Here is a 50675-nt window from a genome sequence, read left to right as displayed (position 1 = left end):
AATATATAACATGAGACACACTTGCTAAGGAATGCATTTTTTACTCCTTTGGGATTAAGGCTTCTTTTAGCTTCCTTGCTACATATCAAAATATACATTTGTAAATTTTTGAGTGTAGGAACAATTTCAGGCAATTTCAGACTGCTTGGTCATTGGAGATATCCATTCTGTAGTTCCTGGAGGTGCACAAGATTAAACTTGTTTAGTGGGAGAAAACAAAATTGTACAGGATTACTTGTCAATGAGATCAATGTTGGTTAATTTAAAACAGAGCAGTGTAATGTTTATGTTTATGTAGTATTTCTTAGAATGTAAAGAATGGAGGAGATCTTGGAATTCATCCAGTTCAACTCTTCCCGGTGTAGGAATCTACTTTTATAGCATCCCCAACTGATAGTCATCAAGCTTCGAATTAGAGCAAAAGAAATCCTCCTTCTTTTCAAGATAGTCTTTTCTTACTGCTAGGAATTTTTCCTGATGTCCAACTGAAATAAGAATTTAAACCCATTGCTTCTTCCCCAATTTTTATATGACAGCCCTTGATCTATCATGTCTCCAGCCAATCTTCTACAAGCCAAACCACATTCAATACTTCTGTTTCCCGTAGACTTTTTCTTCCTTATCATTTTGATTGCTCTAATAAAATGTAATGTCAGTAACTTGACAAAAGATTCTAACAGTGATCTGACTGCATCAAATAGAGAGGAATATACAGTATAGTTCTGTGATCCAGAATTAGGATTGCAATTTTTGTGCAGCTGCATAATTGTGGGGTCATAATCAGAAATATGATCCATGAAGAGACCCCAACCCCAACATTTTGAAAAAAGTGCAGGTCAGTAAGGACCTCCCTCATCAATATGCAAGCCTTGTTCTTTCCTTGTCCAATGTAGGGCCCTGATTGTGAGTGTAAAAAAATGCAACAAACACATTTTTGGATTCTTTTTACTTGAGAAACCCCCCAAATCAGCAATTTTTGCAGATACCTTTGCTGTTCTTTGATGCTAGCAAACATCAAAATCACTCACAAAGCTTTCCAGTTCAGTCTGATTTTTAAAAAGGATTATAGTTCATCTCATAAGTTCCAGATAGGCTTGAAAATGCCTCCCTTCAAGTCACGTTGGGACTTCAGCCAGTGTAAACTCTATGACAATAATTGCAACATAAACAAAACTGGTATTCTTTTTAATAATAATGTTAAACCTTCCCACTACTTCTCCTTTAGTGATTTGTAGTATCGGTCAGCCAGCCTCTGTTCAAATTGTTATATCAGCACAGTGATACTTGGATGCCTCCAGAAGGCACTATGAATCATCATTGGGTTTCCATTTTAGATGGACCAAGGAAAACCCAGTCATAAAACTGCAGATTGGCCTTTTACTTATTCTATCAAGTTGGATATGTTTATTATATAGTAAAGATAAAAAGCTAATAGATGACAGCAACATCTATTTTTTAGATGTTTTTAGGTAATTTGTCCAAAGATGTCAATATGATGCATCAGATATTTATTTACAACATATACACTATGTTCTTCAGCTCGAAACTGTTCTGGAACTGACATGTCAACAAGGATGAGTAAATGTTATCCATGTTTTTCAGCTGATGGCACAAGGATAAGATCCAAGAGTGATCGCACAACAAAAAAAATCCTTCTCACTGAAATGGATCAGAGAGTGATAGGCTTTCCTTGACTTTATTCACATTGGGGCTGACCTGCATTGGGCCATTGTGGATTCCTTCTTTCCTTCCTAAAAGCTCCTAAAGAGAGGTAATAGCCTTCTAGTTGTCTTTGCGGTGGCTGGGAGGATATAAAAATGGTTGGTTTCCTGTCTGATGAGAATCATGCACTTAGCATTTTTCTTAATATAAAATAAGATATAATCATGTGATTAAGGCTGCAGTGTTAAGCATACTTAGTAAAACATAACTACTTTATATGAAGCAGTTCAATATTTAGATATAAGATTAAAAAGTAACCAGGTTGCACATTAATTCTAGCAATGTGCAGCAACAAAACAAAGGGGAAAATACAATAATAAATAAAAGGGGAAAGGGGAAAAGGTGAAAATACAATAATAAATAAAATTAGAATTTCAGGAATAGTGACAGACAGAACATATGTCAATAATGAAAACGACATTCAGATGTGGCATCCTAAATCCTAATTTAGGAATAATATTCATAAAACAGTATTGCTTAATACTGATCTGCATAAGTATTGCATTGCAACATGCATTTGGAAAACCACGATGGGCAATATTAAGAAAAATTAATTTAAACAAATGAAAAATAAGAGGGCACTGTATTTCCTTCAAAATAAAGAAGTTGGGGTGACAAGAAATTCTGCATCAAGAACTGTGTAGTTAAATCTGAATGTTTTCCCCAGAAAGAAAATGTAAAAGAAATAAATTATGGTATTGGGTAATTAATGAGAATGTATATGAAAATTTGAAATTTGAATTATTATAGGCATCCAAATCTAGGTCAGCTGAAGATCTCTACTTCTGGTGCGTTAAGAAAGTGTTTTGTGTTAATGTTCTTACTCTTTCCAGAAGTGAGTGTAAACAGCCTTGGTGAAAGCAGCATATTAACTTTGCACATCAGCAGGGTGTATTGAAGATAATTTAATGCTGAAAGCAGGTTATGAACATTAATATTCTGTCTTAGATATTTACAGTAACACATTAAGAAGTCACTGAACAGTCAGTGGTGAGAAAAATTAATCCAGATTTCAACATAAAAGAAATATTTTTTCCAGAAGCCTGAACCTCTTTAATTTTACATGCAGCTTGAGATTTGAATTTTTCTGTGATGATCCACACTTTAACTGCAGTGCTCTGAATATATACGGAAAGGTTGAAAAATATTACATTCTTATTCCTTTCTGTTTGTTCTTCACTATGTTTGCAGTATCTGTTTATGTGCAAATTAAGCTAGAAATATTTCTGTGTGTCTTTGGGTGTTCTTTTTACCACCTAATTATACATCAGAGACTCAGTAGGTGTTTGTTATAATCTAATGCTAAACTTATTGACTTGAAATTAATCTTTATTTGCCTTCAACTTTATCTAGTGTTTCTAAAAATGCAGGTACTGATGTTTACTTAGTTATAAACCCATTATGTTCAGTGAACATACTTTGTAACCATGTCATTATTGTATCAGTCATATAAAAATGAAGTTATAATTTGCTAAAACTAGATGTTAACTTTGAGAAACAGACGCTTCTTAAAGTGGGACAACAATCTAGACATCTAAACCTATTTGTCATGACTTCCCAAGGGCAGAAATATAAGTAGGGAGGATTAGTTAACTCAAGAAGCTAAAAATGCAGAAGAAAAAAATAGTATTTGTTTTGAATGTTATAGCTCCCCTGCCTACATTTTAGCAAATGGTTTGATCAGGTGTTGCATATAATTGAGAAAATATTTTTTCTTTCTGAAGCTTGATACCATGCTAGGGATTTTACTTTCTCAACAGCCCTATAAGGTAGGCTAAAGTCCTTTTGTTTTACAAATGGGTAAGTATAATGCTGAAAGGCTGCAGTTTGTCCAATGGCGTGTAAAACACAGTTTTCTCAGGCTTTGTATGACTTCAATAGCAACATTTCTCAGCCTTGGTTTGTTGGCTGTGCAATTCTGGGAGTTGGAAGTCCACACGCCTTCAAGTTGTAAAATCAAGAAACATAGCTCTATAGATATCCTTAGTCAAGAATCATCTTATTCTGTAGAAGACTTTCTGATATAATATGCCAGATTAGACTTTAGTGCAGACTAGAATGAAGTCATACATGCAGAGTTTTGCCATCTTGAGTTTAAATTCTAATTTTGCTTCCATTCTGAATTAGCAGTTACTTGCTATTCTCTTGATGATTTGTGAAAAGTCTGATCCGATCTAATAGTTTCTCTAGTCTGGGAACTTCTCCATTTCTTACAGGCTCACAGGTATCATAAACATGATTTTTAGAATGGTTTTATGTGTTCATATTTTTTTTTTGACCAGCTAATTTCTGGTAATTTCTGAAAATACACATTAGTAATGAAATAAACATCTGTGTTGTTATCCTTATGGGAGATTTGCATGCATTTTAAAAAACCTTCCTATATGAAGCAACTCTAGATTGTCCCGTATATCTGCACTCCTAAATTATAAAATAAGTTCAGAAACTCCTTAAGGAATGTGAAAAGAGCTGAAAAGCATAATGACTGCCTTTTCCTAATCAGATTGCTTGTGATTTGCCATTGTTCTGCCTAAGGTTCAATGGGATAGATGCCATAATTTTAAATTTGTAAGTCATTCACTTGCTAAAGGACCCTCCAGCTTGGCAAAACCTTTAAAACTTTCTTAATGCTCAGTATTAGGTCATAGAGGCAGCCTGTTCCGGGGTCACAGAAGACCCTTGGGAGAAACTGAAAATGTTTTTCTGCCCTGCCTACTTAAAAAAAAGAACGGTGTTAGAATAGAGAGAGTATAAAAGCAGGAAACAAAACAAAGGCAGGATGGAAAGTGTTCTACTTTGGTGCACAGCCGTTTCAAAACAAGCTTTGGCCACAGAACCCAGCCTCCTATTTCCCATGGGTGTGCATGGAATTTGTCACTCCCTTGGTAACATATGATTCTGTTTAAACACAACTCTTTGACTTAGTCCTAATAAGGCTGGCCTTTGAATTTTGCTTTATGTGCTGGTGGTGCCTCCCAGTGTTAAAAACCGTCACTGCCAGAGGTCGAAATAAATTTAATATCTGTCAGTTTGTGGTTCTTTGGCGTAATCATATTCCCAAAACTTTGTAAAGCAATCCAACACAAACAGAGGAAGAACTATTATTATATACAAATACAGTGACTAGAGACACAATGTCTGCCATGGTTTAAAATGATCACACTTATTTTAGGACTTTAGGAGAACAGTATAGTAATTCAAAAGCACATAGTGGGGTGCTTGGGGGATACTAATGTAGCCTTAAACATTTCTTTTGCTACCCGTCTGGCTACCCATCTGGCTCTTTGCCAGCGAAGATTCTTTCAAGTAAAAAAACCCCACACAAGATGCTGGAATGTTACAAAGCACCAGTATCCAACATAATTATTTGTAACAATGCTGATTTGCCCTGTGCAGCTCTCTTGGTTCCTGCTACAGAAGAACTACGCAAAGGCTTAAAAACTACCAACTAAATGACAGGTAAATCAGAGGTGGGATTCACTTACCTTCCCTACTGGTTCGCAAATGTGAGCGCACATGTGCACGACCTTCTGTGCATGTGCAGTAGTCGCACATTATGTCCAGGCGGGTGGGCAGAGCCTCCCGCAGTCGCCATTACCGGTTTGTGCAATCTGGACAGAACTGGTTGAATCCTACCACTGACTGGTAAACCACAAAAAGGGATATTTTATCATGCTTGGTGGATATCTAAAAAGCTAGAATCTGGATTCAAGCATATTAAAGATTAATATATATGGCCAGAGGTCTTTCTTTTGGGATTGATGGACAAACAGTTGGAAAAAAGGTCACTGTATTTTATTTTTGTATACAATAACTGCAGCAAGATTATTGTGTACACAAAAATGGAAAAATTTGGTACTACCCACAATGGAGGAATGGTTAGTGGAAATGATGGAAATTGCTGAGATGGCTAAATTGACTTTATTAATCAGAGAAAAGACAATATTTACATTTATTTTACAGAAAAAAAATGACTTTATGCTATATGGTTTTGATGATTAGATAGAATATATTATAGAAAAATGAAAACCATGTTGTAAGCATAGAGTAAGAAGATAAATTTATAATTGTGGTTATAACTACTTTTTTTTTTTTTGCTTTAATTTATATGCCGCCCTTCTCCGGAGACTCAGGGCAGCTTACAATGCGTTAAGCAATAGCCTTCATACTTTTTGCATATTTATACAAAGTCAGCTTATTGCTCCCACAATCTGGGTCCTCATTTCACCTACCTTTGAAAGGATGGAAGGCTGAGTCAACCTTGAGCCTGGTGAGATTTGAACTTGCAGTAATTGCAAGCAGCAGATGTTAATAACAGTGCTTAGTCCACTGTACTACAGGCTCTTTAAAGAAGATTGGAAGCCACTTCTTGGATCTTGTTTCTTTCTTTTCTATTTTTATTTCTTCTCCTTTCTTGCACTTTTATCTTTCTCTTTGATTTTTCTTTTTTCTTCTTCTCATATTAGTTTATATTATTTTGAATTTTTTATAAAAAAATTAATAAAATCACTTATATAATTTATATATATAAAAGAACCTACCAATTTAGGTATGAAGGTGGGCATGTTGCTTTGTGCAGCCTTTGATGAAAATGTTTTCTATGAGCCCGATTGTGCAGAGATACAAAGGAGAAGCAAAGCACTCCTATGAGGCTTCACATAGACTTACTGCGTCTTCATCTCATAATTATCTTGGAAGAAATCTACAAAATAGTTTTACAATAAGGGAATCCAAAGTACAACTATAGATGCCCGTCAAGCCCACAGATATAATGAGCCTTAAGTATGAGCCTCAAGAGTTTAGTAATGCTGATTTAGAAAAAGAGGCCAAGTAGTATGAGCTCACAATCAAGAGTCTCATTCAGTCTAAAGCTTAGCTTATAATGAAAAAGGAAAGGCTGCCATGTAAACAGATCAAGAGGGAAGTCCAGCCTTCCATTCTGGTCTAGGTATTAGATTTTATTGATGAGATCATGAGAAAAATCTCCTATAATCTAAGGGTACTGTACATTCAGGGCTATTAACAGTTATTGCTTAAAGCTGTGCAGATGTGCATTCACATACATGCACACTGTAACCCTTTGGATATGGCCATAATTGGGAGCTGTTGTTGTAATTTATCCATCCTTGCTTAAGGAGATATCTTTTAAAAGCAGCACAATTAATAACAGCAACCACACACAAAATAACAGGGCAAACATAAACGGACATTATGAGTGTTTTGCTGCCTGGGAAAGAGGAAACTTTGCAAGGAAATAATACTGGATTCCCTTCACCATTTTTTTTGCAAGAAATAAAAGCTCTTCTTGACAGTTCTTAGTGGCAGAAGGATCTCTGTCTGAAGGCTTTGGACAGCTCCTTTTTCAAAAATGTGGTAAAGATGGATGGAAGGCAGAAATTTCCAAGATATTTTCAGCTTTTGGACATCCTCAGTGCAAGCCTGCTTAAGTTTACATCATGTGATGAGCAGGTTAAAAGAAAAGAACAGTAAATGGACTGCTATTTCCTCTCCACAGCACACTTGTATGGCAAAATTAACATTTAAGATTTTAAATGTGATGCCCCCGGTTCGGACCGGTTCGCAAGAACCAGTAGTAAAACCGGTGGGAGGCTCCGCCCACTACCCTGGATGTTGTCATAGGCGACCTGTGCATGCACAGAAGCTTCTGCACATGCACAGAAACTTGGCACATGTGTGAAGCATTGGCACACGCGCGATCCCATTGCAACCGGTAGTAAAGGTAAGTAGAACCTACCCCTGTGTCAAACATGTATGTGATAACAGGTATAAGTATAAACATGGACATGAGCACAGGTAATGAGTACAAATAAATGGTGACAGTGGGACAGGGACAGTAGGCACGCTGGTGTACTTATGTACACCCCCTTATGGACCTCTTAGGAATGGGGTGAGGTCCAGTTTAAGGTTGAAGCTATGGGGGTTTGAGGAAGTAACAACGGAGTCAGGTAGAGCATTCCAGGCATTGACTACTCTGTTGCTGAAGTCGTATCTTCTACAATCAAGTTTAGAGCAGTTTGTCTCTATTGTTTGCCCTTGTATTATTGTGGTTGAAGCTGAAGTAGTCGTTGACAGGTAGGATGTTGTAGTAGACAATTTTGTGTACTATATTTAGGTCAGACTGTAGGCGGCATAGTTCAAGGTTGTTCAAGCCCAAAATTTCAAGCCTGGTGGCATAAGGTATTCTATTGTGAGCAAAGGAGTGGAGAACTCTTCTTGTGAAATACTTCTGGACCCGCTCAATTGTATTAATATCTGATATACAGTGTGGATTCCAGGCAGATGAGCTATATTTGAGAATTGATCTGGTAAAGGTTTTGTATGCCCTAGTTTGCAGTTCAATGTTACTGGAGAAGAAGCTTCGCAAAATTAGGTTAACAACTCTTAATGCCTTTTTGGTGATGCTGTTACAGTGAGCTCTGGGGCTTAGATCATTTGAGATGAGTACTCCTAGGTCCTAGATAGAGTGGGGGTCATCTACGAGGTTGTATCCACCCAGCTTATATCTGGTGTTCTGATTTTTGTTTCCAATGACAGAGCATTTGTTGGTTGCAATTTGGAGTTGCCAATTGTGTGACCATTCTGACACATAGTCAAGGTCGCTTTGTAGGGCAGCAGCATTGTCGGTGGTGTTAAATAGTTTTACATCATCAGTGAAGAGGATGCAGCTGCTTATAATATGATTGCAAAGGTCATTTATGTAAAGTAGAAAGAGTGTGGGTCCTAAAACACTGACTTGGGAGACACCGCTGTTTATTGGTGCCGGGTTTGATAGGGCATTCCCTATTTTGACTACTTGTTGCTTCTTGGACAGGAACATGGCTATCCATTTGTGCAGGGATCTGGAAATGCTGTAAGAACTTAATTTTAAGCTCTTACAGCATTTGTTGTGTACCACTGAATCAAAGGCTTTGCAGAAGTCTATGTAAACTGTGTCTATTGCTTTACCCTGGTCGAGTTTTGTGGTCCAAATGTTTCTGCAGTGTAAGAGTTGCAGATTACAGGACATATTTTTCCTGAAACCAAACTGCTTGTTAGAGAGCAGATTGTTTAACTCCAAGTGGAGGGTGATGGATTGGTTTATAATTGATTCCATGACTTTACAGGTGATGCAACACAGTGAAATTAGTCTGTAATTTTCTACTATGCTGGGGTCTCCCTTTCTGAAGATAGGAATGACTGTGGCTAATGACCATAGGTCGAGCAAGGAGCTAGTTCTGAAAGATACCTCATAGATTGTGCTTAGTGGTTCGGCTATGGCAGTGGAAAGTTTTTTTCAAGAAGTAGGCACATAGTCCATCAGGGCCATAGATAGGGATGACTTTAGGTTGCGTAGTGCCTTTTCAACATTATCTTCTGTAAAATCAATATGTAGGAGATCATTGCAATTATTTGTGGTACTATTTATTTATTTAATAATAAATTAAATAATATATATTTATTTATTAGTTGTGAAATTATTCTAGGAGAGATGCAGATGACCCAAGGGAAAATATGAGATTCCATCTTCCTATGATTAGAAATGATGACATTGTGGTATTTTTTGTTAGTAAGAGTTTCACTTTGTGAAAGGTTCTTTTACTTCACTTTCACATCTTTCTGCTGGCAGGGACTATCACAAAATCAGTGAAAATGCTTATGCCACAGATTGCTTCTTCAAGAAATCTGAAAATGGTGAAAACAACTATCAGGATTAGCTCTCTTTTCATTCAAAGCACATGAATGTAATGTGGTCATTTATGAGATACTTGCTGATTCAGCTGTGGTGGGTGCATGATTTTAAACCACCTAAGCTGGATTCCCATGTTAGTAGGGAGTTGAAATAAAGCAATGAATTGCCTATCTGTGACTTATTCTGCTGCACTGGCTTTTGTTTCAATTTTTCATCTGCAGAGGGAGCCATTAGGCAAGGGAAAACTTTGAGGGAGCATGTGAATGTATTCAGTATTGCAGAAGAATTTTTAAGTAACCTTTTCTAATCCTAAAGCCTGGTAAATAATGAGATGTGATTGGAATTGTATCACAGCCACACCTGGATGAATGTAAATTCCTCAGCTCAGCCTGACTGAACACAGCCTTCTCTTCCCTGGTGGAGCACTCTGCAATAGGTCCCCATTTCAGGTAGTACTTCAGGTCTCCATAAATATCCTTTGTCCAACACAGTCTTTTAGACATTTTGGTCATGTAAGCATTTTATATGGTTGTACTCTCACTTCACTTGGCTCTTAGGTATGAAACAAATACGGATAACTTGTTTCTTTGTGTTATAAATCAACAAGAGTGATGTGTATTAAGGGAAGTGGAAATTTATTTCATGGAAATAAATTGTGCCATTAAAATTACTCCATCAACTCTACCACCCAAAGTAGGCTTCAGGTTTTGAGGGGGAGGAAGAAGGAGAAGCAAAGATATCTATTCTTACTGTGGTCAGGCCAATTCCTCAAAACACACCTTTCTTTCATTTAGCTTTCAAATGGTGACAGCAGCTAAACTTTCCCTTTCTCTTGAAGTGTTGAGTAGCAATACTTCCTAGAGGGAAGCTAAGTGCCTATAAGCAGATGTGTTGTGGCTGGGTAACAAGGAGCAGATGCCCACCCTTCCATTGACTCTCCCATTTCTTGGACATGTTATCCAGGGGCCCTTCCGATTTCTGGAGCCTGGCCCTTGGATCCTAATCCTAGCAACTGGCTGTTTAACCAGCTGCAGGATTAGGTAGCATCACAAAAGCCATTATGGTCCTGCAACCTTTGCCTTCTCACTTTACTAATCATGAAGGGGAGCTGATGATCCTCCAATATCCAGGCAAATTGCCTGCCCTCCAGAACATGGTGGATTAAGAGGTAATGAGCTACACAGCCATGCATAATCCAATAGAAAGAACCCCCATATAAAAGGAATAAGGAGAAAGAGACCACTACATCTTTGGGGGCAATTTGCCATGGTACTTTGATAAGTAAACTGCATAGGCATCTAAGATTTCTTGCTGTCTGAAGCACAGCAGCCAATGGTATCTCTCACATCTTAATTCAGTACATCCACCCAGATTGGCAAGTTATTTTGCCACCTGCAGCAGAAAAGTTCACAAATATTTTCCTTCCCCCACAAGCTAGAAAATAAATGAAAATTTTAATAATTTGGTGTCTGTTTGAAAACAAGAAAGAACCAAAAAAGCTCTTTTGTTATGTTTAAACTTTAACACCTTTTACAAAGTTATCACAGAAGATCTGCAATGGAAATACCAACTCAGTTTGTTAATTTCCATTGTATTCCATTATATAGAAGCAAAGGGGATATATCTACAAATAAGGGTACAGAGTGGTTTGTGTCTTCATTCTGGGCCACATTTGGATGTCCTTGGAAATGCGTCCCTGGATATGAATCTGTTTTCTTTCTACCTTCCATCTGAAAATCTAAAGTTACTATTGGTAGAGAATGTTTGGTTAAAGAGAAGCAAGGCATATGAAGAAGTGTTCTCATACTATTTGTATATTCAATGCATTCTCAGGATTGTGACTTTTTATCCTATATTGTTTCTAAGTAAGATTTTAGACTATTTTTGTGAGTAGCTATACTCATATAGTTGGGAGTGCTACTTTAACTGCACTCTCCATTGCACAGAATCTTCCGCGTTCCTGTTTTGATAGGTAGTGTTACTTACTAATTTTGATCTTCCAAGATTATGCTCTTCTCTAAAGAAAAAGAAAACAAAATAAAATCTAGTTTCCCATCTCAAATGAGCAATTTTCTTGGAACTGCAGGGTAATTTCAAATTCCAGGCAATCATGTGGAAGCCTTTGGCTCCTGGTTTAACTCTGCTCAAATCACCTCAGGCTCCCTTCTTCTGTTTTCCTTGGGCAGTGCCTCAGTTATTGGCCAAATGTGCCAGTTTGCTGTCCTTAAACTGAGATGATTGTGCTTTGCACACATAGACAAATACAGATTTATTAGGAATATTGGCTATTCATCCTAGGCTGATGATTGTGCTACTGTCTGGCAACCTGATTCTGAAATTTGCCCACAGGCTACTCAATCCTTCCAGTCTTTAGAATCCTCTCCAGTCTTTCTCAGTATGGCCCTAATCCAGTTTTGGAATTCCTGGCTCAAGAGCTGAGCAACCATCCAAGTTGAATATAGCTAACTCAGTCATTTGTACAATTATAAATTTGTACATTCCAGACTTAGGTAAGGAGGACTGAAAATCCAAAGCTAGGGAAACAGCAATATGCCCAGAGATTAGAAATGACAGCTTGAGAAAGTAGTCATATTCACTGTACTATACTAAGTCATTATTTCTTTTTCCCATATTGTGTTACTCGAGCCACACATGGCCATTATTTGAAGAAACAACACAAACAAACCAATCTTTGGCTTAGTGTAATGTATGAATTGAATTTCAGTGTGTGGAACCAAGTATTTATATTTTTAATGTGATGATAGCCAGATTGATGGATTGAGTATGTGGAAAATAGTTAAGAGGGAAGAACCTGGGGAAAAATATCCTTTTTTTGAAAGAAAATTTGGTGGGGGAGTGGGCTTTTCTAAACAATCAGTTTAAACCAGTGGTGAAATCCAAATTTTTTTATTACCGGTTCTGTGGCTGTGGCTTGGTGGGCATGGTGTGACTTAGTGGGCGTGGCAGGAGAAGGATACTGCAAAATCTCCATTCCCACCCTACTCCAGGAGAAGGATGCAAAATCCCCATTCTTTCCTCACTCCAGGGGAAGGCTATTGCAAAATCTCCATTCCCAACCCACTCTGGGGCCAGCCAGAGGCTGTATTTGCCAGTTCTCCAAACTACCCAAAATTTCTGCTACTGGTTCTCTGAAATGCTCAAAATTTCTGCTACCGATTGTCCAGAACCTGTCAGAACCTGCTGGATTTCACCTCTGATTTAAACTCCTAGCTTGGTCTTAACCTTTGCAAGGTAACTTAACATTTATAGATTGTAGTATACTTCTAAGTCAAACATAACAGTGGAAGATTTTTAAAAGGAAATAAGAGATAAAAAGAAATTTAAAGAATATTTTTAGAATTGTATTTTATATTCTTGAATATTATTTTGAATGGAAAGCAGCAAGGGGAAGAACAGATGATGTGTACTTAATATTCTGTCTGGCAGTTGTTTTCTTGATCTAAATGATCTTTGCTTCTTTCCATATAAATACATCTGGATTTGCATATGTGTAAAAAATTCATAACACATCCACACCACATACACATAAGAATCCCAATAAAAACCTATAAAGTTTCCAGGAGTTTAATTGGCAGATGTGTCTCTCCCTAGTGGCTTGACCTGGAACATGAGCACAAGCAAAAAAAAGGTAGGTACTGTAAATTCTTGAGACTGCCTTTGTGGAAGCATTTTTCAGTCAGGAAACAATGGGGATAGTTCTGTGCCATTTTAAAATGATACTGGGGAAGAGAACAGTAAAAAAACCCTCTGTTTTCATAATGTCCAAGCAAATATATTTGGTGAGAGTTAGAAAGTGTGACATTAATTATGTCCTGCTATTGAATAACAGTGTTCTCTTCACAGTTTTAGAACATAAAGCAAATGAGTTTCAGAACAAAACATTTCAATGCTAAATATTCTATTACAGGGTTGTCAAATTCAAGGCCTGGGGAACGGATCCGGCCCACAGGGTACTTAGGCCTGGGCCGCAGGGCTGCCCTGGAAACAGTGAAGGACTGGCTTGCGGTGCCTCTGCCAGGAAAATGGGCTCCCAAGCTCCATTTTCGGCTGCCACAGCCTCCTGCAACCCTCTGCCATTGAAAACGGAGTTTGGGACTGCCGTGTGGCAGCCAAAAATGGAGCTTGGGAATCCATTTTAGCTGGCAGAGCGTTCGGGCCACCACAGGTGCCCCTGACAGGATGACATCAAGCTGGCCATGCCCACCCTGGTCACGCCCCCCAGCCCCCCTGAGGTCAAACACAACCTGATGTGGCCCTCAATGAAATCATGTTTGACAACCCTGCTCTATTAGGATGCTGGCAATCTTCTATTTCATCCGTTTCTTTTCTGATATCAGTTTTGGTCAAAGTCAGTCATGTCCTTGTTGACCATTATTAGAAAACATTTTTTTATGGTTGTTGAAAAATTGCTATTGAGGGCACCATGCTGGAAAAGGCCCATAGAACAGAACTCAGGGGTGAAATCCAGCAGGTTCTGACAGGTTCTGGAGAACCGGTAGCAGAAATTTTGAGTAGTTCGGAGAACCGGCAAATGCCACCTCTGGCTGGTTCCAGAGTGGGGTGGGAATGGAGATTTTGCAGTATCCTTCCCCTGCCACGCCCACCAAATCACGCCCACCAAGTCACACCACACACACCAAGCCACGCCCATAGAACCGGTAGTAAAAAAATTTGGATTTCACCACTGACAGAACTGATGCAAAACAGATTATTTTGTGGATCGAATATAGCTTTCCGAATTCATTTTGGTAGCATTAATACATCCTCAGCTTGGAAAAGCCTTGCCGTGGAACATCTTCCAACGAAGACCATCCACCAATATGAAGGACCCAAAAATATCCTAAGGAGGATTGACTCTTCAGGCAGGAGGAACTAGAAGCATTTGCCTACTCACACAATGGGCACAACTTTGAGTTGGCAGCAGAATGAGGTATATGATTAGTCCTGAAGATTAATCATCTCAATATATGGTGTGCTCTAGATTCTCCCTAATGGCTGATAGGCCAAAGGAAACAATAGGCCATAAAATAGGAGAAGGCTTCATAAAATGTTAAGTTTGGCTTCACTTATTTATTTGGGATAAACAGAATCCTATTTTGTTTCCAAGAAGGCTTTGGAGCCAGAGGGCACCAAAAGGACCTGGCAAATGCCCAGAAAAAACAGGTTCAAAGCTAGTGTTGAGAAGTACTTTATCCTGAGTCAGTTGTGTAGACACTAAGGGAACAGGAAATTTTTCTTTTTTCTTTTCCCAAAATGTTTTGACAAACTCAGGACCCCCAGATGATTTATTTATTTATTTGTATCCCGCCTTTATTATTATTACAAATATGTAATTTAAGGCGGCAAACATCCAACACACCTTCCTTGTCCAATTTCCCCAAAACAATAACCCTGTGAGGTGAATTGAACTCAGAATGACTGGGCCAAAGTCACCCAGCTGGCTTTCATGCCTAAGGCAGAACTAGAACTCACTGTGCTCTGCTTCCTAGCCTGGTGCTTAACCAATGATCTATGATCTATTTAGAATAGATGGGTAATACATCATCTCACAGACGCATTGTGTGATGAAGAGCCATGCAGTTAACCTTTCTTGTTAGGAAAATCCACATGAGGATATTGTGGGGCAATAGGGGGATTACCACATTTTGCAGATTCTTTGCTGCTGGGAGGCAATATAGCCTTCCATAGTTTGCCTTGCCTCTTTCTTTTTTCATTTGGCTTGCAATGATTTACCATAAAGTGAAGTCTACATTCATATAAAAGAACATAAATAAAGGCACACCAGCTGCTATTATGATCATAACTTCTGATCATCATAAATCATCATCATCACCATCCCTGATGGTGGTGGAACTGCCACATGATGTACCATAGGGGGTTTCATCCTAGAATATACACCAAATGAATCTTACTTTCTTTTCTTTTTAGTGAACATTTAGTTGGCACCAGTCATGCAGATTACTACAGAATGTGCAATTTGTCAAAAACTTTATCTTCTTCTAGTTTCTTCTGTTTCTTGAATTTGATGTTTTTAATGTTTTTTAGTGGTTTTTAAAATGTTTTAATTATTTTTTTTAAAAAAATCATAATATATCTTCTGAATTGTAAGCCTCCCAGAATCATTGAGTTTGAAACGAAAATTGAACTAACTAACTCACTCACTCAAAAACTAAATGTGACATATTTGTCATTTTCTGGATTGTTACAAGATGGCTCATAACTGTTGTCTCGTAAGATAAAAGAAACTTTGAGTATATCACTCAAAGAGAGAAACAATTAAATGCTTTTTCTGTACATTCTAAAAGTTGTTGCTTTAACATTTTAGTGGCAGCTACATTTTCAGTGCCGCTTGATTGGGTAAGGATCCCTCTTTGAACCCATTCTTCTTTTCCTGGAGGCAGGGGTGGTGGTGGCTGTGATTTCCATACAGTAAGTAGGAAGTTTGTAAGTGGAAAATTGGACCCCTGTGACTCATTCATACTTCATTATAAATCAACAGCAGAACTGCAGTTGCTTATATCCCAAGAGTAATTCCTGCAGCCAGTTAAACTTCATTTCATCCTGTCAGCACCATGGTCCCACAAGAACTCAACTTGCTGCCTGCTCTCTAGAGCAGCATGTGGTGGTGGTTGCTATCCTTGAACTAGGGGAGGTTGGGAAACCATTCCAAAGAGCAGAGCGAGGGGAGAAAGTGACTGGTTCCAAAGTGTACACTTCAATGTCAAGGAAGTTTACGAGACAGATTTTAAACTATGCATTTCTGTGGTCCTCCAAAAATATGCCGAGACTGGAATGTGTAATGAGAGACCTCAGCAGGGAAAGGGGATTGCATACTTGCTTGGGTTTCTTTTTATTTATGTAACAGAATAGGTTGATTGGTGATGTGGTGAGGAAAAAAAATGATATGCTGGAAGATTGTTTTGCTGGGCAATGGCCACCCAGCTACACTATCATCTTGACAACTGGCCGAGTCTTTAAGGTTAGACCTGAGATCTCACTGGGCATTATTTTCTTTTAACAAAAGGAGCCTCCGGGATTAATTTGCAACATCATGCTAGGTGAGCACAGGGCTGGTACTTGGTGAATTGTTAAAATTTGGCTGGATTTTGGATCTCTCCGGTGTTCAGCCACTTCTCCATCTTGTCTAGGGGATACTCAGCTGGATTAACCAAAAGTGCAGCTCCATGAACAAACCAAGTTATCATTTCAGGTGCAAAAAAAAAAAATTAGGTTATAATCTAGGCATGGTGCTTTAGGGGAGCAAATTGTCTGGACCAGTCTATGCTGGACCAGCTCAGCCCTAAACCTACAATTTCATAGCTTTAGTACCTTTTTTTTTTAATTTGATTTATATGCCGCCCTTCTCCAGAGACTCAGGGCGGCTTACAATGCGCTAAGCAATAGCCTTCATTCTTTTGTATATTTATACAAAGTCAGCTTATTGCCCCCACAACTGGGTCCTCAATTTACCTACTTTAGAAAGGATAGAAGGCTGAGTCAATCTTGAGCCTTGGCGAGATTCGAACCTGCAGTAATTGCAGGCAGCTGGTCTTAATAACAGGGTGCCTTAGACCACTATACTACCAAGGCTCTTAATACCTAATGGATTTCTGAGAGAGAACATAGCAATAGCCAACCTTCTTTCCTGCAACTGATCATCCGCTGCTCATTGGAAGTCCATTAAGGCAATCTATCTCCTGCTGGTGCTCCTATCAATGACAATTATTGACACATAGACACAAACAATTTTTTGGAGACAGCTCACTGGACCTCCCTTGTGTGAAGCCTAGGATTGATGGAAGGATTGTTTATATGGTGTGATCTGTGACCCACCTTGGACTGTATTTGAGGGGAGAGACTGTGTAGGAGTATGCTCCCCATTGGCGGCATAGTAGCCTTTAGATTGCTGAATGCCTGGGGAGGACAAAGGCAATCATTTGCCAAATTTGTAATAGAGGGAAAGTGATTGGTTAGAGTTGGGGGAGTTGAGTATGGTTGATAGAGGCCATAGACTAAGAAGTGGAATGGAGTGGGGTGAAGAGACGAGAAGAGGAAAGGCTGGGGAAGACATGATGAGAATCTGAGAACAGGATGCACACAGGGACAGTGAGTCTGGTGGTGATTATGCAGCTAAAGTTCATTTGTAAAACTCTTAGGATTTCTTAGTGTGTTAGATTTTCCAAAATAAATAACATAGTACAATCCTCTGTATGTGTATTCAACCATTTATAGAGTTTAGTTGGCCTTACTATCATGTAATCATATATAACATTGTATCCTTAATACTTGTTTATTTAAACACAAGAGCAACCTTGGACATACATGGTAGCTAATGCAGTTATACAAAAGGTTCTTGAAAGGATTTGGGGACCCTAGTTGCTTTTATAAATTGTTGAGAATCTGGAAAGTTATGTTATTTATTTTATATAATTCAGAACAGGATTGGATTTCAGAGTTAGTCCAAGGAAGGCGATTAAATACAAAATGGATTTAGAAGAATTGGAAAACACAAAGAAGGAGAGAAGCCAACAACTGGATTCAGAGTAGAAGTGCAAACAGAACCCAAGCAAACTTTGAGATGCCAATTATGAAGAAGGAAGTATGCTAAGCCCTATGCATAATTTAAATGAAACTCTTCAAGTTATTGTCCTTGCAGATGTTTTAGAATTACAATTCTCAGAAGATGCCGATACGTTGGTAGATAACTCATTAAGTTGAACTAGTAATTTTAATTGTTTGGGATTTGCAAAAGATGCAAAAGATCAGGACCACACACCAAGTTCCGATTAAATTGATTTGATTAAATTGATTAATAGCCATGACTATGAACAGGAATCTACTCTGCTAATAGCTAATATGTTGATATTAGATAAGCGTCAATAGAATTCAAGAGAGGTTGGGTTTAATCTGTTTGTGGCTATGTAGAGACTCTAGGCTGATTCCTCTTTTGACTCTACCCACAGGTTCTGTCACTATTTTTCCTACAGGGTTCTCGGTCTGGTTCTTAAACAACTTTGAATATAAAGCTGAGTTCCTCATTTGGCAGTTTCTATTGCTCGTGCAGATAAGGTAGTTTCTTTTACTCAATGGGAACAAAAACTAGTTCTGATATATCTCTTATTAGCTTAGCCTTTCATTCAAATCCGTTCTTGCTTTTGCAGTGTCTTGCATATTTTCACTGTATTTTCAGTTGCAAGATAATGTGGCCACTGATGGATTTTCATTGACATTGGAGCATGAGTTTAAAGGTATGGCAAAATGTAAGATGTTAGGGCTTCCCTAAGAAATAAAACTTGTAGGAGAAAGAGAAGACTAAAACGAACAGTGGCAATCATGGTCAACTATATAACTGACCATTTCAGAATTACAGTATACATCAAGGTAGATAACTCAGAAGCTGGAACTTACCCAAGTCCCTCTTCTTATGCTTGCTACTGTCCATAGGAATAATTTGCTTTTTAGAACCTTAGATCTTTTCACCTTTTTGTTATCTTATGAATTTTTTTTTTTGGTGCAAAAAGTGAGGAATTCCTATTGGAGGATATACATCAGTGACCTTTTATGAGGCAACAGAGGCTCTGGGGACATTACATATTAACTGATGATATGAGCTCATCTCATTCCTTTGCAGGGGGCTTAGGAAAAAAAAAAAAGCAAACACTGGGAAGAAGTAAGATCAATGGGAGATGAGGTTTTAAGGAAGTTAGTGTATGTGTGAATGAAAGCCAGCTTTTTAAGTCTGGCTTCATGAATTTACGGTAAGTATTTTATTTTCTTGATTGGAAAAATAAACTTGTTCTGGTAAGTCAAGTTCTGTCATCTTGAATCACAAAATAACCGTTTCACTGTGGGGACTCTGAGTCAACACCACTGACCATTCCATTAAGAGGACACATCCCTTAAACAAGCTGCCAGGAAAGCTTTAGACAGAAAGACCTAGCATAGCTTTCTTCAACCTGATGCATGTTGAGACTACTGGTCTTGGAATTTCCAACCAGCCTTTTGGAAAGACCTCAGGAGGCCTTTGAATTGGAGAAGGCTCACCTAGAAACTTCAGAAGGAGAACCAATATATTTCTTCCTGTCCAAATGACTCTCGTTAAGGTTTTACAGGAACAAAAGATAATGTTTTTAAAAGAAAAGACCCGGGCTACCGTGAGCTGCCTTTTGCATGAAATGTTCACATGTAAACAGAGGAGTGAAGTAAAATCACAGCTGCCACTGCATGAAGCTTTCTCCAATAAAGAAAGCAACTGGTTAAAAAAGTTGCAGTGTATCTACACTTAAGTTGACAGCATGCTATTAACTTCAAGAGATGATACAGAACTCCCTTATAGGATATATGAAGACCCCATGGCAGATAGACTGATGTATTAGAAATGCAAAATGTCATTTTTCAGGTTTGATTTCATATGAAGCCACAGCAGCTGCCTTCACAAACAAGAGAGAAGTAGCAGCAGACTTTCCAGAAATACCAACATTTTGAAGTGGGGAAAAGCTTTCCAAATATGTATGCAGGGGTGGCCTTCAAAATTTTAACAAGGGGTTCTCTGCCCAGTTGCTGGGTGAGTGTGGCCATGGTGGGCGTGGCCTAGTCGGCTTCCTGCACCACGCAGGGGTGGGGCATTTTTGCCCTCCCTGGGCTCCAGAGGCTTTTCTCGAGCCTCCAGGAGGATGAAAACGGCCTTCCCAGGCTCTGGAGGCCCTCTGGAGGCCGGAAATTTCCTGAACTTCTAGTAGGCCCATTTTTCACTGTCCCTGAGCCTCCACACTCACCTGTATCCAAATCGGGCCATGTGGAGACTCTGGGAGGGGCGAGGCAGGGGGGCGGGGCCAGCCAGGAGTGGGATTTGAGGGTTCTCCGAACTGCACAGAATCTTAGCTAGAGGTTCTCCTGAACCTCTGCAAACCCCAGCAGCCACTCCTGTATGTATGTATGTACAGTATGTATATATTTATGTTCATGTATGTACATACAGAGGAAGGAAAATCAAATCAGTGGGTACTGACAATTGTTGGGGCTAAAAAGATAGAATCGAATATAAAAACTGTTAGGCATTTTTTGTGCAAAGTCAGATATACAAAAGTTGTAAAGGGATAAGCTTTCTCTGCAATTCTGTAGTAGACAGAGATTACTTTTAGAAGTCTTGGTAACATGTAAGCTTATCATTCTCATCGTTTGGCCTGTTTTACAAAATAACCAGGAGATGGGGAGTTTTGTGTCAGTTTCTAAAATTCCTGGCTGATTATCTGACTAAGTCTAGATATAAACATTCGTTGAACACATATATGGTTCACACTGGCACATATATAGGAGAAGAGAAGAGAGAAGTTCATTGATTTAGCAGCAAGATTCAAAAGAGGGACATTTTTGGAAGAAAGCTACTTGCAAAAGGGATAGAAGCAGTGGTGGGATTCAGCCAATTCGCACCACTTCGGGAGAACCGGTTGCTAACTTTCTGAGCAGTTTGGTGAACTGGTTGTTGGAAAAAATCATTAGGGCAGAGAACCTGTTGTTAAATTATTTGAATCCCACCACTGGATAGAAGTGTCCAAAATTGCATTTCAAAATGAAAATGCTGCAGTTTGCATATTAAGCGTGTAAACAGTACATACTTTTAAGATCTACTAGCAGGATAGAAGGAAGAAAAAGAAAGTGTTATTCTAGGTTTCTGTTATGCCAAAGATTTACTTACTGTATTTGCATTCCTGATGAAAAAGTGAGGATTACAAGTGATGAGTCCAAGTCCCTAATCCTTTAAGCAAAAATCTCCTCATTTAGTATATTCATATGAAAATGTATTTAGATTTAAGTACCATATTTCCAGGACTTTTCCTTATATTAAATTTTTTAAACTTGTTCTTAGACATGTTAAATGCCTCCTTCAAAAAGTCTTTGCTTTGTGGTTTTTATGGTAACATATAGCTTAGGGGTTTTTTTGTTGGTTGATTTAGCGTAGCCTGAATCCTTGCATGGCTGTCAACATTGACACAATTTACCATGAGATTCAATTTAATATAATGAAATGTTAGAGAAGGTGTTAAATTTCTGAAGTTGTTTATGCTTGTCTAGGAGGAGGGAGGAATAACTCTCTCTCTCTCTATCTGTCTGTCTGTCTGTCTGTCTCCTTATTTTTATATTTTTTTGTACTTTTATTTTCTTTTTATATTTTTCTTAGTTTGTATTAGTCTTTTACCTTTGCGTTTGTAAATGCTAATAACATTATTACAAAAAGCAAGGACTCATTCAATATGCAGGTTTCTCTCTATGTTTCAAAGACCCCATTTTTGGACTTTTTGTACCCTTCCTCTCCCTAATTCCTTAGAATTTTGTACCCTTCCTCTTCCTAATTGTTTTATTATATCTTTCGTGGATTAAAAGTATAACAGATTAAAAGAATAATCAATGTGATTCTATGGGTATGTGTATTTGTACACTAATACATTAATTTAGCAATCCTGCTCATAAAGTTCTTTTAATTAAATCAAACCACATAACCAATTTGTCAGCATAAACTGGAGGAAAAAACATAAAACATAGATTAAATTAAGCTCTTGCTAGTGGCCATGAAAATGGTTTCTTAAGCTGGACTTATAGTACTGATCTCTTTCATTGTGAGATACTAGAGGTTGAGTATATCTGGTAATATGAAATAATGTATCTGTCTAGGCTATTAATTGATATTTGTATATTTACAAATATCAAATAATGCTTTCTCCAGAAAAAAACTAGAACATTACTTTCATCTGTTTATTCCATTTTCAGAATTAGTAAATAGTTCCCTGAAAAGATTCCAGAAGCAACACATCTGTTGTCTCACTAGAGGGCACCTGAGCTGTATTCGACTAGTCTTATGGAGGTTGCAGAATAGTCAGCAAACATTTATTATTCATATTTGACATGCAGTCATATTTGCAAATAAATAACCAGTGAAATCAATGTTCAGTAACTGAGTACTGGAACACTTGATGTCTGATGTACAATGACATGACTGGCTTGTGAGAAATGACATGTTGTCTTGCATTTGATTCTGATAGTGCAGTGATGCTTTTTATTTAAATGCTCTTGATACATAACAGTATAAAATACTGAAGAATATTTGGCATACACACAATTTAACAATTCATATCTGATGTCTGAGAAATCATTCTAGGGCAAAACTTACTTACATTTTATGGTTAGCTTTACAAGCTCACTTATACACATATCACTATCATTACCATTGAAGCAACTATAAGGGTTGCACTGGGGCAAGCCACATATTGAGAAAGCAGTGCTATTTACTATCTTTTATTCCCAGTACTGAATTCTGATCTTTCTTTACATCTCCAGTCTCCTTAAAAATGCTGCTTAAAATATCACCTTACATTCATTAGTTTCAACTAGTTGCTGACCATTTACATCAGGAGTGTCAAATTCAAAGCTCGTGGACCGGATCTGGCCCCATGGGGTGGTTAGATCTGGCCCGTGGGGCTGGCCTGGAAATAGCAAAGGACCTGCCCACAGTGGCATCCAAAATGGGGCATGGGGGGAACTAGTGTGTCCCCCCACCGCAGCCCATTTTGGGCCTGGACGGCCTCCTGCAACACTCTGGCAGCCAAAATGGGGCACAGGGGGGCTTGCATGGTCCCCCGCATCCTGTTTTGGCTGGCAGAGTGCTGCAGGAGGTGTCCATCCCATCTCCCCCCCCGGCCAGCCTGCGGAGGACAACTAAAATACTGATCTGGCCCTTGAAGAAATCCAGTTTGACACCCCTGATTTACATGCTGTGAAAGCTCAATATCCAACTATTATCCCAATTAAGAAAGGCTCCACAATTTCTCTCAAATTGGCAACTGATAGTCATTTGGTTGTAAACAAGACTAGAATGAGGTGAGATTATAGTACAGTGTTTCTCAACCTTGGCAACTATAAGACATATGGACTTTAGCTCCCAGAATTCCCCAGCCACCATGGTGGCTGGGGAATTCTGGGGATTAAAGTTCACATATCTTAAAGTTGCCAAGGCTGAGAAACACTAGTATAGGAGATTTTAGGAGAGTTAGTGGCAAAGAGTTGGATAAACACATTGCAAATGCTTCCAGAGGAAGTGAATTCTTTACTATGGCCAAAGGCCAGAAACTTAAAATAGCTTACGAACAGTAAAATGTATGTTCATAAGCAATAGATAATAAAACCAGATAACATAAAATCTGGAGAACCTTATTTGCTGCCACTCTTCTGAGAGCTGCATTATCAGTGGTGCTCATTTCTGTTGCCCCCACTACCTGCTGTGTTTGCAGATTATTATCTTTTAATATTACCATTCAAATCAGGGGTGTGAAACTCCTGGCCCAGGGGCCTTATGCAGCCATAAGGAATCATTTTCTGTAGCTCACAAGCATACTTAATTAGTCAGCATTGAAAGTGTTATCTAGCTAGTTCAATCTGGTTTGTATGACTCGATTGTTAAATTTTGCTTGGGGAAAAAACAACAACAAAGAATTGGAGAAAACTTAATCTCAATCTCCCCCCCTTAAACCCCCCCCCAATTATTTCCCAAGCAATGTATTAGCAGTCTATCATTGGCAAGTCAACTGCCTTTTAAATCTCTTTCTTAGTCTTAAAAGCATAAAGAACATATGACCATCTTCTGTTGCTGCACCCACAGCATCTCTGCGCAGCAATTTGAGTGGCCTGTTATTCTAACTCTGCAGCATAAAATGCCCTCCAGTCAAGTGAAAGGGAAGCCCAAACAACTCCCAAGTCCTCAGATATCCCTCAACTACTGCAGTCCCATTTATTTGTGATGTCTTTACCACCATATCAAATGCAATACAGAAGCATCTGGACTCAAAAAAGGAAGTTTTCGGTTTTGGAATGCAGTTTATTCCTTCCTTTAATTTTTGGTATCATTCCCACCATTTAGTTTTGGTATCATTCCCAAAGAACTAGCTATTTTTTCAGGAAGAATAGATAAATAATATGTCTGTAGATATTGCAGGAATGCAAAAGACTTTGTGGCCAAATGAGATGTTTTATTCTGTATAGGCAAATAAGAATAAGGAAATCCATCAGAAGGATATTTTCCGTAACAATGTTGCTTAAACTTGAGACTGAAAGCCTGATCCTTGGGCAAGTTGATTTGTTCATATACTTATTTAGGCTTCTTTGCACTTCAGTTGTAGCGGAAAAGTTCAAAACAATACACAGTAATAATATTAATAACAAACAGCCTAATGTGCTGCAAAAAGAATCTCCCATATAAACAAGCATTTCCTTCATCCCTTTAAGTTTTGCTGATAAAGCAAGTCTTGATGGCCTTCCAAAATTTCAAAAGAATTGGGAGAACCTGAACAGTAGGGGGAACGTGTTTCCCTAAGAGAGGGAAGGGTAACAACAGAGGCCTTTATCCTCCCTTCATAACAGAATTACATAAATTAGACAGAATGATATACAACAGAAACCTTTGGTTTTGCATTCAGGCACAGCAGTTCTATCTAAAGTTTCCTTGGTTTATGCCAGTCTTCCTAAACTCTTGGCCTCTAGATATGTTGATACTAATAGTTCCAGAATTGCAAACTTCTTTAACTTGATGAACTGTTGGCAGTTTTACTTTGCAATATAGAGGCCATCAGATTGGGAAGATTAGAACACAGTATTCTGTTAAACATGTTAATGAACATGTATCCAGAGGACCAGTCTTTTCACAATAATCCAGAACACTTAAAATATTCACTGTCTATTATCACCAATAAAACAAACACTGTAAGAAGATTTCAGTAAATTAATACATTAACTTTCAATCCATTCAAATCATTATATTATTACATTAAAGTTAAATTGATGGAGCTCCCATAACAACTTCATCAAAGAGTAGGGCATCTTTAGTATTGGCCCTTGAGTTTCCTCCTTGGATCTGATGGGTTCTTGGAATGGATTTCAGCTATGAAGTAGCTGCTTGGATTTCTTTCTTTGTGCCTTGTTTCTTTCTGGAACATGGAGTTGCTGAATGGTTGAAACCAGATGTAATCAAGGACCACAATTCCAAATTCATTTTAAATAAATGATTCTAACACAATTGGTAAGACTAACAGGCAAGTGGACCTGAGCTGGAGGCAGTCAACCCAGGACTGGCTTTCCAACCACACTCTCCTTCCTGTGATGGCAGATGTAAATCTGTGCTTTGCAACTGTTTCTAATTCACTCTTTTCTTTGTCTGCCAGTTGGAAGTTGAGGCTTTCATGTAAGCGTTTTAGACTCGCTTGAGCTGCCAGCTACTGCCAGAGACATTTTCCAGGAGACAAACAAGAAAGGCAGCTTTCTTAAACTGTTCAGAACATTATCCATCTCTAACCCATATGATCTACTCTGACTGATAACAATGCCACATTCTGGGAGAGCTCTTTTGCATCACTTGCTCTGTGATTTCCCCCTCCCTCAACTGGAGGTGGTTGAGGTGGAAACTTCAGCCTTCTGCATTCAACACATGTGCTGTAGCACTGCACTATGGAATAAATGAGGTTGTTTAAATTATTCTGTCATACTCAGAGTAATGAGGATAAAGAATACAGTTATAAATGTCTGGTTTGCCAAGACACTTATGGAAAAACCAGGTGTTTTCCTCCCTCAATATATAAAATGAAGAGGCAAGTCTTGGAAGTTCTTTTTAGAACTCATGAAGCAAGCTGAGATAATTTCAACAAAGGCCACATCAGTTTGTTGACTGGCAAATAACCACATTTTCTGTTCCTCCTGATTTTCTACCAGTTCACTTTATGTTCTCTCGTTGGTTCTGTAATAAGCATGAGTTGCCAGCAATTTTGGCATGGAGTGAAATGATTTTCAGGTTTTGAAGAACGATGGTTTGGGTGAATGTTTTGCCCTTTGGAATATCTTGTATTTAGAGGTCAGACTCTGAATTTGTGGCTCTTTCTCTGACTACAAGAATGATAAATGGCTCACACTTGGCTGTTTTGTAGGCCTTGTTCTTGAAAATGTCTGCTTTCTCTTTTATCGAGACAATATTCCTGCCAAAGAAGATAATATAATTTGGAATTCAGTATAGTGGTCCAAAGTTTATTTTTGGATAAAAAAAAAAAAATCTGACAGAACCGTTGGTGTTTGATTCAGAGCATCACACGGCTTTGTGGTCAGGATTGGTTGCATCTAATCAACATTACTTTATATAAGAAAGTCTATTAATCAGACCAGCTTAATAATACTGAACAGTGCAAAATATACCTTAGCAGCAGATCAGGACAGGAGAGTAGCTATATGCTAAATAGAAGCAGACAAGTGATGGGACCATCAAGTTGTTTCCTGCAAGATGGGTTCTGGTTTCATTTTATTTGAATAGTAGAGCTGGAACGGACCAATTAGGCTATCTAGGCCAATCCTCTACTCAATGCAGAAATCCAATGTAGATCACTGGCAGAGATTGCTGCCCTAAGAGCAAGAACAGATTGGACCTCTGGCCCCTCTAGTCCATCAATCTTCTCACAGTGCCCAACTAACTGCATAAAGAAGGCCACTAATCTCCCAGCAGGCCTTCAGATGCATCCCCAAGAGCTAATAGCCACTGATCTCCATCCAGTCACTACTTGGACACAATATGCAATAAAGGAACACTTTTCTTATTATTCTTTTTAGTTTTGGTGCTCTGCAAGCTACAGTATATAGCAGAGTTGGTGAACCTTTTCAGCACCAAGTGCCAAAACAGGAGCGCGCACGTGCATGTGGGGGAGTGCCAGAAATCAGAAGAGCAGCTCCCTGGCGCACATGCGCGTGCCGGGAAGCTGAGCTTCCGGTTTCCTGGTCTTCCAGTTTCTGGTATGCGTTGCATGCAAAGACCAGCTGCTCTTCAAAGACATGTGTGCCAAAACTCAGAAGAGCAACAGGCAATGGCTGGCATGCCCAGAGAGATGATTCTGTGTGCCACTTCCGGCACGCATGCCATAGGTTTGCCATCATGGGTATATAGAAACATGACATAAAAAGATACAGTTTGATGAACCCTAAAAAGATGTGAAATAGGAGTAACATTTACTACTTCTAGTATTCCAGGGTCTCTGCATATCAAGTAGCCTATGAAGAAGAAATTATTTATTTTCATGGTGTAAATCTGGAAACAACAGGGAAAAGCCCTTTAGGCCATAAAGGTTGATGAACTCATGAAATTGTATGTGTTCTCTGGCAGTGAAATTCACTATCATGCTAAAGGAATGTAAATGTACAAATGGATCTGAGAAATCACTCTCCCCCAAGCCACAGCTGGATTGCACATCAGGGACAACTCAAGCAAAACAATGAACTGGCACTGAGCAGAGAAAGGAAATGACAACTGGGAGCACGTTGTGGGCAGACTTTCAGAGCAGCTGAGGTGAAAGTGCAAGTTGGAGGCCATAGGCAGGCTAAAAAGTTGCTTCACGAAAGAAGCTGGGAAGAGAAGCAGATATTCCTACATTTGTTCTAAGACAGTTTAACCTAGTAAAGCAAAGTGGGAAAGAGAGGAAAAGGCTATTTGTAAGCTGCTATATTTTTCCTGACATATTGAGGCTCAACTATAGGAATACTATTTATCTGCCAATCATCCTAACATGAAAAATGTAACTAGCAATGAAATGACTATATCAAACATACACTTACCTTAAAATTAAAATACCTTTCTCTTAATGTTTATGAAGATTTTCAGTCATCCAGGTCATGGTTGTCCCAAAGGTGCTTTTTCACAAGAGGCAACTGGACTTTCTGGTTTTTTCTTTGAAGACGTTTCACTTCTCAATATGATGCTATCCAGTGTGATAAGCAGATCAATTAATGATATGATCAAGGAGAGTCAGAGTAGACAAAGGAAGTGGGCAGAAAGTCAGGGAATGGGTGGATGCACAGAATTAGAAAGATACATGAAATTACTTTCCAGCCTTGGATCACAAGTACCTGGTTACATCCCATATTTCCAGGTCATATCTAAACAGTTTTCTAATCTCTAATATATTTTGGAGGTAAGATGCTTCAAATAAATCTTCAATCTATACTTTTAAAATTGAATGTTGGTAACTATAAAGTTGATTAACTCTGGAGATGGAAGGACTACTTGAAAACTGACGCTAATTTCATAGAGATAGAAGGACATTTTTTTTATGTTGACAGAAGACAAGCATGATCTTGTACTGAATCAGGATAGGAGAGAAAGTTTAAATCTGAATTCTGCTGTGGTGCCATAAAAATCATGCTATTTTAAAAGAAGTCTTTCATCCTGATACAAATAGTAATTGGTCTTATGCACAAATTTTCACTTAAAGGGAAAAAACTTATATAATCAGGTGAGGAGATGCTGAACTAGACGTCTCTGAAAGAGCTTTTAACAATTGCTGTTATTGCAATTACTAATTTCTGGCTTCATTCTTCAAAGATGTCCTTTAATATTTCTGATGTTTTAATGCTTTGTGTCATTTTGTAAGCCTCAATTTTAACTAACATTAAGAACATTGTTATTTTTTTCCTGCTTAGAATCTTTATTTCCCTCTAGTGTCCAGTTTCTAAAATCACCACTTAACTCAGATTTTTTTTCCTATGAGAAGGTGTTTATTTTTTATAGTTAATTTCAAAATCTTAGAGTAAAAGTTAATATTCTAAATTAATATTATATATATATATGTATGTGTATATGTATAGTTGAGGAAAGAAAGTTTGAATGGGAATTCAATTCTATGACAGCAATTTAAGATTGTTACAAGCAAAAGAAAGGAATATATAGTATATTTGTTTGATCAGGATTAAAATAAGAATTATTTCTATAAACCTCAGGAAACCATTTATGAACTTTTTGTTAACACGCAGAAAGAAACGACATTAATTTTTGGATTATGAATGTGTAAAGGGGGATTATGGAAAGAACTGAATTATGTATGTAATTTTTAAAATTTTTTTTATTGAAAATTATTAAAAATTACAGAAAAAAATATAGCAATATGGATAGAATTGCAGAGAGTGATATAATACATATAGAGTTTTAAAGCATCAATTTTCGCCTAGAAATAGTACAAACCTCCATTAAACCAAATCATCAAAAAAGAAAAGATTATCCAGAAGAAAGAATTCTCAGCTGCCATGCAATATTCCTATAAATATTTACCCACAGTCACACTAAGATTATTATTTTACATTCTTCTTAAGATTTCTTTTTTGCAGCCAAGCATACCACTGGTCCCAAGTCATATATAGCCCCAATTCTTGTCTATCTCGCAAAAGTCCGGTAAGCTTGTCTGCCTCTGCACAGTCCATGATCTTTGCGGTTAATATAGCCTCTGATGGGATATTTTTGGATTTCCATTCTTGCGCAAACGAGATCCTGGCTGCAATGATGATGTGGAGAGCAAGATACCAATTAGATTTATTTAAGTTCTCTGGTTTCATGCCTAGTAAAAACGTTTCTGGGTTCAATTTTATCCTACATCCTATGATTTCTAAAATCCATTTTTGAATTCTGGTCCAATATTCTCTTACTCGGGGAGAAGTCCACCAGTTGTATGTAATCTTATAGGGGTGGGAAAATATTAATTTGTGTGTACTTGATACAAGGAAGAACAGAAGCTGTTCTGTTATTCTTTTTTAAAATATTGGATGCTTGCTTAATATTGAGATCACTATAGCTTTAAAAGGAACCAGAAGAAAGTCTGAATGTAGCAATTCTAGATTTAGATCAGAGATAGTTTGTGACTAAATAATTGATCTTTTGATGTTTTGCTGCTCCTTGAGCCATGACTGAATCTCTAAATTCTGCAAAGTAGTATTTCCATTTGTTCAGAAAAAATTCCAGGGGTGTGGTTTTTGTATTATTTTCCTCATATTGTTCCAGGAGAAGTCTGTTATGTCATGTAGTTTTGTCTGTTCCAAAAATCTGACTAATGTAATACCATACACTAGAGTGTTATAAAGACCACAATTAATGGATTCTCTGGACAGTGAAAAAGAAAACAAAAAGTTTATTCTGGCAAGTGAAATAACCAAATAAGAAGAAAGGTTATGGGGTAAAGGAGCAATAAAATCATATTCTGGGCCTCACAGATTTCTAAGTCCACATCATTAATAAATATTTCTAAAGAAATGAGAATATTCACAACTTTGCCAAAAAAAATCCTTTAATTATCTATTTTTTGTCTTTCATGTATACAATAGTGTGTGTGTGTGTGTGTGTGTGTGTGTGTGTGTGTGTGTGTGTGTGTGAATAACAGAGGTCTTCAAACTTGTCAGCTTTAAGACTTGTGGACTTCAACTCCCAGAATTCTCCAGCCAGTTACACTACGCTGGCTGGAGAATTCTGGGAGTTGAAGTCCACAAGTCTTAAAGCTGACAAGTTTGAAGACCTCTGGTGTATAATATTCAATCTATTATAATAATATAACCATACTTATATTCTTTTCCAAAGATCCCAGGCCATATGATAAGATATGAGCTCTATCAGTTGTGCTACTATTTCATATTTTCTTCCTTAACAGAAGTGGTGCAGAGAGAACATGAGGTTTACAAATGGGCAACAGCAGGATCTGACATCTGACCCACCCAGGAAAAAGTCTGCGGGTGAAGCAGCCAACTGCAGAATCAACGTCACATCTGGAAGCATTTTTTGGTCTGAACTATGGAGCAGATTTGTACAAAGAGCAAGATAGAAGCTTCTCCATACTGGGAAATTCTACTGGATTATTGTGTCACAGATGGCCCCATTTGGCTGAGAGCCTCCTGTGGAATTTAAGTCACATAATTGTTGATCTAACTAGAAGTAATTATGAAAACTTGAAAGTAAAAGAGAAAGGAGGGAGTAGGAGGTTTGGTTTTAAGGCCTTGTGATGGTAAATCAGGGAGAATCTGTCTTTTTATGACATAAAACAGCCTATTTGAATCAAGATGGATTGGAAAGAAGTGAACATGTAGTTTCTAGGAAAGGTAAAACAAATCCAAACTCTTACAAATATACTAAACAGATAAACAAATGCTGTGTTTTGTAGGGTTACAAACAGCTTGTCTGACCAGGATTTCTAGTAGTTTTCTTAGATAAATTTTTGATGCCTGCTAAAGCAAGTGTCTCTTTTTAAACTTTGTACAGGACATTGGTTTTCTAGCTCTGTTTTTGGCAGAGGGATACATAAGGAGAGCCAGAAGTAGTGAAGTAATTTTCTGGCAAGATGAAACTTTTCTTGCAACAGCATTTGGGTTAAGTTGCAAGATTCATTCATGTATCAGCTCTTTATGTATCACTGTTTTATTAGCACGTTGTTAATCATTAAGGAACAGACCAAAGGAGGGGCAGGGTAGACTACATGATTGTGGGGGCTCAGAAATGTTCTTGCCAGTTGGATGGAATGCCAGGTGCAAGTAGTATATAAACTGTAGCAATCTACATAATACGTTCTGACATCATGGACCTAAAATGCTAAAGTGAATCTCAACCCTTTTAGATAATTCCCTCGCGTAGCTGCTAGAAACTGTGACAGATGAATGGGAAATGGGCCTGGGATATTGGAATAGAGAAGTTAAAGTAGCAGAGATTCACTATAAGTGGTGGTTGTCATTATTTGCAGGTGGTTGATCAGGTTTACTTTGACAGAGTTCCAGTTATAGACAGATCATTGAGAGATAATCTTACCAACTGCTGATTATTTGGATTCTTTTTGGTTTGCAGATCTTGATGACAAGGACAGGATGAGATGACTGATCAGTTGTTTGCTTCATTCTTTGCCCTTTCTGGCTGATAAAATTTGCCAGATTAGACTGAATTCATGATTTTGGGGTTGGGTGATCAAAACATCCTTGAGAGTCGGATTTATCTACTTAAAATTTTACAATTGCTGCCTAGTTAAAGGAATAAAACCTTCCCTGAACACATTATAGCTTTATAGCTCCTGCTGCCTTAAGAAAATTCAAAACATACTTAAAGATCCATCTCATCCTGGGCATCTTTTTTTGAACTATTACCATCTGGCAGATGGTACAGGATAATAAAAACAAGGACAAATAGGCTGAAAAACAGCTTCTATCCCAGAGCAGTAACTATATTGAATTCTACTGTATAGTGCAATATTAATGCAGTATCAGGAGTTTTCAATTCAATTGTATGGAATGCGAAGGATGTGTGTTTGTGTTTTATTTTTATAATTCTAATGTACACTGAAGATTTAATTTCGTTGTACGAGGTGAAATGACAATAAACTAAACTAAACTAAACTAAATTTATAGGCCAGCCTCAAATATACAATTGCTGGACATGAAAATTGAAAAGGTGGTAGTTCACAGCTGTAGATGCATCTGTATAAAAACCCAGAGCCTTTCTAGAATTTAGTTCAGAACAGGACATTGATACTGGAAGCCAGATAAGAGTATAACCTGCTATTTTTCTTGGCCCTTTCAACAGAGTGAGATGATGTTGGTCATTATATCCTCCTGGCTATTCCTTTCTGTCAGACGTGCCAGAAAGTGATGCTGAAGAACTACTGTTAATAGTATTATGTCCGTTATGTTATGTTGATTTGACATCTATGTGAAACTGCTAGGACTGATCATTTGGAGTTCATGGGATGCCATTAGTATATTGACTATACCAGTAGAGCCAGTTTGGCCTGAGTGACTTTAGGCCAATCACTCTCTCTGTCCAACTGACCTCAAAGGTTTGTTGTTGTGGGGGAAAATATGAGGAGGAAGGAGTAGTAGGTATAATATTTATATACCTTGAATTACCTTGAACCCCAAAGTACTTTTTCCGAAAGCTCATCCAAGAAGCTTTTTCAGTTCTGAAGAAATCAAGAAAGTCCAGTTGTCTTTTGGAAAAAGCACCTTTGGGACAACCATGACCTAGATGATTGAGAATCTCCATAGACCTTGAAGTTATTTCTAAAAATAATAAAGGTGGGATAAAAAAGTCTACAAAATAGATAATAAGCTTGTTTTGAAAAATCTGTATTTGCTATCAGTTGCTTGCCAGAGACTATTTAGGGTGCTGGTATTGACTATTAAAGCCATGAACAGATAAAGGCCTCATTTTCTGGGGATGTCTCTCCTATTATGAACCCATTTAGCTGGATCGATAGAAAAAGTCCTTCCAGAGATGCTCCTGCTGCAAAAACATCAGCTATCTGACTATGAGAAACGGCTTTCTCCCAGGTGGGGGAGTGACTCGAAGAGGGACTTTTAGCTCCCATTCTCCAATATTAGGACAATGGTAAAATGCTTAACAGACTTTTGTTAATTATTTTATTCTTTTTTTTTTTTGCTTATTTGATTCATTATAATTTAGATTTTAATTGTATAGTTAGGTTTTGTATTCAATCAAAAATAATTAAAAATGTATGCACTTTTCTTAATTAAAAAGTCAAAATTTCAATAATCCACATTTTAAAAACATCAAGTCTATTCTAAAATTGGAGAAGGGAATCTATTTATCATCTCATTTTGTTAAATAGTTTTTTTAAATGATACCCCTTTGAGGTTTTTCTAGTGCTAATCAGTGGTAGGCACTATATTCATGTCTTTTTAAAATTTGGCTTAAGGGTCTGACTCAAGTCTGGTAGCTTCTGATTCAGCTTGAATCAAGATGGATTATTTGCTGAATCAGTCAAGTGTTCTGAACTGAATTTTATGATCAATGCAGGGCCAGAATGTAACTAATTATGAAAAAAACCCCTACATTTAAAACCTCATCAATCAGCCAAAAGATGTACGTGGAATCAGCTTAGTTACAACTGAAGGTACTAATGTTATGCCACAGTCAACAATTTTTTTGTTAAGTTTAGCAGGAAGATTTGATTTTATTCAAAGGTATAATATGTCCCACAATTTCCTGTGATTCCTAGACTGATTGGAGGTTTGCATTTATCACGAGCTTCTCTTAGAAGATGTACTCCTGAACATAAGCAAAAATGCTGAAAGAATATTGAATGATAAGGTTGCAAAAAGAGCCCATTATAGTGGACGTAGACAGTGGTGAAATGCTCCGAAGCCTGCTACCGGTTCGCTGCGCACATGCGCGGTGCACGCCAAACGCACGCTTTGCACACATGCGCACTGCAGGCGCTACTGTACAGCGTTGAAAAAGGAGGCTTAAGAAGCCTTTTCTAAGGTAAGTAGAACAGCGAGGGGGGGGGAGAACAGCTGTGCCGTGCGATTTAGATTCGCTAGAAAGCAGGATTTCCTGCTTTCTAGCATATCCTGAATATAAATTGCACGGCACAACTGGTTCGTCCGAATCGGTAGCATTTCACCCTTGGATGTAGAGTAGCTTAGCTCCATTATTTCTTTTATTTCTTTTATTTATTTATTTGTCGAGTATGTATTAGATAATATATATAAGTATAAGCATGAATTGAATACATAAAATGAATACAATTAAAGGGAACATTAGGACAGGGACGGCTAGCAGGCATTCATTATATTTGAAACAAGCATCAGATTTCATTTCATTCAGATAGACATTCATTTAATAGTTTGCCAAGTAAGAAACAAACCCACAGACAGGATGTGAAGACCTTTGCCTTCCTCTTTCTTTCTCTTGCCATTTGCCCTAGTAGTCAAAACAGCTAATAGGTGTAAAGAGATGACACTATTGCCAACATTGTTAAATCACCCCAGGATCTGCAGTGACCTATGGCAAACTCATAATATAGGCAAGACCTTGTATCAGCAGTGACTTCTCCAAAGCAGATGGTATTCATTGGTGACAGGAAGCTCTGCAATTGCACAAGGTTTGACAAACAAGGATTTGACATGCTGAGTAATTCTAAATCTTTATCATTTAGACTGAATGTACTCTAAGCATAGGATATGAGTATTTCACACTCAGTGAAGTTCTTCTGCTGGTCACTATTTGAGCCCCATCAAGACATGACATCAGGCGATTTATGCTTGTCTTCTCAATCTCCTGCTGTCCAGAGAGCAAGTACCTCCCTGAAGTGTACTGATCTTTTGCAATCTTAAAGAAATATATCTAAAAAATGCATGAAACAAATGTTCCAGTTCTGAAGTGTGAATACATTTATTTGTATTCTTGTATTCCCTCTTTGTGTTATGTTAGAGTTGAACAATGTTTTGGTAGCTGTAGGGGTTATTGCACAATTTTGGAAGCTCTGAGGATCCCAGTGGGTGGTATGAAGATGCAGATTAAGGGATGTCAGTTCATATATATTTACTTTGTTTTCTATATTTTAATCTTACATGATGGTTTTGGTTGTTTAGTCTCAAAATATGTGGCAGTTACTTTTGTTGATTGTGATAGATGTGCCTTCCGAGAGCCACAAAAATGAGTTTCGGTCCTCTTTAAGAACTATATTAATTCATCTTTTTGTGTTACTGTATGAGTACCAATGTATTCTACAAAAATATATATAAAATATATCGATAGGGTTTTTGTAAATAACAAGGGAGGAAGGAAAAACCCTGAGTCCAAATCTGACCATCAAAATGCATATACTGGGTAAATGCATGCTCTGATGAAAACTATATATCGTTAATTAACTATATATCGCTATATATAGTTAATTATATAATGAATTATATAGCGCTAATTAATTAATTAGCGCTATATATAGCTAATTATGATTTCCTCCCCATTATAAATACTATAAATTATCACAATCCCGTACAACAGCAGAATAAAAAAAAAAGCAAAAAAAAATCAACTTTGTTTACAGAAGGCTGGTTTTTGCTCAAAGTACCCAAACTACCCAAATTGATTGAAATGTCTTTAGTTTAAATGGCAAGTGGAGGAAGTCTGTTTGGAACTAGGTCAGATCAAGGCAGGCTTTAGCTACACTGCCCTTCACTCAAAATCATAAACATGAGATTATTCTTGCTGACTTGATTCTTATGTTCTGCACGTGCCTCTGATCTTTATGACAAGAAATTGAAAATAAATGTAATTTTTGAAGTAACAATATTTATTTATTTATTTATTTAAATTTATATACCGCCCATCTCCCGAAGGACTCAGGGCGGTGAACAGCCAAAGGTAAACACACAGAATACAAAAATTTAAGAACAGTTTAAAAAACATATTAAACAATTTTGGCCCAACACTTAAAATACCCCTTTTAAAAATCAAATTAAAATTAAGCAATTGGAGAAGTTAGGCCAGCCCGGCTTGTTGAAATAAAAAAGTCTTGAGGGCCCGGCGGAAAGTACGTAAATCCAGAATCCCCCGTATCTCCGGGGGGAGCTCGTTCCAGAGGGCAGGTGCTCCCATGGAGAAAGCACATATATCTCAGAAAGAATAATCAACTGATGTCAGCCTTCCCAGTTGTACAGCCAGATATATTGGATCATAACTGTCATCATCCCAAACCAGCATGGCAAAGATTGGGAAAGGCTAATAGATACTATTCAAGTTTTTTAAAAAAATCAAATTGCCATTTTGAATTACTAAAGGGATAATTCACAAAATCACAAATGTACATTGCCATAATTTTGCTGGCTCTTCATTATGATATGCCAAGCAGTGGTGGGTTCCTCCCGGTTTGGCCTGGTTTGGCCGAGCCGGTAGCGGTGACGATATGACATCACCGAACCGGTTCTCTTTGTTCGGGAGCTGGGCCCTCCCGCCCCCCTGCATTATTCTTACCTTTAATTTGGCCCCATCCCCAATCTATTTTCTGCCTCCCGAGTCCCAGCTGATTGGCTAGAAGGAAAAAAACTGTTGCCACGGGGCTTCAAAGGGCCGCCCTACAGCTGATCAGTGTTAAAAGGCAGTGTGGTGGTAGACCAGTGGGCTCGAAAAACAAATGGGTAGACTGGTGCCTCCAAAAACAAATGAGTAGACCGATGCCTCCAAAATCAAATGAGTAGACCGGTGCCTCCAAAAACAAATGGGTAGACTGGTGCTTCCAAAAACAAATGAGTAGACCGATGCCTCCAAAATCAAATGAGTAGACCGGTGCCTCCAAAAAACAAATGGGTAGACTGGTACAGCTCTGCAAGCAGTTAAAAACCTGATAGACCAGTACCTCTGCTAAATCCTAAAGAATTGTCACATGACCATCAAACCACTCCCACAAAATAAGCCACGCCCACAGAACCGGTAGTAAAAATTTTTAGAACCCACCCTTTGATGCCAAGGTATAGAGTACGTTGCAATAAATACCACAGAGATATTTAGAAATACTATTATATGCAGAAGCAGCACTGTTGACCCGTCATGGCCAGCACAACTGCTTATGCTTTTTACTACTCTTTGCCAACTTTTTTTAAGCTCAAAGAATTTTTTTTAATCTGTCAGAACTATCTGATTGGCACTTATGTATTTGCCTCAAAAGCCACCTCTGACCACGCATGGTTGCCAGCCTTTATATAACTTATGTATCAATGTTGTAGTACATTTATAGAGTAGCTAGTTATCTATTTATTTAGGTTGATGTGTATGTTCAAAGGTAAAGAGACAAATTCTGCGGAGCAAGGAAGTAAGAACTGAAGGAATCTTCGTAATCGCCTGGTTCCTATTTCAAGTGTAAATAAATAAATAAATAAAAATCCTTAGCCTAGATTTCTAAGTTTTAAAATAAAAGGAAAAACATTAATATCTAACAATACAGAAATAGAAATTAGACATGAAGAGGTGAGAATAGACAACTAATCAGATAGTTGAATCTGTCCTTTTTCACTGATCCCCATCTTAGTTTAGTATAGTATTATTATTTTTTTACATTCAGTGCATTATATTGTTATTTTTCTAATACTTTTTGTACTCAACTCTTTCCTGGAAAACAAAAAAATGGGATTGTTATTTTTAGATATCGTTCTCTTTTTTTTTTGCCTGTAATGTTTTAACAATGAGTTAGAAATATTCCCATTCTATTTTTATCACAGGCTTCCTTCCTCCTTTTTATAGTTTTTTAAAAAATATTTTTTAAATTCATTAAGTTTTTTCCCTCTTAGGATTATTTTTGCATAACACTCTTGTGTTCTCATTAATCATTTCTCTTGGAAAAGAAAAAAAATGTTATTTTTATTTTTTTATGCTTACTTAATGGGTTTACTTAATGCATTAATAGATTACTTAAATGTGTTTCTTAAAACCCACAAACGTACAAATCTTTTATGCACTAAAATCCTGTCATACATAATTATTTATGCAGTATTATGTTTTGTTGCATATATATATATATATAACTAACTTTTAAGTTAGTTCATGTAATTTCTTGCAAAAAAGTCTGAAAAAGTCACCTCTCTTTGTCTATTTTACTACCAGGAATCCATATTGGAGGATTATTTAGAAACTTATGCCGAAGTCCCATTGATTACAATGAGCTCATTGTAAAGTTGCATTGACTAGGCTAAAACAGAATATGTCAGAATGAGCTAGCTATGGGACAAACTCTTGGTTGTGAAGCTATTTTTGAAAAAAATTTGAGCTCTTAGATTTCTTTTTGCTTCCCTTTTATTTCCTTCTATTTGCTTTTTCCTGTAAGATACTCAGATAATTTCTAAACATTTTCATCAATTATTGTTTGGACCACCCCGCTGTTTTGATTCTCATGAATTCTACATTTTAGAGAATCCAATCTGACTCGGGACTAGAGGTTTATTCTTCCAAGCTTTCGGACTCATGCTGGAGCCCATCTTCAGGGAACTTCTCTCTGTCCGAATTGTGTGCACTAGGCTGCTCTATGCATTTAAAATGAAAATGTATGAGCAAATAAAAGGGACACTCTTTTATTTGTTTATACATTTTATCAGCGGCTCCTGATATTGGAATCCTCAGTATCAGGAGTCATTGCAGAAACAGTCCTGTATGAACTAGAACACGGTGCATTCAAAACTACACACCTAAATTTTGGCACTGCTATGTAGATGACACATTTGTCATCATCAAAAGGAATGTGCTAAAAGACTTTCACACCCCACTGAACTCCATTTCCGGGGCATACAATTCATAGTGGGGGAAGAAATAACTAGACAATTGCCATTTTTAGACTGTCTTATCAACAGACAAGAAGATGGAAGTCTAGAAAGCTAAGTGTATCACAAGGCTGTCAACATTTTATGCATTCTGAGTTTCAACAGTAACCATCCACTGGAACCTAAAAAAGTTGTGTCAAAAAAGTTGTGTCATTACATGGCAGTGTGAGAACCCACTTCAGTACCTAACAAACAAAACAGCTGGACAGCAGGTACCTATATGAACAATTCAGGCAGAATGGGTACCCACAAGCTTTTATGACAAGATGCCTGCACAACATGAAGGGCAGACAAAGGAAGAAAGAAGGTACATGAACAAATAAATGGCACCTCATGCCATACATCAAAAACATTTTGGAAGCAGTAGAATGCAATTTCTGAGATCTGCAAGTGTGCATCATCCACCACCCAGATAGTACCAGATAAGGACAAAACATGAATTACAAAGATTGCTTGGAAGTAGGAGAAACTTCTAATGTAATTTATCAGATTCCCTGAATGGATTGCCTCTGTGATATGTAGGACAAACAAGGAGGAAGCTAACCATCAGATTGCAAAAACAAAATTAAGCCGTTAGATGAGATCACCCAAACTTATTGGTGGGCATGCATTCAATTTTGCAGTTACTAAGATTGTTGACTGAGCAGGGACAAAAATAGCCAGAAGAATGATTGTAGCCTGGGAAATGGGCCCCTTGTCAGTCAACAGGAGTCCTGATTTACCACCAGCTTACCAGGTACTTAGGAGCTGAGGGCATGGCAGCACAAGGGAACAACAATCAATGACTTAATAGCCAGCCATCAAGACCCCAATTAATAACTAAAAACCACACACAATCAGGCTCCACATAAAAACTATGCATAGAATAGCCCAGCGCATACATTTTGGAAAGAGGGAAGTTCCCTGAGGATGGGCTCCAACACAAGTCCAAAAGCTTGGAAGAATAAACCTCTGGTCCTGGTGACTGACTCAGTTTGGCTCGTGCAACATTATCCTGGAACGTGTATATTTGTTTTCATTCTACATTTTGGATCCATTATGTGATAATTATAGATAAAAGCCACTTGATCTTATGTTTCAGTGCAAACTGTCCACATCTGATGCTTAATACAAACACTGCTTTATGTTTTCTCCAATATTAATTCATTATAGTGTGTGTATATAGTGTGTTTTTCTCTATATAATCAGGAGTGAGACATTAATTCATTAACCTGGCTTTTGACTTTATTTGATTTAATTTCAATAAAACTTTCAAAGGTTTCACACCTCTAAACTGGCCATTTTGGTGAAAAGAAAACTTCAGTTTCACTAGCTATGCATTCTCTTCTGATTGCAATATAAACAGATCTCTCTCCTATTTACTTATTTTATTCCTTTCTTGAACAATGAAGTTAAACATTTTGAATTTTCTACTCCTTCCACCTCATTTCTTTAGTTTTTGTGAATTATTTTTTTTAAGCATTAACCCTCTATCCCCAATTTAAAAATTCCCAAATGTTTTGGAATCCCTTGGAGGAAATTGCTGAAGGGGTTAAATTGCGGCAGGAACCCTGTTTCTCCATCTCAAAGTGCTAAAGTTGAACTTCAAGTTTCTAATCAAAAGTTGAAACCAGATGAGAAAGAAATGCCAAGATTAATATGAAAAGTATGTTAGCGAAAGATCAAATGAAAGAAAAAAATGAAAATGTTTTCAATTGAGCAGCGTGTTCCTTCTACAGCGTATTTATGTAAAAGCAAGCTGCATGAGTGCCTTTCACACACAGGTGGCAATCAATTCTGCTTTGAGGAGTGGGACATAGACATTAGATTATGGTATTAATACTCTTAACTCTCTCCCCACCCCAATCTTCCTAGGATTTCTCTTGATATGATGTGACAGAAGCAGATGTTTTTAAGATTATTTTTATTTTTCTGCAACATGAAAACCTGTTTACTTATAATATTTGTGATCCACTTTTTATCATAAACAATGATTCCAAAAGTAAAATTCAAAAATCAGTACAGATAGTCCTTTCAACAGTTCATTTAGTGACCCGTTCAAACTTACAATGGCACTGAAAAAAGCAACTTATGACTGTTATTCACACTTATGACAGTTACAACATCCCCACGGTCATGTGATTAAAATTCAGAGGCTTGGTATTTGTATTTATGATTGTTGCAATGTCTTGGCATCACTTGATTCCCTTTTGTGACCTTTTGATAAGCAAAGTCAATGGGGAAGACAGATTCACTTAACAACCCTGTTATTATCTTTATACTTGCAGTGATTCCCTTAACAACAGTAGCAAGAAAGGTCATAAAAAGGGGCAAAACTCACTTAACAACTGTCTCTCTTAGCAATAGATATTCTGGGCTGAGATAATGGTTTTAAATTGAGGATTGCCTGTAAAAGACAATAAAATCCCATGTGTTGCGGCCTGCAGAGCTGGCAGCAGAGTCGGACAGTGAGGAGGTTGGGAAGGAACAGGGGCCAGTCCTGGAGTCTGGGGAAGGCTCGGACGAGGGCTCTGCATTGGAGGCAGAGAAGGGGCCAGGATCATCTGGGAGTTAAGTGCTGCCTCCAGAGCCAGACATCAGCGAGGCAGAGGAACAGGGGGACCCTGTTCCCAGTGCGGGCATGCGTAGTGCTGCCAGAAGGCAAGAACAGTTAAAACAAAAGAGACAACTCGGGAGTAGGGCTTGAAGATGATTGGCCCCTCCCATAAGACATAAAAGAGGAGCAAAGGCACATGAACCTTTTCAGGAAGCAACGTTGTTTGTTCTGATCGGTTTAAACTCTGAAGCTCCGTTTTGACTCTGTGCTTCATGTGGCCTTGCAAAACTAATTGCCAATTAGGTCTTTGGCAGCGTGGGTGGGTGCTTATCAGTCTTATCCCGAACGACTGTGGCAGACTTCTGTCAGACTCTTTACCAACTCTTTGTGAATCATTATTGGCTGTCAATGAACAATAATTCACAGCCATTGAAATAAAAAGAGGGGTTTTGGGACTAATCGTGTGCTTTTTACTGTCTCAGGAAGCCTAGGTCAGAACACCATGAAAATCTAAGAAGCTAAAAAACAACAACAGCTAAGTGAATGGAACACCAAGTGAAGCAGTAGAACTAATATAAACAAAAGTCTGGATGAACAAGTAAATCTTCAGCAAACATCAGAATTTTCTAAGAACCTGAGCAGTCAGTGGAAAGATATCCATAAATAGAGAGCTATTACAGAGATGTATGGACTCACTATACCATAGCTATACCAATGGGTAAAATCATAAGTAGAACCCCCCACCCTGGCTAATGTCCTTGTATGGGTTGGCTGCTAGTAAGAGAGGCAGTCTATTTTAGATCTGAACCAATTCATAGCTGTAATCACTAGAATCTGTGTCTTGAATTAGACATCTTTCAGAACTGCTGTTAGATGATCCCACTTAGCTGCTTCCCTTAGAAATCTAGTAGCTGCATTCTACATTTTTCAAAGATAGTTCTATGTAGAATCAATAACACACATAAAAAATCAAACTACTGCTATCATAGAATAAAGTGGCAAGAAGATAAGATGAGCTGTATAATAATACAAAACCTTAAAATAATTGACTTGAATATGTGGTCAGAGACATGTTTGAAAAATGAAATATGAGACCACTGAAATGACATATCTTCAGTCTTATTTAAGATGAATACTGGAACTGATGCATAACTGAACTCTACATGCTGGAAAATATTTGACTCCATACTGGTGAACGTACTGTAATTCCTATCATCTAGCAATTGGGACAGCACTTCTCTTATCTGAATCTATGTAAATACAAGAACATCAAATCAATCCTGGGCCAAGACAGAATACTTGAGTGGAAAGAAAGAGTCACCAATTGCTATTTATTATATGACAAGGTTATATTTATGTATTAGGGAGAGTGGTAAAACAATGACAGTCAACATGGAAGGCTACTTTTCTACTGAATTGTTTTCCAAAACAATCCCATGAGGTCATGAAATGTACAGATAAAAGTTCATAGAAGGAAATAAAAAACACTTTTAACCAAATGGTATATTTTTTTTCCAATGATTTGAAATTTGTAAATAGAAATTCACAAGCAACTGGGAAGCTAGTCGTGGTTAAATTGTTAAGAAATAGGTTAGACTTTCTAGATGCCAGAATGAATTTTCGCTGGTCTTCCCCTAGAGTTTCCAGAACTCTAATTCCCTTTACAAAATACCCTTTACCTGCTGCTGTGCAATGACAAGGCAAGATTTCACAGAAGAAAATCAACAAAGAGTCTTGTTCCTAAACTTCAAAACTATGAGCAACATGGTGTCTCTAAGTATAATTGATGACACTAATAATGAATGAAAGAGTCTGTGGGCTACTTAAAAGATTAAAATAAAGTTCTGACTAATGACATAATAATGCTGTGCTCATCTACAATATCTTGTTGATCTGATATTTTGTAAGTGTTAATGACTTTTGCCCTACCCTGGATGTATTAGACATGAATAATCATATTTGTGGATAAATGAGGTGAGCATTATCCCAGCCAAGTCACATTTTTAAAAGGATTCCAACTTTTCATTCTTTAGTGGTCTCACTCACTTTTCAGCTCCCTTGCTTTATGATTAAACTGAAGCGGGAAGGAACAATGATTCAGGTTACAGTACTAGAACACTTTAAATGTGGAATGCCTGCTTATATACTGTAGCTCCACTAATTTAAAAAGAAGCCTACAAGTAATTTAGGAATGGAGAATCTGCTTCATATGCAAAGGTCCCAGGCTCCTCTCTAGATTCTTGTCTGAAAACTTGGGGAGCTACTGCCAGCAGACAATGATGACAAGTAGATGGCAAGTCCCTGTCTTGCTATATGACAGATTACTTTGTTCGTATGCCAGGATAATTTATTATGCCCATATTGTAGATCAAAGATGAAGCAAAATGATACAGTTAAAGCCACTTAGTAAATTCTTGGAATATGTGAGATTTAAAGATGAGCACAGTTCGTCTTAGCTATTAAATTACAGCATTTGACAGAATTAAGAGTAGCACTGAAAAGAAAGCATAAACATTGTCTGGCCCACTAATTAATATTCACCCCATCTCTGGTCAGCGTTTGGGGTTTGGATCTATTTCTCATGTTATTATGGTTGATTACACAGTCATCCAGATGTTCGGACTGGATTTGGCATTTTTATCTATCTATCAAATTCTATCTATCTCAAGGACCTGAGATAGGCAGATGTGGATGTTTGATGGTGTTAAAAATATCATCACAGAATTTGCAGCCCATCTAATGGTTCAAGGCAACTCTGAGTGGCTGATAATATACCGTATAACTTTCCTAATCATTACTTCATCCATTAATTATAAGGCATTTCCAAGCAGATGACTTTTGTCACCATTAAATTAATTAACTCTATATAGTTGATACCCCTAATGTCATATCAGTGTTATACTGGTCCCTGTGACTATCTCCTAGAGTATTTAGGCTATATTGAAGACTAGCAGACTTTGTGGGAGTGGCATGTTACACAAAAGAAGTTGTAGTACCTATATGCCTGAAACGTCTCCATTTTAGCATAGTAATATATGGATGAAGCAAACATTAGGCATGTATTTTTATGTTACTGCAGTTGTAATTCTTAATTTTTTTCTTTGCTTCTAAGATTAAATAAAAATGATCAATAAAGTAATTAATTAAATAAAATTAATATTTTTTTTATTCTGACCTACAGATGTAGGTCAGAATTAACTAGGTAAATGGCATTAAGAAGTGTGTTTATTGGATAAAGATTCCCTTTCTGAGGGAGATGGGCAATTCAAAAATGTGAAAACTATATAAATAAATGATTAAAAAAAATCCTTGTAGCTTCTCATGCAGTAGCTGTTCATTGTTTAGCAAGCATTCTGTAGCATTTGCCCAAATTGGCAGGAATTCCACTTTTCTACCACTTCCTGAAATTCTGATCAAAAGCAGATTTGTTTTTGTCACCACCTAACCAGCAGATTCTGCTCATGCAGTTCTGAGCCCATGAAGAGATGTTGCCATATGAAGAATGCTCTCCTATATTCACCTTCATTATCAAAGCCACATGTTCAGTTTCACTGAAATTGTCCTGCTCTTCCATCTGGCACAACTTTTACCATTAGCAACCTTTTCTTGATTCAGAAAAAAAGAACTTTCCACTTTGGAAACTCCTTAGCCACTGAGGTTTCCTGCTGATTTATTTCAAGTTGTTTCATTGACCTAGTTACTCATACTGTATAATTCAGATGATGAATATCTGATAGCCCAGACATTTGAGTCATAGCTTACCTTATTGCTCATGTAATAACAGGCCGGTGCCTGTTGATGGCAACAAATAAATGGCTATGCTAGGCATATGAAAAAAGACCTCTTCCTTGTTCAGTGCTGTGTGTTAGAAAGCGATGCAGTAGTTTTCTTCAACTATGCTGTCTTGAACTCTGCTGGTTTCTTTATTTATAATTTAAATTTGTAGATCGATCTATCAATCATCTATATTTATCTATCTGTCATCTATCTTTATCAGCATTATCTATCTATCATCTATCTATCATCATCTATCTTTATCATCAATATCTATATATCTATCATATCTATCATTCTATCTATCTATCTATCTATCTATCTATCTATCTATCTATCTATCTATCTATCTACCATCAATCTATCATATATCCTTATCATCATTATATCTATCTATCTATCTATCTATCTATCTATCTATCTATCTATCTATCTATCTATCTATCTATCTATCCATCTACCTACCTACCTACCTACCTACCATCTATACTCCCCTCATCTCCATACAAGACTCTGGGTGGCTCAAAAACAATTAAAAACAGTATAAAAACCGGAAACCAATACAATAAATAAAAATATTAAGACAATATAAAATCATATAAGGTTACTTTGTTTAAGATGGATGGCCACATAAATTTGACAAATAAATCATTAAAAAAAGTACAGCCAAAGTAATAATCTCCATACATGACAGTCAATGTAGCCTCTGCACCAGCTGTACTCCCAGGTCCCCACACTATAGACAAAACTATGCTTTTAAGGCCTGTTTTCAATGATTCTCATACAAAGATATATGAAAAGCATGTGTTAGAGTCCCCCTGATTTTTGTATTGCTTGAAGTCTCCCAATTCTAGTAGCTGGAAAGTGTAGAGGAAGTTTTTCTGGCAGCTATTGGACATCCATGCCATAGAAGAAAGATCATTCTTAGTTAGACGAGAAAGTCAAGTGGTTCTTCCTATTGCCTCTTCCAGTTACTAGAACCGCTGGTGAGGGTGTAAGATAAGAACAGGTATCTTATGCCTCTGGGTGGTGAGGAACCTCCATAAGACAAAGTGGCTTCTTTGCACAAGTTTGCTGTTGAGAACCTTTGATATGGAATGCATATGGCTCCATTATGGTTGGATTTCAGGCGAATTTTAAAGATTTGTTGCAATCTGCAAATGGTTAATTCTAGGTTTTTATATTCTATCGTACTATTATTTTCTTTCTTACAACATCTGTGTTGGCTTTATTACTGATATATTTATTTATTGGATGCGTATTTCACCTCTCTTTCATGATCTCAAGGTAGCACGTGCAATATTTTCTCTTCCATTTTTTCCCCACAGCAACTCTGAGAAAGAGGTTAAGTTGAATTTACTAGCTCAAAGTCACCCAGTACTTGTGACTGACGATGAATCTATGTACAAAATGTTTTCTTTTAGTGATTCTACTTAGAACTAGTGTTTCAAACTCACTTCTCCCTACCTATTAAAAGAGTAAGTTTTAAAAATGCAGATGTAATTCCATGACATACAAATCTGTGGATAAGTCTCCTTTCTTGAATTGTCCGTTTTTATAAGGAGATGATTTCACATTTCTGGATGGGATAGTATTATGTAAATGATGGTGCCCACAGATTGAACATTTCACAAATATTCAGCTCATAGACATATCTATACCGGTGTCCATTATATGACAATGGGTGGCTGAAATCTTTTTAAAAAATTGTAAGATGTTGTAAAAATTGTAAGATGAAAAAACGCCATGAGGTGTTTTCTATATTATTATTGTGGCCACAGTACTAGCTTTCTACATTTTCGATAAATCATTTGTTAGTTTTTTCCTGTTCATATTCTTCCATTCAGTGGTAGCCACTGCACACTGATCCTTACAGGAATAAAGTTTTCACTTTCACACTGCTGTTCCTTCAAAGTTCACAGCTGATAAAGTTAAAGACATTGTTTGCAATATAGATTAACACAATTCATCACTTTGAAATACCGGGGCATTTAGATTACTTCACTTCATTGTAAAAATAAATACCAGAAATTTTAGACTGACCTTTGACTCAGAAATGAAGTGGATTTAAACACGGGAGAATAAACATTCAGGAGGCCACAGCCATTTCAGCAGCCACGATTCTTCCTGACACCTCTTCCTATTTAAGCGTTTGCACTTGATTGGATTTGATGGTGGGCCCCTTGTTCTTTTTTCAAAACAAAAAGAAATAAAAGTCCTTAACATCATGCTAAACTATATTTAGCAGTATTAAGCGTCAACCAGCAATCTAATGTCTCTGGCCAGTAGTGAGCTTGATACTGAAAAACATTTTCCTTTTTTTCCTCTTCTTTTTCTGGTAGTTCTGCATGAAAGATGCATTTAGGAAATACATTTATTTATTCAGAGAAATTTTCAGAGATTTTTTTCTTTAATTAGATATAAAAATGTTATTCCATGATGCAGATTTGATGGATTTTTTTGTAAAAAGCAAGAGGTAGCAAATACCAGAAAATAACAAAATACAAATGCTTACTTTTAAAATCAAATGAGTTAAATCTACCTACATTTTGAGAGGTACTCAGTCTGATGATTTGATCATCAAAATGATTTTTTGTAAAATAATATTATTCAAGTATGAAAAAGAAGATATCTGGTATGGTGCTTAAGGCATCAGGCTACAAACTGGAAGAACCATAAATTCTAGTCCCACCTGAGGCTCAAAGCCTGCTGGATGATCTTGGGCCAGTCACCTTCTCTCAGCCCTAGGAAGGAGGCAATGGCAAATAAGTTCTGAAAAGAAATGGGACTTGTATAGGCAGTCTCTGGCAATTGGGCATGATTGAACAGGAGAAGAAAAAAGAAGAAGGCAAGGCTAACATAGATGGAGGTGGAGATCAAAATGGAAATGCCTAGATAACTTCACACTGATTTTCACAATATGTTACTTTGGAGAAAAATCCGAAATTATTTTAGATTAAAAGGTAGAAAAAACAAGAAAAAGTGAAAATGCATTACACATATTTTTTGCAATTCCTGCAAAAATTATACCAGGGTTCTGGAAAGATAGATGAATATTACAGTGAAAGAACTATAACACATGAACATTGACTCACTTCAGTTCCACTGCTTAACTAATCATCACACCATAACTAAACTGAAGTCTGTATATCATTTTGAGCACACTATTATATCTGCGATCTATTCGTTTATTTCTCAGTGCTGTCTCAACCTTACCAGTGAAGGATTTCCAGATGTAGAGTTTCTAAGACTATCAACACATTTCTTGTGTTTTCGGTGTACTATTTGGCAGGTTACATTTTAATGCCTATCCTGTGAAAAAGCAGGGAGTGTGCAACATATGTGCTATGGGTACATATGTTTGTATGGATGTGCTTACTTTATTACAAGTGGCAATCAAGTCAAGTTGAGCTTTGTACTTGTTTTTTAAAGAAATAAAACTGATGCTAATTAAGATGTATGGTAAATAGGCACACATGCTATATTAGGTTTACTATAAATCCAGTTCTTTTTAAGCAGAAGATCATCGTGAAATACTATTAGAAAAATTAGTGTTGGATGACCCATCATTTTCACATTAACTTAAAGCAATGCCTTCTCAATGGAAAATGAAGATGAGAGCCATCTTCAGGAAAAAGGCCTCCATTGATTTGAATACTATAAATATTCCCTGAATTTATTAAATACTATAAATGTATTTATATTTATATTTCCTATGTCTTAACTGGCTATCTCCTTCAGAGAGGGATATTTACAAATATAAATAATCATGACTTTTAAAATTCTTATTTAGTAAAAATACTTTGGAAGCACAACAGATCTTTGAATATAGTATAGTTAAAAATAGAACTTAACTATGGATGGATAAGAAGGAAAAAAGGGAACAATAGGAAAAAATCCCACATTTATTTTCTCCATGAAAAACATTTAGATTTGAATCTCAGTCATATCTAAAAATAGAATATTTTCTCCTGTCCAAATAGAATAAAAGCCGGTTCTTCCTCACAAGCTTTTCCTCCTGAAATAGATACCAGATGGAAAGATTATGTTTCAATACAGGGTCCTCCTTCTACCCACCAGGTCTCTAAGAACGGAGAACCAGAGTATATTGTTTATATTTAATTTAATGTATTAGTTTTTTTTAAAAAATGTCCAACTTCAGATATCTGAGCAATGAAAATAATGTGTGCCAATGCTAGAGCCTTATCATCTCGGGGTGTTTTCAATTATTTATTTCCTCATATATAGTTAAAAACTTTTGTGTCTGTCATAGTACTTTTACTCTTTCCTGTCTTGAATAACATGAGCTTTAATTTCAAAACATCCACTGTATAAAAGAAAAGGTAACATATTTTTACATATGTGAAGTGGTCACATATGCAGCAAAGAAGTGGATATCTATGCAATACTTACTATCTTTTAGTAAAAACATAGAAGTGGGTTTTAAAATATACACAGAAGACAATAAAAAACACCATGCGCATTCCAGCTTTTCAACAGAAATCAATGCATATCAATGCTTACTTCAATGAGAACAGCATGAAATGAAAAACAGAATTCATTGAGAATAGCATTTGGTGTATTTGAGCTTTAGTATTTGAGAAAGTGTTCATATGTTAAAAAACAGAAAGCAGTAAATGTATTGTATCTTCCAGGTGGGGGAAAAGCATCTTATTTCTTACTTTAAACCATTGCTACATGAACAAATAGATGGGTTGTTTAATATGTGGAAAAGCAAGAAAGAAACGACTTTATTAATCTCCCATCTGAATAAAAAAGATCAAAAAGTGAAAATGTGAATTGAATGGCTATTTATCTGCCTATTTTAAATGATTGATATGGCCACCCATCTCACAGAAGGGACTCTGGTTAGCATGCCGGGTTAAAACAACAATTTAGCAACCCAAACCACAATATCCAAGGTCAAAACAGTGCTCAGTATTTAGCAAATAAGAAGAATAGTACATGAGTCTGAGATTTACCTAGGTTAGTACTCCTATATTAATCCTAGCAAGG

General features: G+C 37.2%; 2 long non-coding RNA genes across 2 annotated transcripts; one reads left to right on the top strand and one right to left on the bottom strand.

Annotated features, from left to right (window-relative positions):
- Nucleotides 1–22456: 22456 nt before the first annotated feature.
- Nucleotides 22457–28870, bottom strand: LOC148114554 (uncharacterized). Its single transcript, XR_015733014.1, has 2 exons — nt 28061–28870; nt 22457–26442 (listed from the first exon to the last, which is right to left on the bottom strand). It is a non-coding gene; the product is annotated as an uncharacterized LOC148114554 (long non-coding RNA).
- A 6202-nt stretch (nt 28871–35072) lies between these two features.
- LOC148114553 (uncharacterized) lies at nt 35073–43384 on the top strand. Its single transcript, XR_015732855.1, has 2 exons — nt 35073–35145; nt 42368–43384. It is a non-coding gene; the product is annotated as an uncharacterized LOC148114553 (long non-coding RNA).
- Nucleotides 43385–50675: the final 7291 nt, after the last annotated feature.

The sequence above is a fragment of the Pantherophis guttatus genome, chromosome 3 (genome assembly GCF_059756535.1).
Source record: "Pantherophis guttatus breed Tessera chromosome 3, ASM5975653v1, whole genome shotgun sequence".
Classification (NCBI taxonomy): Eukaryota; Metazoa; Chordata; class Lepidosauria; order Squamata; family Colubridae; genus Pantherophis; species Pantherophis guttatus.
This window is presented reverse-complemented; position numbering and strand designations above follow the sequence as displayed.